Source organism: Ahaetulla prasina, chromosome 4, assembly GCF_028640845.1.
Source record: "Ahaetulla prasina isolate Xishuangbanna chromosome 4, ASM2864084v1, whole genome shotgun sequence".
NCBI classification, from domain to species: domain Eukaryota; kingdom Metazoa; phylum Chordata; class Lepidosauria; order Squamata; family Colubridae; genus Ahaetulla; species Ahaetulla prasina.
The window spans coordinates 30,169,936-30,230,883 of NC_080542.1; the positions used below are offsets into that span (position 1 = coordinate 30,169,936).

Consider the following 60,948-nt stretch of genomic DNA (forward strand, 5'->3'; position numbering starts at 1 on the left):
AAGGGCCATCAAAAAGGGGTTTCTGATATTGATCGTGGCAATAACAAGGCTGACCGCACCGCTCGCTCTGTTGCATTTGCTTTTTTGCTGGCTCAGACTCTTTGTCCTTTATGGACCCCTCCATCTAATGTCTCCCCATCATATACGCCGGAGGAATTGTGTCAGGCTGAATCTTTGGAGGCCTCCTCCATAGATGGTTGGTGGATCCTTCCAGATGATCGTGTCTTTGTTCCCCAACACCTGGCCTGGGACGTTGCTTCTTCGTTGCATCAACAATTACATTTGGGGAAGTCTGCCTTGGCAAAGGCCTTGCTGCGTGAGGTGTATATTGATAAGATTCATAGTCTGGCAGCTAATGTTGTTCTTCGTTGTTCTATTTGTGCCACCAACAATCCTCGTCAGGAACCATCTTTGCCCCAGGGCCACCAACCTAAGGGCTGTTATCCCTTTGATTCTCTCATGATCGACTTTATGGACATGCCAAGATCAGGGTCCTATATTGCTATGTTAGTTATTGTTTGTACTTATACTGGCTGGCCTGAGGCTATTCCCACGAGAACTAAAAAGGCAGCTGAAGTTACGAAGGCCTTACTTCAAGTTATAATTCACACACACATAATTGAACACACTCAAAACCGTAGAAATGGTGGTAGACTTTAGGAAAAACCCTTCCATACTTCCACCTCTCACAATACTTGACAACACAGTATCAACAGTAGAAACCTTCAAATTTCTGGGTTCTATCATATCGCAAGATCTCAAATGGACAGCTAACATCAAAAACATCATTAAAAAAGGACAACAAAGAATGTTCTTTCTGCGCCAACTCAGTAAGCTCAAACTGCCCAAGGAGCTGCTGATCCAATTCTACAGAGGAATTATTGAGTCTGTCATTTGCACCTCTATAACTGTCTGGTTCGGTTCTGCAACCCAACAAGAAAAACACAGACTTCAGAGGATAATTAGAACTGCAGAAAAAATAATTGCTACCAACCTGCCTTCCATTGAGGACTTGTATACTGCATGAATCAAGAAGAGAGCAATGAAAATATTTACAGATCCCAAGACACTTCCAATTTTACGCGGGAGAAAACCCGAATAACCAAAGACCTACATACAAACACCCGCGAAAACCTCAGAAAACAAATATTGCACCTCTACGGGAAGGAAATCCACCATCTGACCAGGACCTATGCGTATCCCAGGCAGTCCAGATTTTGGTGTTTAAACACACTGGGCTCTGATGCATCATTAAAGTCTGTTTCTCTCACCTTCCTGGTCTCGAGTCTTTCTCTTGGCAACATGTGGCAGTAACTGGACACTTGGACTTTGCTGCTACAGTCTTGATGTTGTGTTTGTGGAGGATCTTGCTGATTCTGTCTGTGGTGCCTTTTATATATGGGAGGAGGGCTGTGCCGTTTTCTTGTTCTCTGTCTTGGATTTTAGTGGGGGGTTCTTTTTGGATTAGTTTGGTAATCCTATTTCTCTGGAATCCATTGGATGTTAGTACGTTTGTGAGAGTGTGTAGTTCGGTTTTTAGGTGTTGTTCATCAGCTAAGCGTTTTGTTCTAGAGATGAGTGTCTTGGCTACGGAGTTGATCTGTGCTGGGTGGTGGTGTGAGAGTGCGTGCAGATAGCGGTTTGTGTGTGTTTTCTTCTGGTAGATTGTGTGTCCTAGGGAGCCATTGGGTTTCCTGTAGACTAAGACATCTAGGAAGGGAAGTTGGCTGTTAACTTCTGTTTCCATGGTGAACTGTATTTTGGGGTGTAGGCTATTGAGGTGTGTGAGGAAGTTGTCAAGTTTTTCTTTCCCGTGTGGCCAGATTATGAAGGTGTCGTCTACGTATCTGAGCCAGAGTTTGGGTTTGTGATCAGATTTTTCTAGTGCTTGGGTTTCAAAGTGTTCCATGTAGAGGTTGGCAATGACAGGTGAGGGGGTGATCCCATGGGTGCTCCTTCTATTTGTTTGTATTTTTGTCCATTATAGATGAAGTATGTGTTGGATAGGCAGTGGTTGGTCAGATCTAGGATGTGCTTGGGGGGGGGGGTTATATTTGTTTTGGATAACTGTCAAGGCTTCTTTGATTGGCACTTGGGTGAAGAGGGATATGACATCAAAGCTCACGAGTAGGTCGCTGGGCTGTAAGTTTTGTTTCTTTATGATCTCTATGAACTGGAATGAATTTTTTACGTGTGAGGCGATGGATTCTGCATAGGGCTGTAGTTCTTTGGCGAGAAATTTGGCTAGGTTTTGTAGAGGTGAGCCTATGGAGCTGACTATGGGTCTGAGTAGGGTTCCTTCTTTGTGTATCTTGGGGAGGCCATAGAGCTTAGGGCATCTGAATGATTTCTCTCTGGGAATGATTCTTTGTTGGATTTCTTCGCTGATGGGGGAGGCTTTTATTTTGGATCTAGTGGTTTTTTCTAGGTAGGTGGTGGGGTCTGTTTTTAGGGGCTTGTATGCAAGGTCTTGGAGTAGGTTGGTTAATTTGGTTTGGTAGTCAGATGTGTTCATAACCACCGTGGCATTGCCCTTGTCTGCTGGTAGGATTATTATGCTGGTGTCTTTTTTCAAGTTAAGTAGTGCTGTCTGTTCCTCTTCCGGTAAGTTGCTTTTGGGTGGCTTGCTGCTGCAGAGGATGTTGGTGATTTCGAGTCTGATTTTGTTAGCGTTATCGGGGTTGATTTTGGTCAGGCTGGTTTCAACTCCGCATATAATGGTTTCAGTGGGGATGTATTTGGGAGTGACTGCAAAGTTGAATCCTTTGGAAAGGACATCGGTTTCAGCTTTGGTGAGGATCCTATCTGAGATGTTATGCACTGTTTGTTTCATGTGTGGCTGTGAGGAGGGAGGGGTTTGTTTCTGGCATTCTTGTAGTCTTTGGAGTTTGTTGGTGTGTGTGTCTGTCTTGAGGGTGGTCTGTGTTTCGGCTCTCCAGACGGCGAGTTTTTTGGATTTGTCCCAAAGTGCAGGGTGGATCTTGTTGCTGAGTTTGAGGTGAAGTGTGAGGAGATCTTTGTTGATTTGATCTAGGAGGAATCTTTTTGTGTGAAGTTCATTTCTGATTAGGGCCAATTCTGTTCTTTTTAGGATGCGTTTGGCGGCTGCAGAGTTGGAGTGGAATTTCAATTGGAAGCATGTGGGGATTAAATTTTGATCTCGGCAGTTTTGTAGGAATGCAAGGTCACATAAAATGGAAGCTCTTTGGACTTCTAGTTTTTCATAGGTCCTGGTCAGATGGTGGATTTCCTTCCCGTAGAGGTGCAATATTTGTTTTCTGAGGTTTTCGCGGGTGTTTGTATGTAGGTCTTTGGTTATTCGGGTTTTCTCCCGCGTAAAATTAGAAGTGTCTTGGGATCTGTAAATATTTTCATTGCTCTCTTCTTGATTCATGCAGTATACAAGTCCTCAATGGAAGGCAGGTTGGTAGCAATTATTTTTTCTGCAGTTCTAATTATACTCTGAAATCTGTGTCTTTCTTGTTGAGTTGCAGAACTGAACCAGACAGTTATAGAGGTGCAGATGACAGACTCATTAATTCCTCTGTAGAACTGAATCAGCAGCTCCTTGGGCAGTTTGAGCTTACTGAGTTGGCGCAGAAAGAACATTCTTTGCTGTCCTTTTTTGATTATGTTTTTGATTTTAGCTGTCCATTTTAGATCTTGCGATATGATAGAACCTAGAAATTTTGAATTTGAATGAACCTCTAAATGCTTCAAATGATATCTCTCCATACCCTTTTCAATAAATTATATTTTGAAGGTAAGTAAAAGTACTCTCATTAGTCTGACTTTCTAAAAATTAAGCTTAATAAGGAACCTATAGTTTGGATCATTGGGGAAATAAAAAAGTCCTCTCCAAATCTGAATATTTTGCACATCTCTCCTGAGATGCTCTCAGTGTACATAAAAATACATTCAAGAATCATAAGATAAGACTTACTGATAGTTATAGGATACTAAATAAGTAATCAAATCATACTAGGAAACTAAATAAAACAATATAATTTGTAATGATACAAGCAACAAGGTTATAGTTATAAGTAGGAGGACATAGGTAATAGGAAGGAATGAGAAGAATATAGTAATACAGTCTTAGTAAATAGTTTGACACTGTTGTGGAAATTAGTTGTTTAGCAGAGTGATGGCATTCAGGAAAAAACTGTCCTTGTGTCTAGTTGTTCTGGTGTGCAGTGCCCTATATCGTTGTTTTGAGGGTAGAAATTGAAACAATTTATGTCCAGGATGTGACAGCTCTGTAGATATTTTCACAGCCCTCTTTTTGACTCATGCAGTGTACAGATTCATAATGGAAGGCAGGCTGGTAGCAATTGTTTTTTCTGCAGTTCTAATTATTTTTATTTATTTATTTATTTATTTATTGTCACACAGTATATATAAGCATAATCATGAAATAACTATACAATATATAAGCATATATATAAGTATGAGTATGTAATAACTACATTAATTGGATATAACGAAAGGAAACAGTAGGACAGGAACGGTAGGAACGCTTGAGCTCTTATGCAAAATTATCAGTTGAAGTCTGTTCTTGTTCAGTTGCAGAGCCAAACCAGACAGTTATAGAGGTGCAGATGATTCAATAATTTCTCTGTAGAACTGAATCAGCAGCTTCTTGGGCAATTTGAGTTTTCTATGTTGGCGCAGAAAGAACATTCTTTGTTGTGCTTTTTTGATGATGTTTTTGATATTAAGTGTCCATTTAAAGTCTTGAGATATGGTAGAACCTAGAAATTTGAAGGTCTCTACTGTTGGTACTGTATTGTCTAGTAGTGTAAGAGGTAGTAGTATAGGAGGGTTTCTCATAAAATCTACCAGCATTTCTATGGTTTTAAGTGTTTAGTTAAAGATTGTTCCGGTTGCACCACAAGGCTAGTTATTCAACCTACCATCTGAATACAGATTCGTCATTGTCTCGAATGAGACCAATCACTGTTGTATCATCTTCAAATTTCAGTACTTTAAAAGAGGGATCTTTTGAGATGCAGTCATTGGTATATAGAGAGAAGAGAACTGGAATTGTACAGGTATTTTATGTGATTTTACCTAGCTTCACCTACTGCTTCCTGTTAGGAAGCTTATGATCCATTTACAGGTTTAGTCAGGTACAGCTAGCTGAACTAATTTAGTTAGAAGATTATCTAGAAATATAATATTGACTGCTGAGCTGAAGTCTACAAAGGGGACCCTTGCATAGGACTTTCAAGATGTTGTAGGATGTAGTGCAGAGCCATATTAACAGCATCATCTGTCAGTCTATTTGCTCGGTAGGCAAATTGCTAACAGCAGATCCATGATGGTTTTCAGGTGAACTAGTATTAGCCTTTCAAGGTTTTTCATAACTACAGATGTTAGAGCAATGGGTCTGAAGTCATTCAATTTTAAACATCAAGGCATAATCCCACAACTTTATTATTCATTCTTCCCCGGTAAGCATCATAAATCTTTTCGGCAAAAAGCATACAACACATACCATACACTGAAGTAGTCAATATTATTTTGAAGGAGTATATGATTTAGTTAAAATTAATATCGGTGCTTGGACTGAGAACTTTTTACTTTTCTTTCCTTATTAAATGTTCCTTCTTGTTCATCTCAGGCCTCATTAAAATGATGTAGCATTTGGGGAAAAATATACACCCCAGTAAACCAGCACCGGAAGATAAGATAGAGAAGATCTCCACAGCTACCATGTATTTTCCTTTGGTGCTCAGGTAGGTTGGAACAAACGTCAGCCAAACACTGCAAAAGACCAACATGCTGAATGTGATGAACTTGGCCTCATTGAAACTGCTGGGAAGCTTCCTGGCTTGGAAAGCAATGTTAAAGCTGACAATAGCCAGGAAGCCCATGTATCCCAGGACACAGTAAAACATGATCAATGAGCCTTCATTGCATTCCATTATGATTTCTCCCTTCAGGGAATGCAGGTCTGTATCTGGGAAAGGAGGAGAGGTACTCAGCCAAACAGTGCAAATTCCCACCTGGATGAAGGAACCCAAAAGGACAATAGAATTGGACAGTCCTTTCCCTACCCATTTTCTCAGTCCAGAGCCTGGTTTGGTTGCCATAAATGCCAGAATCACAGTCATGGTTTTTGCCAATACAGATGAAAGGGCCACTGAGAAGATAATGCCAAAAGTTGTTTGTCGGAGAAGGCAAGTCAATCTTTCAGGTCTTCCCATGAAGAAGAAGGAGCAGAGGAAGCAGAGGAGAAGGGAAAGGAGGAGAATACAAGTGAGGTTCCAGTTGTTGGCTTTGACAACTGGAGTCTCTCGATGCATCCAAAAGATTCCAAACACAAGGACTGTAATCAAAGAGAAAACAATAGCCAACGTAACAAATAGGATTCCCAAAGTTTCATTATAAGAGAGATAGCTAAACACTTTGGGAATACATTGATTTTTGATATTGTTGGGATACTGATTTTCTGGACATTTCATGCAGACATCCATATCTGGAAAAAGAAAAAAGGAGATATTTTTTTCCAATATAACAAACTTTCTATTAGTATAAAATATGTACAGAACAATTGATGTTGATATAAATTATCTATTTTGTGAAGAGATGATAGCAATTTTTAATGCCAAAACATACATCAGTCTCATAACATAAGTTTAAACCTGAGATCCTTTGTTAAGTACAGACAATGTTGTTTGAAAAACAAAAGCAGATAAAAGTGGTTTCTGTCTACTATCTGCATTTGTACAATAAGGGGGGTTACAAATAGATCCTTAAATGCCATTCCTGTTTGGATGAGCAATATTTGCAATTTCAGAGACAAATAGGTTTGTAGAAATAAATATTATAAATACTTGATAATAAGATATCAATTTGATGTGATATTTTAAGGAACAGATAAAACAAGAAATTGGAGAACCTATTTTACCTAAACTATGGAAATTAATCAGAACAACCAAATTAAATGATCATTAATGGATCATAAACTATTTTATTAGATTAAATTGTATTTTTACTGGAAAAGACTGTTACTATTATTGCAGATGTGAAGAGAGTAATGCTTCACAAAGTTATATTTTTCTGACATCGTATTTATTAATTTGTCATTTGTATTTATTTGACCATGGGGTGGAATTTAATATTTGCAAATAGTTACATATTTACAACTTTTTGAACTACATCTCCAGTAAATAGAAAGTAATAGCTGAATTGGATATCCCAACTAACATCAACATTTTCCCAAAGTGTTCTCCTGTCTTATAATGAACGTTACAATGAACCTTTGGGAATTCTTTTTATTACATTGGTTATTGTTTTCTCTTTGCTTACAGCCCTTGTGTATGGACTATTTTGGAAGCATCAAGAGACACTAGTTGTAAAAGCCAATGGAAATCAATTATACAATGGATGGAGATATATATAGATATAGTTATATATGTAGGTCTTTGGTTATTCAGGTTTTCTCCCACGTAAAATTGGAAGTGTGTTGGTGACGTTTTGACAAAATCCCATTTGTCATCTTCAGGCTAGGTGTTTACAGCTTCTTGCTTTTAGGAGAAATGTGTGATCACAGCTGTTTCTTCCTTATAACTGCTAGTGGGGGTTTGAACTGATTGGTTGGGAGCTTGGCTATGTTCTGATTGGATGGAGGTGTGTTCTGATTGGTTGGGGATTTGGCTGTGCTCTGATTGGATGGTGGGGTTGGGTGTGCTCTGATTGGCTGGGGGTGTGTTCTGCTGGGGGGGGCTTGGTTGTGCTCAGGTTGGTCTGAGATGCAGGGGGATTTGAGTTAGTGAGCTGCATTGCTGTTGTTTGGCTTCGTGTTTGTGGTCGTGCTACATCTTCATGGTGGGTATCAGTCTGCTGCATGTATGGATTGGAGAGGTTTGAAATGGCTAATGATGCAGCTGCGGTCTGGCTTCTGGTCCATGGTCGTGCTTCATCATCATTATGGGTTTGAGTTTGCTTTCTGCGTGGATGTGTGGTGGTGACATGCTTTGTGGCACTCGTGAGTGTGGGTCTTGCGTCATTCTTCATGTTAGGGACTCATTTGTCGATAAGGGCGGGTTTCCAAATGGCTGGTAGGTGGGAGGTATCATCTCGTTTATTCATGCTGTGTGAGCGTTTTTCTATCTCGATGGCTTCTCTGATTATTCTGTTGTTAAAGTGTTCAGTTTTGGTGATAGTTCTGGTATTTTTAAAGTCAATTTTATGTCCTGTGACTTTAAGGTGTTGGACTAGGGAAGAAGTTGGTTCCTCTTTTTTGACTGAGTTCTTATGTTCTTCAATGCGTGCACTTACTCTTCTGTTGGTTTGTCCGATGTATGTGGTGCTGCAGGAGGTGCATGGGATTTCATATACTCCTTAATTTTCTAACTCAATTTTGTCTTTCCAATCAGAACACACCTCCACCCAATCAGAACACAGCCAAGCTCCCAACCAATCAGTTCAAACCCCCACTAGCAGTTATAAGGAAGAAACAGCTACAATCACACATTTCTCCTAGAAGCACGAAGCTGTAAACACCTAGCCTGAAGATGATGAATAGGATTTCATCGAAATGTTGCCAAGGCACTTCCAATTTTATGCGGGAGAAAACCCGAATAACAAAAGACATACACACACACACACACACACACACACGTGTGTGTGCGTGTGTGTGTGTGTGTGTGTGTGTGTATACACAAGAATATATATATTCTTTTTTGCTTAGAGACTTATTTAACCTTCAACAGTGGAGGGATAAGTATAATATGACCCAGATTACTCAGTTCATTTAAAACTGAAATTGCCTCTGGCTTAAACGACAATATGTCTTCATAAAAATAACTTTAGTTTAAAATTTTAATTACATATACATCCATGAGAAGGAGATAAATGAGAGAGCAAAACAGAGGAAGACAGAGTGAGGCAAGAAAGTATATTATTTGGGGAGGGTCTTTTTCTTGTTTTTTTCCACATACATACATGCACCAGATTAGATTTTTTGCTGTTCAGCTAGCCAAAGTCCTCATATCTTTTTGTCCCACCTATTTCATCAGAGATCTGTCCTTCTGAACAGGGCACACAATCATAGCAACAAAATTTCTCTCCTTCCTTCTTCTTTCTGTAGGAGCCTGGATAGCAGTGCACATTGCACACAGAAAGAGGAAACACCTGAACAATAATAGGTATGAGAGAATCAGAGAATAAAGTACTCGCAATAGTAAAACTTTCCAAAACAGGAACCCAGAACCAGGATGAAGAAGCAGAAAAGCAGAGGCTAAAACATATGAAGAACGGTTGCAGGAAGTGGGTCTAGTTTAATAAAAAGAAGGACTAGGGGAGACATGATAGCAGTGTTCCAATATCTCAGAGGTTGCCACAAAGAAGAGGGAGTTGGGCTGTTCTCCAAAGCACCTGAGGGTAGAACAAGAAGCAATGGGTGGAAACTGATCAAAGAAAGAAGCAACTTAGAACTAAGGAGAAATTTCCTGACAGTTAGAACAATTAATAAGTGGAATGACTTGACTTCCGGTTTGGCACCGTAGGTGATGGCGGTGATCTTTACGATCACCAACCTCTGGATTATGTGGAATCGCTAGGACAGCTTAAATCTGCTGTCCAGCGGTTCGGAAAACCCCTTCTTCGGGAGAAGGAGAAGGTGGTGAGCTGAGGGCAGAGGTTGAATTTCCCTAAAGCCCCTGAGAAAAAAGGGGTTTGAAGGGTTAAGTTCCCTCCAGTAACCCGAAGTGCTCCAGATCCGAGGATTCTTCTGCTTTGGCGGAACCAATCACCACGACCAAACGCCGAGATTTATTTTGGACAATAAAGGATTATACCGGACAGAACGAAAGTGGGAGAACTTTATGCAAGTAGCCAAGCCGATTCCCCGATACTTTGTAACAAGCTTGAAAACAGTAAAAAAATGGAGGCGAATTGTTAACAAGTTAACGAGTGGAAAGCGAAAGTGATACTTTCAGCGTTCCGTCTGCAGTTGGTAATTTGCATGTTACTTGCTGCTTTTACTCTTTAACTCTTTGCTGCCTGCTGATAGAATCTAGGGGAGATTTTTAAATACTGCTTTAAAAGACTGTGTTTTTTAGAGGTTAAGAAGATTTAAAGTGAATATTAAGTTGGAAATAAATAAATATATAATTTTATAGAAGATGGCAGCCAAACAATTAAAGTCTACTGTAACAAAGAGCTCTGGAACTTTATCAGCTGGTGCCTCTCCAGCTCATACAGCAGAGACTAGAACATTGAATTTAGAGGCGTTACAAGAGAACTTAAAAGGCTTTATAGAAGAAAAATTTAAAGTAATAACTGATGAGATGTCTGAAATGAAAGAGCAGATATCAGAAATTCAAGTGGGAAATAAAGAAGTTAAAGAAGGATTTGTAATGGCAGTACGAAGTTTGGCAACGAATGTGATTTTATTGGAGGAGGAGGTTGAAGAAATTAAGCAACATAATTTAAAATTAGAAAATAAAATGGATGAATTTCAAAGTAAAATGGAAAAAACAGAGGATGAAATAGTTTTGATACAATATAGAAATATGGAATTTGCTCTTAGAATTCGAGGTTTGAAAGAAAATAAGGAAGAGAATTTAAGGGAAATTTTTTCTGAAGTATTTGTTGAGATATTAGCAGCTCGTCCAGCAGATGTGGCTTATCAAATTGATAAAATATATCGTGTGAATTCTTGGATAGCAAGGCAAAAAAAGTTGCCAAGGGATGTTGTTATTTATTTTACAAACAGAACAGTGAGAAATCAGATTTTGCAAGCTTCATATAAGGGGGAGAAGATTCAGATTGCTGGTCAAGATATTTTGATATTAAAGGAAATTCCACCAAAAATGTTAAGGGCTAGGAAGGAATTTGCCTTCCTGGTGAATGAACTTAAAAAACATCAGATTGAATATAGATGGGATATTCCAACTGGTATAATAGTATATTATGCAGGGAAAGTATATCGTTTCAATACGGTTGGAAAAGCAAGAGAATTTTATGTTGAGGTATTAAGTTGGAAGTCTTCCCCATTGGAAGCTAGAGGAAGGGAGGCTGAAGTGAAGGAAAGAGAAGTGAAGCAGGTACAAGAACAGATTGTGATGGAAGAAGATTTATTACAAGTGTTGGAAATACCTACGACGGGTTTAGATTCAAAAGAACAAAGGTTGACAAGAGCTGCTGCTAAACGCAAGGAACAAGAGATGAAGGCACAACAACAACTGGCAACTACTACAACGGAAACAGTGGGAGGAGCAAGGCCTAAAGTAAAATGTGATCTGCGGCTGGTGTTCCAAAAGTTTCCTATCTTGGAATGTTAATAGCCTGAACTCACCGTAGAAGAGAAGGAAAGTATTTCATTATTTGAAACAATTTAAAAATGACATTACCTGTTTACAAGAAACACATATTAGATCTTGCTAAATGTTGGAGATGCGATTGTGAAGATGCTACTTATTACCATATATGGTGGACTTGTAAAAAAGTTAAAGCATTTTGGATTAAAGTATGGTGGATCATGCAGAATATTTTGAAAAAGAAGATTAAGTTTACTCCGCAGTTCTTTCTACTAGGAATAATTATGGACTACACAGCTATAGAGACTAAATTGATTTTGAACTTAATAACAGTCGCAAGACTTTTGATTGCTCAGTATTGGAAGAAAGAAGAATTACCTACAATCGAAGAATGGACACTCAAAGTATCAAATCTGGCAGAGATGACAAAATCTCCGCTTACTTGAAAGACTATACACTAGAAAAATATATTCTAGAATGGAAAATGTGGATTGATTATATTTAAAATAAGTATCAGATAAAAAAATATTGAATAGCATATGAGTAAATTTAGGAAATATTTTGTATTAGATATATTTTTGAAGGAGAGGGGAATTGAGAGTGTGACTAAGTGTGGTGTGACTAGAGATTATAATTTAGGAATTATTTTGGATTATGATTGTTAGTTTTGATACCCTGCATTTTGTTCTGGGAAGTCGGGATGGGGGGTGGGGGGTAAGGGGGAGGGGAATTGGGGGGGTTTGGTAGAGATGGAGTGATGGTTAATGTACAGGGATTATTGAAGAAATATAATTAATGTAGGATCGGGTCTGCATAGTTACCATTTTAGAACGGTGAGGAGGGAGAAAAGAGAGAGTAGGAGGTAGGAAAGAGGAGAAGAGGAAGGAAGAGGGATAGTAGAGGGAGAAGGAAGGTGTAGGGTGGAGGGAGGAGTGGATGTAGATAAGAGAAGGAGAGGAAGGTTTGGAAAGTAAAAGAAGGTAGAAGAGGGAAGAGTGTTAAAAAGGGGGGTGGTGACTGGGCAAGCCCGACTAATTGTATATAACTGTACATTGGATGAATTATTTGATATGATTGTAAAAATAAAACTTTTTATGAAAAAAAAAAAATAAGTGGAATGACTTGCCTGCAGAAGTTGTGAATGCTCCAACACTGGAAATTTTTAAGAAAATGTTGGATAACCATCTGACTGAGATGGTGTAGGGTTTCCTGCCTGGGCAGGGGGTTGGACTAGAAGGCCTCCAAGGTCCCTTCCAACTCTGTTGTTATATTATATTATATAAAAAAATGAAAATGAGGAAACTTGATTTAATGGGAAGGAATTGGCCTTGACTTCTTTGGATGTTCTAGCAGGAATGGCAGAAAATTATGTTTTCATAGGATCTGACATGTGTTTGGATTACTCTTAATGGGTTCATTAGTTAATACTTTTTTTCTGAATATGAGCAAATGCAATACAGGGTCTTTGAAGCCAGAATGTTTAAAACCAGAAAATGGCAGTAATGATAGTCCCAGACATACAATCACAACGGAGTGCTGGATTTCCGTCATAAGATGTTGCACTTGGAAGTCAGGATACTATGTGAAAAATTCAATTTTGCAGCCATATTTACAATGGTGGCAAAATGAATCTTCTTATTGTGCCATATCCATCATCAGACGTCAGCGATCATATTGGCAATCCTATTTTTATCAACAGCCACAAGAAAAAGTGCTGCTGAGTTTTGTCCAAATCAGTTCTTTAGATTTTGAAGCCATGATGTTCTTCTGCCTGGATCTCATTTGCTTTCAATTTTTTCCTGGAGGATTAAGTGAAGTATGTTGTATTTTTCTGGGTGTTGCATCATGTCCAAAATATTATTTTGCCTTTTTATGATTTCGATGATTTCTTTTGACTTTCCCACCTCCACATGATTTCCCTTGACTTTCTCACCTCCACATTCACTTATGACTGTATGACTGTAACTTTTTGCTGCTATCATTAAGTTGCTATCATAAATTGCAACCTATGACCATCATTTGTGTTGTAAATATTGTACCTTTGATGAAGGTATTTTTTTTCTTTTTCTTTTATGTACACTGAGAGCATATGCACCAAAACAAATTCCTTGTGTGTCCAATCACACTTGGCCAATAAATTCTATTCTATTCTATTCTATTCTTATACATAACAACCGCCTGTAAATCCACATTTCAAATGCTCCTAGTCTCTTCAAGTGGCTTTCTGTCAGAAACCAACTTTCTACTCCATAGAACAGGATAGAAAAGATATAACATCTGACAAGCGTGATTTTCAATCTTAGGCTTATGTCGGACTGCAGAAGACCTTTTTCATTTTGAAGAATGCTGTTTGAGCTTTCTCTATCCTTGTCCTTACTTCAGAGGTCATTTCCCAAATTTCATGCAAATTAGAACTGAGGTATATGATCCTTTCAACTTTTTCTAGTGAAGCACATGGTTGTTAATTCAGTTGTGTATTCATTAAAGAAATAAATTCTGTTAAATGGGCTTTTTTTTTTGCTGGATTTAAAATTTTGCTAATCATAGAATATAGAATTTTTTTATTGGCCAAGTGTGATTGGACACACAAGGAATTTGTCTTTGGTGCATATGCTCTCAGTGTACATAAAAATGTACATAAATCATTTTTTAAAAATTATAAGGTATAACTAGTGGTGAAATCCAAAAATTTTTTACTATCGGTTCTGTGGGCATTGTTCTGTCCCCCACCACCTCACCTAAGAAAACACAAGCTCCAAAGGATGTCTGCCAGCAATTTATTTACAAGTTGGGCTGGTTTCCTTTGGCAGAGGAAAGTTCTGGCAGCTGCTCTCCAAGTGCCAGTCAAGTTTCTTATCAAGAGTCAGCATGTTTACAGTCCATTACTGGAGCAACCAGGAATCTAAAAAATGGTCAAGAGTTACTCACGAAAATCCAAGCCTTAAATCCAAAAACTGTCTGAAGTTCACACGATGCAGTTCACACTTCGTAGCTTCTGTCAGTCACAAGGGCCTGATGGCTTTTATCCCCTGTGAAGTGTGGCTCAGTGACTCAGCACTCCCTGGGCCTGCCACACCTTTTCCTCTGCTGCGTACGCCTCTCTTTCCGACACTGTCTAGGATCAATCCAGGATTGATCCTCCTCATCCTCTATCTGTGGGGGCTCTGACACTCCTTCTTCCTGGCCTTCCGCTGGCACTTGAGGCATTGCCAGGAAGGAGGGACCTGGAGAGGGGCCTTGTCGGCTTCTCTCCCTCACTCTCCAAGTCATCCTCCTCCATGAGGACAGGCTCAGGAGTTGGAGTCACAACAGGCATGGCTTGGTGAGCATGATGTGGCTTGGTGGGTGTAGCTTGGTGGGCATGGCAGGGGAAGGAAACAGCAAAATCCCCATTCCCTTCCCATTCCTGGGGGAAGGATGTTGCAAAATCTCCAATCCCACACCACCCTGAGGCCAGCCAGAAGTGATATTCGCCGATTCTCCAAACTACTCAAAATTTCCGCTACTGGTTCTCTGAACTGCTCAAAATTTCTGCTACAGGTTCTCCAGAACCTGTCAGAACTTGTTGGATTTCACCTCTGGGTACAACACCTAATGACAGTCATAGGATATAAATAAGCAATCAACTCATATTAGGAAACAATCAATATAACAAGGTTACAGTCATAAGTGGGAAGAGATGTGTGATAGCAATAATGAGAAAACTAATAGTAATAGTAATGCAGTAATAGTGAATAGTTTGATGGTGTTGAGGGAATTATTTGTTAACAGAGTGATGGTGTTTGGGGAAAAACTGTTATTGTGTCTAGTTGTTCTGGTGTGCAGTGCTCTATAGCATCATTTTGTGGGTAAAGTTGTCCAGGATGCAAGGGGTCCGTAAATATTTTCACAGCCCTCTTTTTGACTCATGCAGTTATGCAACCATGGAACACAGCAACTGTTCATAAATCCAAGCAAGTTGCCATGTGCCTGAAATATAATCACATGACAACAAGCAAGGCAGCAATCTCTGCTTCAACGACAGGACATTAAAGGCTTTTTTCTCCCAGAGGTTGTTAAATGAACAGTTGTATTTCTAGGACTATCTGCAATTACATTGGCAATTTTTGTCCCAAGCAAAATCAGAACCATTTTCCATAAACCGCCGATGAACATATTAATACTCAAATTTGTATATAGAAAATGCTATACCTCATCATCTTGAAAGATTCCAAAAGACAGAAACATCATTTTCTTTCATTACTGCAATGTATTTGACAATTGATTTATTTTTTTAATTAGTTGAGAATTCTCACCTTATTAAAGCTTCTGTGCCATAGAATTTGATTGTCATTAAGAGCTAATTCTTTGCCTGGTGGAGCCCGAGGTTCCAATGTTCCAACTTTGACTCGAGAAAAGGAATTATTGGGGAAAGTAATCCAGTTTGCAATATCAAAACCCGTAATCAGTTCTCTGTTTTCATCAAATGTTATTGTGTCTCCCATATTGTTATTGAATACGATGCTTTGCAAGTAAGAATGAAACTGCATTTTTTAAAAAAATGAAAGAAATTAACAGCAAGACTTTGAAATCATAACAACTACATAAAATTATTTCAAGCTGAACTCTCCTGCTTTGAAAAACACAAATGAGGATTGAGAGTGTCTTCAAGTCAATATTGACTGCTGTCTGGGCAAGACTTGGCAAGATGTACAGAATTGGTTTGCTATTGCATTCTTTCTAGGACTGACAGAGAATGGCTGACCTAAGATCACTAGCTGGCTTTGTGCCTAAACATGAGTGGAATGAAATTTGCATGTCCCAGGATAATGTTGCAGGATCCAATCTGGGTCAGCCATCATGACCGAAGGTTTTGTCTTCTGATCTTTCAGACTCATGCTAAAGTTCATGTTCAGAGAACTTCTCTCTAGCGGATTCTGGCTCCAACACAAGTCTGATAGCTCAGAAGACAAAACCTTTGGTCATGATGGCTGACCCAGATTGGATCCTGCAGAAGTTACATCTCCCAGTTTCTAGTCTGGTGATTTAACCACTTGACCAAAATGGTTGTCATCATACATCTTCCATATTTTACAAAATGGAACATGTATGAAGACAAGCAGTGTCTCTCTTTCAAATTAACAACTGTTAATTCCTTTTAACCAGTTACATTAGCCTCAATTTTTTCAAAGTACTAAACATAGTTGTTATCTTCAAGGCAGAGATTTATGCTATACAAATTATAACAAATGTTACGGTAAATAGAATTTCCAGGAACATGAAGGAAATTAATTCACAATGATTGGCCTAATTAAACAACATGCAGTTTTTTGGCTGCATAGAATATAAATCCATTCCAGAAAGGATACTTAAATAGTAAATCTCAAATTCCATGACAAAGTGCCTAGTCTTCATTGACACAAATGTATCATCTATATCAGGGGTCCCCAACCCTCAGACCATGGCCCAGAATTCATTGCTATAAGAGTGCTATGTAACGTCATTACCAGAGGCATCACTACATGATGCAATTAAACAAACTTTTTAGCTGTTTAGCTAAATAAACTTTTAAATTAGTAGTTATATTTTTCCCATTTAGGAAAGAAATATCCCTACAAAACAACAAATAAAAGCTTTTATTTTCAAAAGGAGAAGTGTTTTTTATTCAACAAAATTCATTGGTATAACGGTGCTGTATAATATTATTCCCAGTAGTTTTATGTGTAACATCATTTTCAATATACGATGGTGCAATTAAACAAACACTTTTTTGTGTTAGAAACAAAATAAAATACCTGCCATGGTTTTAAATTCTGAAATATTAATTGTTCTGTTCCTATTGCATTTCTACACCTGGATCTGGACTTGAGTAATGCATGCAAAGAATGTACCATAACAAACACTGCATTATAAATGTTGTAACTCTGACCACCCATTCTCATTTCAAATAATATACTTGGCAGATTCTCTAAATTCTCATCCCCGGTGCATAATAGGTTGTTATTTTCATTTATACTGGATTTGTGTAATGGGCAGTCAAATGCCTGCTCCCAAAAATTCTGAATGAAATTGTCTTCTTTTACCCAAGATGGCCTTACAGTGTGAAGAAATTCTTGGAATCCAGGGGGCTCTTTTGAGCGAACTGCAAATGACAGAGCACCATGGAAACTCTGTATATCCCAAAGTTTCTGAATGGACAGTGATTCAAAATTCCAATGGGCTGTAATAATCCACACTTTACCCAAAGATGGCAGTGAAGTCCAAGATGCTACAAAGATCATAATTCTCAGATTTTCCATGGATGGAGGCAGGGCATAGATTAAACACACTTTGACTTTATCATCCATAAAGAGTTGATCATATCTTAACTCCATTGCAATCAAGTGTATATATTCATCTACATATGCCTTCTGTGGTGTTTTAAGTATGAAAGCATAACAGATACCATTTTGGGAAAGCAACGGTTCAATTTTCTGCAAAAACATGTCCCCATAGTCATCATCCACAGCCAAGATTCCAATCCAATTCCATCCAAAATGCTTAAGTAATTGAATAATCCCAGTGTATTGATGCATTTCATTTGGGACCATCTGGTACAAGAATGGAAATACATTTTTGTCTCCATGTACTGAAGAAAATGTTCCATAGGCAAGCTGAAAGTCAAGATATAGCAAATAATCAGGGCCATTACATAAGAATATGAAATGTGATTCATTTTCATCATAGCTAAGGCAGAAAGTAAACATTCAATGTTGGTCAAAATTATGCAGTCAATTCATATAGATGCAGCATTATATCAATTAAAATGATTGTCTTATCTGTTTCTGAGCACATATTAACTGAATGTGAAAACACTTATAACAGCATAATATCAAAAGCCAGGCATTTATGATCTACAAAGCCTTCTAGTTTGACTGCCTGAATTTGTATGTTCTGTAGTGGCCCAACCACTTTGAAATTCAATGCCAACAGGAGTTTGCTAATCTTCAATGTTAGGGTGAAACTACAAAGAGTTTCTAAATATTTAATCATCCCTATAGTTTATTCATACTTATATTAACTCTATGTACAATACAGTGTTCTCCTAGATTTGCCCCTGTGAAAGTCAACTCTGGAATGCGGCATAAATGTGCTATAAGAATTTCAGGAATTAAGGAAATTGGGATTTCTAGGGAGCCATCTCAAGGATATACCTGTGGAATCTTGTAATTGGCAAGAACTGTGGCCATGATGAATGAGTTCTCTGTCAAACGTCCTCCAATAGCAGCAATAAATGTTTTCTTTAAATCACAGGTAAAGTTGGGGACAAACTTCTGCTGTGTAGAAAGTAAGCTCAAGGTTGCCTTATAGGTTATCTTCGCAGGGAAGTAATTGTTCACAATGTGAAAACCCAGTGTGATGTTTGGTAAGAGCTCAGGGTTCCTATTGATCTCCTTGACAGTAAACACCAAAGCAAGGATGTGCTGATACACCTTTGGCACAGAACTGCAACAAAAACTATCAATTTAAAGTATCTCCGATCCTTCCATTGCACTTGTATACTCAAAGCTATAAAACTGAATGCAATGAAGTTCAAAGTCATCCATAGAAGCAGCCCTACGATTAACTGAAAGGTAGTCACTTCAAGCTAAAGTTCTGAAACTTAGCAATAATAGGTGGAAGAGAGGCTGAAACCCTTAAATAACGGAACTCTTCAAAAGAGTTCCTATGCTTTGTCTCATTCCAAATGTTCAAGGAAAGATGTCATCTCAGATGTGTGTCTGAAGGAGAAAGCAATGCTTGTTCTTTGTTGAGGTGCCTTTGGGTGACAAAGACTTTTTTTATTTAATCTTCTGAGATAATTTGTCTTCGGAAAGAAACAGTTTTGCATCTGTTTCTAAATGTTCTTGTCTAATATGTAGCCTTCTTAATGCATCTCCTTTACCATGAGGTAAAGTACAATCAATGCCATGTGTTTTGCATGTAATACAGTGCAGGAACACTTAGAGCATCACTGTTATCATCCCATCCTATTGTTGGCAATATCAGCCAAGCATAGAAAAATGCAAAAAAGTACTTCAAGATCAGTAGTTGTGGGAGACTGGCCCATAGGATCACCAAGATTCTATGAATTGAATAGAATAGAATAGAATAGAATAGAATAGAATAGAATAGAATAGAATAGAATAGAATGAACCTTGGAGGTCTTCTAGTCAAACCCCCTGCTCATGAAGGAAAACTTTTTGTCATGTCTGGAATCCATATTTTACGTTTGTGCCTTCTATCAATTCTATCAAATTCTATCAATTGTGGCTAGGATTCTAAAAATCGTAGCCACAATCCTACCATGAAAAGTTGGGAGGGGGAATAACACAGAATGCAGTAGATATTAGCCATAATAAAATTCTTTGTAGAATTTTTGTGCCAGGAAAGGAGGATGTCTTCTGTTCTGGACTGGATATGATTGGAAATGTGGGTGATGGGGGCAAGGTCTTGAACTTTATTTTGGGTAAGGAAAACCCGGAAGCTCTCAGATTTAGATTTTCTCAGATGTGTCAATACGAAATTTCTAATAAAAGTTAGCTTTGAGGAACTTCAAGCCTCAAAGCTTGATTTCATTGGGGATGTTACTTGGAACCCTGACACCATTTCAGACAAATGATGTCCAATCTCTTCTTAAAAACTTCCAGTGTTGGAGAATTCACAACTCCTAGAGGCAAGTTGTTCTACTGGTTAGTTGTTCTAACTGTCAGGAAATTTCTTTTTGGTTCTAGGCTGCTTCTATCTTTGATTAATTTCCATCCATTGCTTCTTGTCCTGCCTCAGGGGCTTTGGAGAATAACTTGACTCCCTCTTCTTTATAGCAACCCTGAACACTGCTATCATGTCTCCCCTAGTCCTTCTTTTCATTAAACTAGACATACCCAATTCCAGCAACCATTCTTTATATGTTTTAACCCTCAGTCCCCTAATCATCATTGTTACTCTTCTCTGCACCCTTTTAATGCCTGGAATGCGCTACCAGACTCTATGGTCTCTTCCCAAAATCCCCAAAGCTTTAACCAAAAACTATCTACTATTGACCTCACCCCATTCCTAAGAGGTCTGTAAGTGGCGTGCATAAGAGCACCAACGTGCCTACCATTCCTGTTCTAATGTTCCCTTTGATTCTTTACAATTTCATATAGTTATTACATACTTATGGTTATATATATGCTTATATATCATATAAAATAAATAAATAAAAATAAATAAAGATTTTGATTCTATCCCTCTGTTATTGCATGCAAGCATTGGCTTTTTTTGGCAGCTGCAGCACACTGCTGGCTCATACTTAAGTGATTGTCCACTAAGACTCCAAGATCTCTCTCACAGTTACTACTATTGAACAAGGTACCACCTATATTGTACCTGTGCATTTGATTTTTCTTGCCTAAATGTAGAACCTTACTTTTTTCACGTTGAATTTTATTTTGTTAGATAGTACCCAATGTTCAAGTCTTTCAAGATCCTTCTGAATCTTAAGCCTATCTTCTGGAGTGTTGGCTATTCCTGACAGCTTGGTGTTGTCTGCAAATTTAATGAATTCCCCCATCTATCCCCTCATCCAAATCATTTATTAAGATGTTGAACAGTACTGAGTTTAAAACAGAGCCTTGGGATACCCCACTGCATGCTTTCCTCCATATGGATGCAGTTCCATTGAGGACTACACATTGTGTGTGGTTGGTCAGCTACTTACGAATCCATCTGGTGGTGATGTTGTCTAACCCACATTTTTCTACTTTATCTAGTAGTAGGTTATGGTCTACTTTGTCAAATGCCTTTCTGAAATCCAAGTAAATTATATCCACAGTATTCCTCTTGTCCACTGATGTTGTCACATTGTCAAAGAATGCAATAAGATTTGACTGGCATGATCTGTTTTTGACAAACCCATGTTGGCTTTTGGTTGTGACTTTGTTTGCCTCTACGTGTTCACTGATTAGTTGCTTGATAATCTTTTCCAGAATTTTCCCAGGTATTGAGGTCAGGCTGATAGGTCTGTAGTGTCCTGGATCTTTTTTTTTTTTAAGATGGGAACCACATCAGCTCTTTTCTAGTCCTCTGGTAGTTCCCCAGTGCTCCAGGATATATGGAAGATGTATTTTATAAAATACATATATTATTATAAGATGTATTTATAAAATGAATGTACAACCGAACCAATCCATACTACTCTATACAACGCAGTTACAAACCTTGGCCTTGAACAACTAGTAACTAACAATACTAGACTCATGAACTGCCTCAACCTCATCTTTTGCAATAACGCAAACTCTGTTTATGGACTACAAGTAAAAGAACCCTTTTCCAACAGTGACCATTGCATGATAGACTTTTATCTAAACATTCGCCCTTGCACAAATCGTCTCAACAATAGTACTCCAAACTACAATTTTAAAAAAGCCAACTATGACCTTATAAACAATGATCTCTCATTTCTTGACTGGCAAAATCTATTCTCAACCTGTATCACTATAGAAGACCACTATAAAGTATTCCTACTTCAAATCAATAAAATCATCAAACTATATGTACCACAAATCATCACCAAAATCAAAAGGAAAAGCAAATTTCCCATATCAATAAAAAAGCTGCAATCCAAAAAAAAATCCCTCTGGAAAAAAAACAAAAAGGGTTATGTAGCAAACTTCAAAAACTGCTACAAGAATATTTGCAACCAAATAAAAACAGAATGTAACACTTACCACACCAAACAAGAAGAAGACCTTCTACGGACTAATTCCAATCGTGCTTTCTATAATTTTGTGAACAATAAACTTAAAGAAACAAGATCCATCCCACCACTAAAAGAACCTAACGGCAAAGAATGTACTGATGAAACGGTTAAAGCAAACCTCTTTAACACATTCTTCAGCTCAGTCTTTGTAAACAGTGATGGCTCATATCCAACATTCCTTAATCGTACCAAAAATGTTAACAACGACTTAACACATATAGATTCCACAGAAGATAACAACGACCTAACACAAATAGACTTCACAGAAGATAATGTTGAAAAAGCCCTTCGCAACCTGAAACCATCATTGTCTATCGGACCAGATGGACTATGTGCATACTTTTTTAAAAAAACTTTCAATTAATATAGCTGAACCCCTAAGCATAATTTTTAATAAAGCCTTCAAAACTTGTTCCCTTCCAAAACTCTGATCTCTAGCCACAGTCATCCCTATCTTCAAAAAAAGAGATCCAAACCTTGTTGAAAATTACAGACCTATCTCTCTATGTTGTGTCTCATGCAAAGTAATGGACCAATCCATTACACTCCATCTCAAAACAAACAACCTTCTCTCTAATAAACAATTTGGTTTCAGAAAAAAATTGTCTTGTAACCTACAACTTTTCGACTGCAAAAATATATGGACTACCAACCTTGATCAAGGAAAAACGATAGATGCAATCTACATATACTTCTGCAAAGCTTTTGATTCAGTAGTACATGATAAACTACTCCTTAAACTAAAATCCCACAGCATTTCGGGACCTCTTCACAATTGGATAAATGCCTTCCTGTCAAACAGACAACAAGTGGTCAAAATTGGCAATGCTATATCAAATCCTGTTCCTGTCAAAAGTGGCATTCCCCAAGGTAGTGTTCTTGGACCAACACTCTTCATACTATACATAAATGATCTCTGTGACCTCATCTCAAGTTATTGTATTCTCTTTGCTGACGATGTCAAACTATTTAATACCACTAATAATACTTCTACCCTTCAAGAAGACCTCGACTTAATTTCTGATTGGTCTAAAACTTGACAACTCCAAATCTCAACCAGCAAATGCTCAGTCTTACATATTGAAAAAAAGGACCCTAACATCAAGTACAAACTTGATGGACATTACCTAACTGATGACCCCCACCCTGTCAAAGATCTTGGAGTTCTCATACCAAAGCCCACTGCAACTACATAGCAAAAAAGGCCCTAAGAGTTGTAAACCTAATTTTACGCAGCTTCTTTTCAAAAAACTCTACACTACTAACTAGAGCATAAAAACATTTGCCAGACCTATTCTTGAATACAACTCATCCGTCTGGAACCCATACCACATCTCTGACATAAACACAATAGAACCAGTCCAGAAATATTTTACTAGAAGAGTTCTTCACTCCTCCGAAAACAACAAAATACCTTATACCAATAGACTTGAAATCCTGGGATTAAAAAACTTACAACTCCGTCGACTTCGACATGACCTGTGTTTAACACACAAAATCATCTATTGCAATATCCTTCCTATAAAAAACTACTTCAGCTTCAATCGCAATATTACAAGAGCAAAAAATAGATTCAAGCTAAATGTCAACCGCTTCAAACTTGATTGCAGAAAATATGACTTCTGTAACAGAGTTGTTAATGCTTGGAACTCATTACCTGACTCCATAGTCTCTACCCAAAATCCCAAAATCTTCAGCCAAAAGCTGTCTACTATTGACCTCACCCCAATCCTAAAAGGACTATAAGGGGCATGCATAAGAGCACAAAAGTGCCTACCATTCCTGTCCTATTGTTACCTTCATTATATCCAATTAATATAGTTGATGCATATTTTAATTATATATATATATATATATTTTCTGCAAGATATGCTGTTTTATCTATGACATTTGTTTGTGTATACTTTTGTGACAAAAAGAAATAAAAAAAAGATGTAGTTAGTGGATCTGAGATCACATCTGCCGGTTCCTTCAGAATCTTGGGGTGTCCATCTGGTCCACATGATTTAAACTTGTCTAGGGTGGACAGATACTCACTCACCATTTTCTTATCTATTTTAACTTTTGTTTTTAATCTGCTTTTTATGGTACTGATTTTGATAGTTTGGACTTCTTTTTCCCTTTGTGTAAAAATGAATGCAAAAAATGAGTTAAATAGTTCTGCTTTCTCTCTGTTGTTTGTCACCTTCTTGCCACCCTGACTGAAAGGATAACATCATCTTGTTATCTATTCAAAGGGCTGACAAAAAGAATAGAGGGGTCAACCTATTCTCCAAGGTAGGACATGAACCAATCGATGGAAACTAATCAAGGAAAGAACAAACCTAGAGCAAAGAAGAAATTTCTTGATAGATAGAACAATTAATCAGTGGAACAACTTACTCCAGACATTGTGGAACTCCAACGCTGATGGTTTTTAAAAAGAGATTTGACAACTATTTGTCTGAAATGATACAGGTCCATTTGGGTATGCCTATAGTTTAATAAAAAGAAGGACTAGGGGAGACATGACAGCAGTGTTCCAATATCTCAGGGGTTGCCACAAAGAAGAGGGAATCATACTATTCTCCAAAGCACCTGAGGGTAGAACAAGAAGCAATGGGTGGAAACTGATCAAGGAAAGAAGCAACTTAGAACTAAGAGAAATTTCCTGACAGTTAGAACAATTAATAAGTGGAACGACTTGCCTGCAGAAGTTGTGAATGCTCCAACACTGGAAATTTTTAAGAAAATGTTGGATAACCATCTGACTGAAATGGTGTAGGGTTTCCTGCCTGGGCAGGGGTTTGGACTAGAAGGCCTCCAAGGTCCCTTCCAACTCTGTTGTTATATTATATTATAATATTATATTTCAAATATGTTCTTCTGTTATCTCATCATAACTGTTGATGATTGCCATCCAAGCAAACATAGAACTTCCTATATATAGAATTTCCTATCTCTACAAAATTAAACTCATTATTATTATTATTATTATTATTATTATTATTATTATTATTATTATTATTATTATTATTATTATTATTATTATTATGTATATGGCCTCTAAGAAAGTTACCACAGTACCGGAATGTTTTATCCAAACAGATTTCTTCTTTTTTTTTTTTCACTGTCTGAATGCAGTCTGTTTGCAGGTATGAGTGATTTGTGTGTACTTCCATCTTCTTTCAATACTTTAATGCTCTTTGAACTAATGCCATTGGGGGGAAATGGTTTTGTATTTCAGAAGCTACTTTGTGATTTACTTGGTAAAGATAAATTGCCTTATCTAAAAGTGATTTAATCAATAAATGTACCGAGTATGACTTTTTGGATCATACCCTGTTAAAGTAATACCAGAATATTATATGAGGGTTAGAAAAGAAATACACTATTCACTCTATACACTTTACTTTCCCTTCCGTGATCTCTCCACATGGTTCCTTATCTAAAATGATCAGCAAAAACAGAGAGTATGACTGTTTGTAACTTACTCCTATAAGAATAATACTAGAATATTATCTGAGGGTTAGAATAGAAAGGATTCAAATGACACTCCTCTATATACTATTCAAGAAATTATATTTTGAAGATATATAGAAGAACTGCTATTATTAGCCTGACCTTATGACAAATTATCATAAACTATTACAAATGTGTTATTAATCATAAACAGAACATCAATAGAATCGTATATAGATTTGGTGCAGTGAATGAAGGCACATGGAATTTTCTCCTCAGTAGCCAATTATGTACACTTCAATAATAGAGAAAACCAATTAACAGAAAATTCCCAATGATAATTGAATGTGTCCAGAAATATTTTACAAGAAGAGTTCTCCACTCCTCTGAAAACAACAAATACCTTATGCCACCAGACTTGAAATCCTGGGATTAGAAAATTTAGAACTACACCGCCTTTGACATGACCTGAGTTTAACTCATAGAATCATCTATTACAATGTCCTTCCTGTAAAAGACTACTTCAGCTTCAATTGCAACAATACATGAGCACACAATAGATTTAAGCTTAATGTTAACCACTCCAATCTTGATTGCAGAAAATATGACTTCAGTAACAGAGTTGTTAATGCTTGGAATACACTACCTGACTCTGTGGTCTCTTTCCAAAATCCCCAAAGCTTCAACCAAAAACTATATACCATTGACCTCACCCCATTGCTAAGAGGTCTGTAAGGGGTGGGCATAAGAGCATAAATGTGCCTACCGTTCTGTCCTATTGTTTCCTTTCATTATATCCAATTAATATAGTTATTACATACTCATACTCATATATATGCTTATATATTGTATAATTATTTCATGCTTATGCTTATATATACTGTGTGACAAAATAAATAAATAAAATAAATAAAAAATAAAATAATATAGGTGTGAAAATTCTTCAAAGACTTATCACTATTATCCTGCTGCTTACTCTTCTCCCCCCCTTATTTTGCACTTTCTAGTTTGAAGAGGGAAAAAATCAGAATTTCTTACAGCACTTCGTTGATCAATGTCCGAGAGGGATCTTCTGTGAAGGAAGGGCTGTTATGAAAGAAGAAGGCTTGAGAGACAATTGCCCCCAAAATAACATTTCCTGGCTGAGCAAATTGATGGGCTATAGGAAGAGGGTCATCGGGTATGCTACAATTGATAGCATAAGTTTTGCATGTAATACAGAACAGGAACACAAAAAGCGTCATTGTTATCAACTCCATCTGACTGTTAACATTTTCCATCCTGAAAAAGATAGAAAGATCTCTTCCCCATTAAACTACATGGCATTGTTTTTTTTTTCATTATACTTTCATATATGGTTTCTAAGATGGTTGCCACAATACTAAAAAGAAATAGGAGAGGGGAGAAGGAAAAAAACAGAAAAAAATACAGAAACTATTAAGAATATAATATAGCTTAGAATATTAAATAAAGATTTGAATAGAGATTCTTCAAGTTATAGCTTCTATACCCTTTTCAACAAAATATATTTTGAAGAAAAGTAAAAGCAGTCTCAATAAGCTGACTTTCTGAAAATTCAGCTTCATAAGGAACCTATCATTTGGACCATTGGGGAAATAATCAAGTCCTCTCCAATTCTTTATATTTTGTAATCTCTCTTGGGAAAAGGGTTCAATGTGTGTATTTAATTACTGTAATTTGCTTTGGGTTTTTTACACCATGAAAGTGCTATGAGCTTTTTTTAATCAAATTTCCAAACAGATACACAAGGCAAACTTCATATACAATAAATTGATAACAGTGATTAAAACTGAGAAGTAAATCTAGTAAACTGAATTCATTTTCATGCATACATTAATCACCCTAAATTGCCCACAAAATCAAAGAATTCTTCCCAGCAATGATACTTGTAGATTCTTCCATTTTAACATATCTGTAATTTCATTCCATGTTTTAATATTGTTATTTTGAAATAACATACAATTCATATTTGTCATAATATCATAGCATAGATACCTCAAGGTTCTGTTTTAGGCCCAGTATACTTCAACAACTTTATAAATGATCTAGATGGGGCAATAGAAGGGAAAGTTATCAAATCTACAAAAAACACCAAGATGGAATAGCTAATATTTTAGATGATAGACTCAAGATTCAGAAAGACCTTGTTAGATTTGATCACTGTGCCATATCTAACAAAATGCAACTCAGTAGTAACAAAAGTAAGGTCATACACTTAAACAAGAGAAACCAAATGCACAAATATGGACTAGGTAGAAGCAGATAAATACAGACTTTAATAGGAGTAACAATGGGAGAGATGTCTTAGTACATCACAAATTAAATATGAGCCAGCAATGTGATGCAGCTGCCAAACAAGCTAAAGCAGTACTAGGTTGCATCAATACAGGGATAGTTCATAGTACTGTTTTGCACTAGTGAGTAACTTGCATTACCGATTACTGTGTCCAGTTCTGGATACCATGGTTTAAAATAGATGTTGTGAACTAAGAAAGAGTGCAGTGAAGATTAATAAAGATGATAATGGGTCTGGAAGTAAACGATATAATGAACAAAGAGATTGACTAGTACTTGAGAGGCTGTCACAGAGGGAGACAACTTATTCTCTAAAGTACCTGAGGACAGGAAAGAAGTTATGGGTAGAAGATCATTAAAGAGAGGAACAACCTAGAATGAAGGAGAAATTTGCTAACTATAAGAACAATTAATCAATGCAAAGTTGTGCCTCTGGAAGTCTTTTAAAATATCAAAAATTGAAAGCAATTTATATCTTTCTCATAAAATATATATTCTCTGGCACAGCCTTTTCTTCCCCTCCCAAAAAAAATATATATAAAATTCTCTATCCAGTAAAAAAAAAAAAGATTTTGAAAGTTTGCCCTGATTAGGTTTGATTTATTTGTCTGAAGATCTATCTGAGGGGTCATTATATCATACAAATACCCCAACATAGACAAATTTTAATCAAAAAATGAACAAAGTTGGTCCATTTAATGGATGAAAAAATCCTACCATTTTCATCATGTAGCACATCAAGCCCAACAATACTAGATTCAGAATTTCACAATCACCTATCAACCTGCTCATCGGACAAAACCAAACTTTGTTGCAAGTGTAATTTTATTTATTTACAGCCTCCTATCTCCACAACCCCCATCTCAGACACACCAACAGCCAAGCCTCCTACAACTGACCCCATCCCATTGGGTTCACAACCCCTAGTGATCACAGAAAAGGAAGTGCAAGACCTATTTCACAGACAAAAACTAGGAAAAGCTCCAGGCCCAGACTTGCTTAAAGTCTTTTAAGCAACTTCTTCTTGCTTAAAAGGCTGTGGTGACCAATTGGCCCCCATCTTCACCCGAATCTTCAATAAATTGCTAGAGATGTGCTATGTTCCCTCTTGCTTCAAATGCTCTATTATGATCCCAGTGCCGAAGAAGCCCACCGTCAAGGAACTGAATGACTACAGACAAGTTGCTCTAACATCTGTAAACATAAAAACCTTTGAAAGGCTATTGCTGTCCCACTTGAAAATCATCATGGATCCACTGTTAGACACCTTGCAATTTGCAGATTGAGAAAATAGATCAACAGATGATGCTGTTAATATGGCTCTGCACTACCTCCTACAATGTCTTGAATCTCCAAAGACCTATTCAAGGGTCCTTTTTGTAGACTTTAGTTCAGCATTCAATATCATCATTCCAGCCACTCTTCTAACTAAGCTAAACCAGCTAGAGGTACCTGAACACACTTGGATCATAAGCTACCTAACAAACATGAAGCAGCAGGTGAAGCTAAGCAGAATCACATTCTACTATTGACCTCACCCCATAAGGGGCGTGCATAAGCACACAAATGTGCCTACCGTTCCTGTCCTATTGTTTTTCTTTTCTTCTTCCTATATATATATAGATGCTTATAACTCCCAATATTTACTCATATATATGTTTATATACTATAAAATCTTTTTATATGATGTTGTGACAAAATAAATAAATAAAAAATAAATAAACATCAGATACCTGTACAATTAGCACAGGATCCCCCCAAGCCTGTGTGCTCTCTCCACTTCTCTTCTGCCAACTCAGAGAGCTCAAACTGCCCAAGGAGCTGCTGACACAGTTCTACAGAGGAATTATTGAGTCTGTCATTTCCCCCTATATAACTGTCTGGTTTAGTTCTGCAACCCAACAAGACAGACACAGACTTCAAAGAATAATTAGCATTGCAGAAAAAAATAATTGCTACCAATCTGCCTTCTATTGAGGACCTGTATATTGCATGAGTCAAAAAGAGGCTGTGAAAATATTTACAGACCCCTCATATCCTGGACATAAATTGTTTCAACTCCTACCCTCAAAACAACACTATAGAGTATTGCACATCAGAACAACTAGATACAAGAACAGTTTTTTTTCCCCAAACACCATCACTCTGCTAAACAAATAATTCCCTCAATACTGTCAAACTACTTACTAAGTCTGCACTACTATTAATCTTCTCATCGTTCCGATCACCCATCTCCTTCCTCTAATGACTGTATGACTGTAACTTTGTTGCTTGTATCCTTACGATTTATATTGACTGTTTCCTAATATGATTTTATTGTTATTTGTACCCTCTGAGTGTCATTAAGTGTTCTAAGTGTTGTAGCTTGATGAAGGTATCTTTTCTTTTATGTACACTGAGAGCAGATGCACCAAGACAAATTCCTTGTATCCAATCACACTTGGCCAATAAAATTCTATTCTATTCTATTCTATTCTATTTTTCAAATAATGAAAAGTCTGTTTTTGTTTTAATGGTGTATCTAAGCCTATTCCAATGAAGGTCTGTCATTTCTCAAATTTAATTCCCATTGAAATATATATGAAATAAATACATGTTTATTTAGAATAGCAAAGTAGGTTTTTAAACTCATAATTATTTTAAACCTCAAAGCCTATACAGAAGTAGTTGAGACTACTTTGAAACAGCATATGATTTAACCAAGAATTTATTTGAAAATTTGAATATTATACAGTAATCAGGGATATTCCCACTAATATGGAGTCTAAGAAGGAACCAGGCCCATAAACTATCCCATTAATTAATCACTATGAAAATCATATAAAACTCCAGTGTACTCCAAATTAAACTTTTTCTTCAATATCCAATAGGGCTATCCACCACACAGAAAAATTCCGCATTTGTATATGACAACTCTTTCAGATTTGGGCAATGTATGCACAAAATTTAATCATCATTCATATCAGATTGGATAGGATATGTCCATTCTTCAATGTTAAAACAAATCTCTTTTTAAAGATACCTTTACTCCAAGTTTTGTATATGAATGAAAGTAAAACAAGGTTGGGGAATTCTATGCCAGAGGTTTTTAAGAAGAACTTTAAGAAGGTTTTTAAGAAGAAGAACCATTTGTCTGAAATGGAATAGGGTTCTCTGCTTAAGCAGGGAGTTGGACCAGAAGACCTCCAATGTCCTTTCCAACTCTGTTATTCTGTTATTCAATCAATTCTAAATTTTGCCTGTTCCTATCCTTAAACATCCTTTGACTGAGACAACATTGAGTGAGAGTGATTCATCCTTCAGAGAAGATCACAGTATTCAGGGACAAGATAATATACTCACAAAAAAGGCAAAGGCGGTGGACAATTTAGTGAATTATTATTTTACACTTTCCTGCAGCTCAACTCCAGGGAAGTTTATTTATGTTATTTTTATTTATTTATTTTGTCATAACATTATATACAAGCACTTATAATGAAAGAAAACAATAGGACAGGAACGGTAGGCACTTTTGTGCACTTATGCACGCCCCTTATAGTCCTCTTAGGAATGGGGTGAGGTCAATGGTAGACAGTTTTTGGTTAAAGCTTTTGGGAGTTTGAGAAGAGACCACAGAGTCAGGTAGTGTATTCCGAGCATTAACAACTCTGTTACAAAAGTCATATTTTCTGCAATTAAGATTGAAGCAGTTAATATTAAGTTTGAATCTATTGTTTGCTCTTGTATTACTGCGATTGAAGCTGAAGTAGTCTTTAATAGGAAGGACATTGCAATAAATGATTCTGTGTGTTAAACACAGGTCATGTCGGAGTCGGCGGAGTTCTAAGTTTTCTAATCCCAGGATTTCAAGTCTGGAGGTATAAGGTATTTGTTGTTTACAGAGGAACGGAGAACTCTTCTTGTAAAATATTTCTGGACTCATTCAATTGTATTAATGTCAGAGATGTGGTATGGGTTCCAGACAGGTGAGCTGTATTCAAGAATGGGTCTTGCAAATGTTTTGCATGCTCTGGTTAGTAGTGTAATGTTTTTGGAAAAGAAGTTACGCAAAATTAGGTTTACAACTCTTAGAGACTTTTTTGCTATGTAATTGCAATGGGCTTTGGCACTTAGTTCATTTGACATGAAAACTCCAAGGTCTTTTACAGGGTGGGGGTCATCAGTAAGGTAATGTCCATCAAGCTTGTACTTAGTGTTTGGGTTCTTTTTTCCAATATGTAAGACTGAGCATTTGCTGGTTGAGATTTGGAGTTGTCAAGTTTTAGACCAATCGGATACAAAGTCAAGGTCTTTTTGAAGGGTAGTAGTATTGTTGGTGGTGTTAAATAGTTTAACATCGTCAGCAAAGAGAACACAATAACTTGAGATATGGTCATAGAGATCATTTATGTATAGTATGAAGCGTGTTGGTCCGAGAACGCTGCCTTGAGGAACGCCACTTTTGACAGGAACAGGATTTGATAGAGCTTTGCCAATTTTGACCACTTGTTGTCTGTTTGATGGGAAAGCAGTTATCCAATTGTGAAGAGGTCCTGAAATGCCTTAGGTTTTAGTTTTAGGAGAAGTTTATCGTGTACTACTGAATCAAAAGCTTTGCAGAAGTCTATGTAGATTGCATCTATTGCTTTGCCTTGACCAAGATTAGTAGTCTATATGTTTTTGCAGTGGAGAAGTTGTAAGTTACATAATAATTTTTTCCTGAAACCAAATGCTGGTGAGGTCATGGCAACTTATTTGGACAAGCAAAGGCATTCACAACGGCGGAACAGCTGCACTTTTCAACACACTTCTCTCTTCCCACCCTTACCTCGGCCCCCCGGCCAGGAGTCTTATCTGCTCAGGGTGTCGGCTTCTCTGCTTTCCAGAGTAACACTTCCAGCGGCCTAATGGAACTGACACAGGACACAAAAACAGAAGATGGACATAAAGGACATTTGAGGCTGGATGAAAAAGAGACACAGACAAAGAGCCCCATTAAAATTCTGCTCCTTATAAAAGAACAGAGTTCGGGGGGAAACTAGTAATCTAAAGGATTTCATTTTTTAAAAAATTCCCTCCTTTGTCCATCGTTAAGAAAAGTTCTGCACTGGGAGTAAGATATTGCTAATAACAAATTGCAGTCTTTAAAAAATTGCAAATAGTAATATATGTAGTCAATTTGTAAACCATGGTTCAAAAATTCTTGTGGCGGAGTTCACACCACAAGTGAATCAGAAACAAACTCATTATATTATGATTCAGAGGCTAGATGAATGCAAATTGTGTGTTTCCAGAACTATATTGCCTTTTGAAGAAGGAAAAAATGTATAACTTTTCTCCCACTACAGTAGTATTATACCATTTCAGTAAACTATATAGAACCAACAGAATATCAGAGTTGGAAGGGACCTTGGAGGTCTTCTAGTCCGATCCCCTGCTCATGTCTATCTTACATGGATTTCCAACAAAACAAAAAATTCAAGGCTATGTTCTTTTCTTGATCAAACTTATTTCCAAATGATATACATAGGTAAAGAAAGGAATGAATAAAGTGTTTTTTTAAAATTTGTTGAAGAAGACATGTGTTTCTAAAAAATACCTTGTACAATCAAAAAGAGAGTAGAACAGTCTTTGTGGACAGTTTCAAAGTAGAAAAGCCAAACCTCTAATTCTGCAATTACAGGTAGAGCAATGAAGCAGTAGCGTAACAGAAGAATAAAACAAATTTTTTTACAAAGATGGTGACATAGCTGAATTTATAAGTATTTTTATATTTAATAAATGAAATTATTTTATTTATTTTATTTATTTTTTATTTATTTGATTTTTATACTGCCCTTCTCCCGAAGGACTCAGGGCGGTGTACAGCCAAAAATAAAAACAGACAATACAATATACAATTAAAATACAAATTAAAAAACTTATTTTATAATTGGCCTAAAAAACTTTAAAATATATAAAACTAAAACCCCTTAAAATTAATAATAGAAAATTTAAAATCAATAAAATTTAAGCCAGCCCCGCGCGAATGAAAAGATGTGTCTTCAGTTCGCGGCGGAAGGTCCGAAGGTCAGGTATTTGGCGTAAACCCGGGGGAAGCTCGTTCCAGAGTGTGGGAGCCCCCACAGAGAAGGACCTTCCCCGGGGGGCCGCCAGCCGACATTGCTTGGCGGACGGCACCCTGAGAAGTCCCTCTCTGTGAGAACGTACGGGTCGGTGGGAGGCATGCGGTAACAGCAGGCGGTCCCGTAAGTACCCAGGCCCTAAGCCATGGAGCGCTTTAAAGGTAGTGACCAAAACCTTAAAGGGCACTCGAAAGGCCACAGGTAGCCAGTGCAGTCTGCGCAGGAGCGGTGTTACGTGGGAGCTCGCGGCTCCTCTATCACCCGCGCAGCTGCATTCTGGACTAACTGAAGCCTCCGAGTGCACCTCAAGGGGAGCCCCATGTAGAGAGCATTACAATAATCCAAGCGAGAGGTAACGAGTGCATGAGTGACTGTGCACAAGGCATCCCGATCAAGGAAGGGGCGCAACTGCCGAACCAAGCGAACCTGGTGGAAGGCCCTCCTGGAGACGGCCGTCAAATGATCTTCAAACGACAGCCGTTCATCCAGGAGGACACCTAAGTTGCGCACCCTATCCTTTGGGGCCAGTAACTCGCCAGTAACTCGCCTCCAACAGTCAGCTGCAGTTGAATCGGGGTGCCGGCATCCACAGCCACTCCGTCTTGGAGGGATTAAGCTTGAGCCTGTTTCTCCCCATCCAGACCCGTACGGCTTCCAAACACCGGGACAGCACTTCAACAGCTTCATTGGGGTGGCCCGGGGTGGAAAAGTACAGCTGGGTGTCATCAGCGTACAGCTGGTATCTCACCCCAAAGCCACTGATGATCTCACCCAGCGGCTTCATATAGATGTTGAACAGAAGGGGCGAGAGGATCGACCCCTGCGGCACCCCACAAGTGAGGCACCTCGTGGTCGACCTCTGCCCCCCTGTCAACACCGTCTGCGACCGGTCAGAGAGATAGGAGGAGAACCACCGATAAACGGTGCCTCCCACTCCCAATTCCCCCAACCGGCGCAGCAAGATACCATGGTGTCTAATAGGACCAGGGCAGAAGAGTAACCCCTGTCCCTGGCCCTCCAGAGATCATCCACCAATGCGACCAAAGCTGTCTCCGTGCTGTATCCGGGTTGGAAGCCAGACTGGAACGGGTCTAGATAGACAGCTTCATCCAGGTATTGGGGTAGCTGTCGCGCAACAGCACTCTCTACAACCTTCGCAACGAAGCGAAGGTTGGAGACTGGACGATAATTACCCAAAATAGCTGGGTCCAGGGAGGGCTTCTTGAGGAGGGGTCTCACCACCGCCTCTTTCAAGGCGGCAGGGAAAACCCCTTCCAACAAAGAAGCGTTGATAATCCCCTGGAGCCAGCCTCGTGTCACCTCCTGAGTGGCCAGTACCAGCCAGGAAGGACACGGGTCCAGTAAACATGTAGTGGCGTGAAGCCTCCCCAACAACCTGTCCACGTCCTCGGGAGCCACAGGGTCAAACTCATCCCAAACAGACTCGACAAGACGTGCCTCCTCTCCCTCGCTTGGATCATCCCAATTTCGGTCCAGACCATTCCGGAGCTGAGCGATTTTATCGTATAGATAACCATTAAACTTCTTGGCACGTCCCTGCAAAGGGTCATCCCGCACCTCCTGATGAAGGAGAGAGCAGGTCACCCAAAACAGGGCGGCCGGGCAGTTATCTGCCGACGCAATGAGGGTGGAGGCGTAGAAGTGCCTCGCCTCCCCCATTGCCACTAGGTAGGTCCTAGAATAGGACCTAACTAGTGTCCGATCAGCTTCGGAACGACTGGACCTCCAGGTGCTCTCTAGGCATCTTCTCCGGCATTTCATCTCCCTCAGCCCCTCGGAGAACCAAGGGGCCAGGCGAGACCTGCGCCGGGTCAGAGGCCACAAAGGTTTATTTAGGTTGATTTAGTTGATCCTCTGGTGTTTGGGTTTTTTTTCCAGTTTTGTTCCTGGATGAATATTTTTCATCAGTCTAGCAACAATAGCCATCTGAAAATGACAGTGTATTTTTTCTATAGCAAATGTGCAATCATAAAAGTGGAGTTTAATCCAGGGGTGAAATCCAGCAGGTTCTGACAGGTTCTGAAGAACCGGTAGTGGAAATTTTGAGCAGTTCGGAGAACCAGTAGCGGAAATTTTGAGTAGTTCCGAGAACCGGCAAATACCACCTTTGGCTGGCCCCAGTGGGGTGGGAACAGGGATTTTGCAATATTCTTCCCCTGCCACGCCCACCAAGTCAAGCCCACTAAGCCACAGAACCAGTAGTAAAAAAAATTGGATTTTTTAAATTTGGTTTCATCTGTATCATGAATTTATTCATTTCCTATCTACAGTTGTTCATGAGAAGTCACAACTGTTTCTGAATCCCTTTGAATTGGCAGGAAAATATCAGTCATTTTACTGCTCAGTTGAATATAGAACAAAGTAATCACATATGAAAGCTTCAGATTTCCACCTAGAGAACCAGTTTTAGCAGGTTATCATCACTGAGGAAATAAGACTACACAAATATAAATTTCTAAAAAGGAAATTAAAAGTACAGGTGGTTCTTGACTTAGAATCATTCATTTAGTGACCCTTTGGAATTATAATGGCATTGAAAATAATAACTGGTCCATACACTTAATACCATCATAATAGCCCAAGGTCACATGACCATAGCTGGGCGCTTGACAACTGGCATGTAATTACAACAATTTCAATGTCTCTAGATCATGGGATAATGATTTGGGACCTTCCCAGCCAGCTTCCATCAAGCAAAGTTAATGGGAGAAGCTGGATTCACGTAATGACAATTTGATTCACTCAGTGACTACAGAAATTCACTTAACAACCATCTTGCTTAGCAATGGAAATTCTAATCCAGGTTGTGGTTGTAAGCCAAGTAATACCTGTATCACCACAGGGTGTACTTTTCTATCATTCTGCAAAGCTTCAAAACCAGCTTGCTTCATTCTATTCCAATGGCAATTTCTGGACCAAATACAACGTCCATACAATGATTTGATGAAAGCTACCAGTGCATGGACAGTTATAGCTAGGCTGACCTTGTCAGGAAATGGCATAATTGAGGCCACTAACTGCAACTTAATAAATGCTTCTGGCCACAGAGATTATTGGATCTTCAATCTAATTATGAGTGTAGAAGTATCTGCTGTTTTTCAGGAAGTGAAACTCCTGAAACTATATGAAGCTCCAGTAACTATGGGCAAATTTCACAGTTCCATTATCTTGGAACCACCACCCGTAATACATCTGTCTTTTCAGGATTTAATTGAAATTAATTTGCCATCATCTGCCCCATCATTGTTTTTAGAGAACACGTACAGCTTCTGATTTAGATATTATGGGCTGCGGAGTATGAGCAGATTAGACGCATATACTGTACAGTAAGGATTACAAAGATCATCTAGTGCAAGAAAACTGTACTAAGTTATCCCTGACAGATGGTCCTCTATTTAACACCTAGCCTCTATTTAAATAGATGTCCACTATTTCCAGTGGAAATCTGTTCCATCATTCTTCCGAGCAGGACTGGCTTAAATAGGGTTTTTAAATATGGATTTTATTGGGGTTTATTTTATATTTTGTATTGTATTTTAAATTTTAGGCCATATTGAATAAGTTTTTTAAAGAGTGTTTTTATTGTAATATATTGTATTATTTTATTTGCCTGTTCACCGCCCTGAGTCCTTCGGGAGAAGGGCGGTATAAAAATTAAATTATTATTATTATTATTATTATTATTATTATTATTATTATTATTATTATTATTATTATTATTATTATTATTATTATTATTATTATTATTATTATTATTATGGAGCTCTCATAATTAGGATTTTTCTCCTGATGTCCAACCACAAACTGTTTCCTTGTAATTTAAGTCCATTCTTCTTTTTTTCTGATTTGTGGAAATCTGTTTGAAAAACTCTGTTCCATCAACCATCTACCTGATAGCCCATTAGATCCTTGAACAGTTGTAATGTTTCTCTGCATTCATCTGCAAGCCTTTAAACATTCCTGCCACTTGACAACCCACCGATTTCCAGAACTAGAGACACATTGACCCAGTATCTACAAGTAGGAGCAGAACCAGTCTAATATAGTGCTTCAGTTTCTGGAGTTGGTGTTATTCCCAAAATGGGTCCTAGCATGGCACCGATACCAGACACAAGTAAAGGCAATATTAGCTTCTTTTATTGGAGTACTCCAGCAAAAAGGTTTTATCAGCTAAAGGAACCAAGACCCCGAACAATGCACAAATACAAATTTTATACGGCTATGATTAAGAAAGTTAACACCAAAGAATCAATCATTGGTTCCTTAACACATGTTTCTTTTGATTGATTTTTTTCTATTTAACCTTCCTTCCTCATAAATTGCATGTTTATGCTAATAAGCTTTTTTAATCAAAAGAGATGTGTGATTTATTATTATAATAAGCTAGAAGTTTATATATCTATGTTCCTTAGCCAGTATCCTTCTAACATGTCCTTCTAACTTGTAACTTCCCTGTTGCTTTCTTCTTGCTAAGCAATAGTGTCCCACCATTATTACTGGTCTTCACAACTGCAACTTTCTGCCTCAGCAATTCCTTTAACAAACTTTCCTAATTCCAACTTGAGTCTAAGACAATGATGGCTAACATTTTTGCTATCACATGCCAGAAGGAGGGCGGGGGGGGTCACGTGTGTGCGTGCCCACACTCATAATTCTATGTGCCCCACCCCCATATATGCACACGCGACAACCCTTCCCCCACTCCTGGCATGCGATGGCCCGGTAGGCCTATTTTTCTCTCTTACTTGGCTCCAGAGCCTCTCTATGAGTTTGGGGAGGGCAAAACCGGCCTTCTCCATCCCCCAAAGGCCCTCCGGAGGCAGAAACAACCCATTTACCAACTTCCAATTGGACAGGAAGTGATGTTTTTTGCTGTCTCCACCTCCAGAGAACCCTAGAGAGGCTCTGGAGGCTGGGTATAGCAAAAAAGTCACTTCCTGTCCAAATGGAAGTTGGTAAACGGGCCATTTCTGGACTCCAGAGGGCCCTCAGGGGGCGGGAAAGGCAGTTTTCCCGCTCCAGACTCATAGAGAAGCTCTGGAGCCAGGTGAGAGAGAAAAATGGGCCTTCCCCATTATGACCCAGGCAGGCATTATGACCCTCTAGGAAACCGTCTGTTTCTCTACTTCTGGTGGGCCCAGAAGGCCTGAAAATCAGCTGGCCGGTGCGCGCATGCACGCAGGAACTGAGCTCACGTGCCCCCTGATATGGCTATCATATCAGTAGGCATGTGCCATAGGTTCACCATCACAGGTCTAGGACAATACCATGGTCGAGAGATATCAAAAACTCTTGAGAAATCAAGCAGCCTAAAGAGAATCACACTCCCTCCATTTCCCTCTCATATAAGTAGTTTATCAGTTCAGTCATAATTAATTCTCTCCCACATCCAGGGCAAAGCTCAGAATGAACAAAATGGAGATTATCTGTCTCTGCCAAAGACATTCATAATTGCTCCAGGGATACAGGCCTTCTCAAGTTCTGTTGAGTCCTCAGGCTATGACAGAGTCCTCGGGGTTACGATGCATCTAAAGCCTTGCCAACAACCAGGCAGTTCCTGATTGGATAAGAGAAATAGCGGGAGTTCTGGGGTCCTGTCATTGGTGCAGAGCTTCTGACAGCCGGTATATAAATAGCTGTCAAGGGAACGTTGTGTTTGTTGCTGCTGGATATGTTAGTCCACTGTGGTTAGACACCTGTTGTGTTGTTAATAAAGGTTGTTGTGAACGCAACCCAGCCTGGACTCCTTTTGTACCCACCACTCCTCAATACATATTACTGGCGACGAGGATGGGATTCTAAGGCAAGGCATAGCCAGGTCACCAGCAACTAATGTCAGTTCTTGTCAGAATGGCAGCACAACCATCGTTCAGCCCTTTTGAGCTGGCAACCGAAACATGGGACACTTTCCTCGAACTTTTCAAGTGTTTCCTGCAAGCGCATGGTTTTGCTGACCTGTCCATCACGAGGAAGCGTGGCTACTTCCTGAGCCTCTGTGGCTGAGAAATCTTTGGAACTGCTAGGGCATTGGCCGCCCCCCTCCCCGTGTTTGAGTTGCCGTGGGGAAGCTTAAAAACCACTACTCCCCCACACCATTGCGCATAGCCAGGAGGCATGCGTTCCGGCAGCAGGTGCAATGACAAGGGGGATCAATTAGGATCTGTGCTGATTACAAGTGTACGATCAATAAAGCGCTGCAAGCAAATCCCTACCCAGTCCCTGTGGTGCAGCATCTGCTCCACTCTCTGGGACGGGGCTCCCTTTTCACAAAGCTGGACTTGGCACAGGCCTACTAGCAGTTGCTGGTGGACGAGGCCATGGCAATGGTTCAAACCATTGTCACTCACCGGGGGGCCTTTAAGTGCAATCGCCTCCAGCTCAGAGTCAGTGTTGCCCTGTGAATCTTTCAATGTCTTATGGAGCGGCTGCTCCAGGGACTGGAGGGCGTCATCCCCTACTTTGACAACATCCTCAGTTCTGCTACCAATGCAGGGGACCTAGTTGTAAAATTGTGGGCTATATTGTCCCAGTTCAGGGGTGCTGGGCTCAAATTGAAGAGGAAAAAGTGCCACCTTAGGTTCCTAGGGTGGAATTCCTGGGGTTCCTTATTGACTCCCAGGGGATCTACCCTACCCCGTCCAAAATGGAGGCTATCCAGAGGGTGCCTACCCCTTCTAATTGGTTGGAGCTCCAAGCTTTCTTGGGGCTCTTGAATTTTTATGCCATATTTCTGCCTCATAAGGCTTCCCTTGCGGAACCCCTGCATAGGTTGTTGGATTCTAAAACGCCTTGGCGCTGGGAAAAGGAGGCCGCTGCTTCCTTCGAAGTTGTCAAGAGCGTCCTCACCTCCCAGGCGGTGCTTGTTCAATACGACCCTTATCTGCCCCTTACCCTGACCTGAAATGTCTCACCTTTTGGCATCGGGGCTGTCCTGGGCCATGTATTGCCTAATGGGGCTGAAGCTCCAATTGCCTATTATTCCAGGATGCTCTCGGCACCTGAACAGAATTATAGTAAATTGGATAGAGAGGCACTTGCCGCGGTAACGGGAATCAAGAGATTCCACCATTACGTTCATGGCCATTTTTTCTCTTTGATTATGGACCATAAGCTACTTCTAGGCCTCTTGGCTGGGGACCGGCAATCTCCCCAAGTTTTTTCCCTGTGGATGTCATGCTGGACAGAATTTTTGGCCACTTATAATTATAAATTGCTGTATAGGCTGGCTAAGGAGATTGGGCACGCAGATGCCCTGAGTCGCTGCCCCCTTCCAGACCCAGTGATCGACCTGGCCCCAGCTGCCTCTGTTTTGCTAATTGAGGAGTGGCAGTCCCCTATATCCACTTTGGATATTGCGGACTACTCTGCTTCTGACCGGTCCCTGTCCCAGGTTCTGGACTGAGTGCGCAGGGGCTGGCCGAGGGACCCGGTGCTGGATGGCTTCCTGCCTTTCTGGCACCATCAGCATGAGCTATCGGCACTTAAAGGGTGCCTGCTATGTGGAAACCAAGTAATGGTCCTGAAGGATTTAAGGAAGGGCATTTTAACCAACCTCCATGAGGCCCACCGAGCATTGTCCATATGAAGGCATTGGCCCATAGTTATGTGTGGTGGCCTAAGACAAACCACAACATTGAACAATGCGTCTCCAAGTACCAAAGTTGCCATCAGTCCAGACCTGCATCCCCGGCAGTGCCCATCAGGGAATAGGAGGCTCCACAGGCACCATGGTCCCAAATCCATTTGGATTATGCAGGACCGTTTTTGGGTCAATCCTTCTTAGTGGTAGTCGACACCTACTCCAAGTAGGTGGAATTGGCTCGCATGTCATCTACCACTACAGAAGCCACCATTAAGGAATTAGAGTGACTGTTCACGACCCACAGGTTGCCGGACCTTGTGGTCTCGGACAATGCGCCTCAATTAGCATAGGCATCTTTCCAGATGTTCTTGGCTAAGCATGGCATTCGCCATGCACCTGCATCCCCATTCCACCCGGCTGCCAATGGCTGGGCTGAACGGGCCGTCAGATCAGCCAAAGAAGTTTTGGGGCATTTGGAGCCCTCTAGTTTGCATCACCGTATATGTCAGTATTTGCTAGGACAACACTCAACCCCATGCCCGGTAACCAACATTAGTCCAGCTGAGTTACTGATGGGACGATGGCTCTGGACAACCCTGGACAGGTTGCATCTGCACTACAATACGGAGCAACCCCCAGACAATTCAAACACTACCCAGGCCTTTGCCAGCGGGGACTCAGTTTTTGCCCAGAATTTTGGCTCTTCTCCAAAATGGGTGCCGGGTCGCATTATACAAATAACCAGGCCCTACTCTTACAGGGTCTGTCTGGCTGACGGATAGGAGTGGCGCCGACACATAAACCAGCTTCAGTGGAGGGTTCCGGATGTAGATGATCAGCACCAAGAAAAGGACCATCGGATTCCGACCGCAGAACAAGCTGTTCCAATTCCACATGCAAGGCTCCAGGATCAGGGAAGAATCCAGGACTACGCCAGCCCACCTTCCAGACCTGGCCTTCCAGACCAACCAGCCGGGGAGGGACACCAACCCTTGAGTCGCGGATCGATCTCATCAGTGGAGTTACTTGGAGTTTCTGAAATTCCCATGTTGGCAGGGTCTTCCTTGGAGGCAGAGTCGCTGTCTCCTTCGGGTCCACCGACAGCCTTGGCCACTCCTCTCCCTTCGGCTACCACCCCTGTATTAAGGAGACCTGGGCGGAGCCAACATCAACCAGTGTATTTATATGATTTCGCATGCACGATCCAGGAGGAGAGGAGTGTTGAGTCCACAGGATTACGACGGAGTCTTCAGGGTTACGACGTGTCTAAAGCCTTGCCAACAACCAGGCAGTTCCTGATTGGATAAGACGCGTCTAGAGAAATAGCGGGAGTTCTGGGGTCCTGTCATTGGTGCAGAGCTTCTGACAGCCGGTGTATAAATAGCTGTCAAGGGAACGTTGTGTTCATTGCTGCTGGACATGTTAGTCCACTGTGGTTAGACACCTGTTGTGTTGTTAATAACGGTTGTTGTGAATGCAACCCAGCCTGGACTCCTTTTGTACCCCTCCTCAATACATATTAAGTTCCTTACCCAAAATATAGGAATTTGCAATTGGACAATTGTTGCCCAAATTCTCTGGATCTAAAAGGGAACTACTACTTCCTTTAAAGCAGGTGACACCATATCACCATGAAAAGACATGGTCTACTCTTGGTCTACTTACTCAACCACTACTATAAATAAGCCAAACCAGACTATTATCAAAAAAGCTTATGGTAAGCCATGAGAATCTTATTTACTTTCTTAGGCTTCAGAAAATCAAAGTGTGGCATATATAAAAACAATTTTATTATATGATATGTACAGATTATTGTGATAGGATATGCTTTCTTTGTTTTATATGGAATAAAAAGCATACATTTTATTTGAAACAGTCAGAGATCAGTTTATTATAGGCCTCAATTTTGATACATTTCTGTCACAACAAATTATTTCTCTATGTATTTCTTGCTCCAAAATTAGGAGAGAGAAAAGATCTTCCAAACACAATCAACCAGATGTTCAGAGGCTATTAGTACTGTCTTTTGCATTACATAAAGGACCTTTAACTGCCTTTTGAATTGGCCAGCATGGCACAGAAAAGCCACTATCATGTCCTAGCTGACAATTTCTTTCAATATTTAGTCAGTTAATATGACTTTTAAAAGTAAGGAAAATAATAGTCTGTCTATAAGTATGTAGTGAGTAAGCAGAGAAAACAGATAAAGTGACTTTTCATTCATGGCTACATAATATGTATTTTCCATAATGGAGCAATCTTTGCAAGAACAGGGAGAGAAGGTGGGATGGGAACAGTGGACAAAAATTAGGATGGGGAAAAATCATTCAATTATTGTGGAAAGGAAAACAGTTACATTTAAGTGGGTTTTATGAATCTTGTTTATTAATATAAAATAATGCCTGTTGCTTTAGGGCATGATTTGCATTTAAAGAGCCCAAAATACCCAGTGCCCTCATCATATCAGAGGCCTAATAGAATCAAAAGAGAAAAAGCTAAGTCAAAAATGTTAAATATATATATCTTGTATTGAAACAGCAATTCAGAACTCTCTAACTTAGTGAATGGCCTTTGCTACAACCTTGTTTACCTGAATGTTACTCTCACTATTTAGTGCCAATTCCCAAAGTGGCTTCTCCCAATAGCACATTCCAAGCCAAGATCCTGTAATTAGATATAATTGAGAGGCCGATGCAGACAGGTACTCAATTATGTCTTGAGTCAGACTTACAAACTAAGTTTGGATTGAACTTTGACAAGGAGTTGATTAGTAGCCCAGAGACCAATTCTCAAATCCCTTGGCCACAGCTGTTCCCTATCTTGCTTTGCTGTTTAATGAAAGCAATAAGTAAATATGACAGCTGCTGTCAGAAAAAACACAGAAGTGTTGTTATGCACAGAATTATGTACAAGGGTAAAGCGTAGTTCAGATTAATTTATGTACACACACACACTTACCAACATAATGCAGGCCAGTGTAATCAGTTCTGCATTGCACACTTAGATGTTCTGATCAATCTAGGCATGAGGCAAATATCAGATTTTAATGCAACTTAATTTTATGAAAGAGTGTATTTTTTAATCAGTAATGTTCCTTGACAATACCCATACAGCAGAGGAATTTTCCTCTCAGGGTACTATGGATTTCTTTAAATGTCAAAGATCTCAAAAGCTTTTTTCTGATGTTAGACAGCTTCTGTTTTTTTTGCATTATATCTACGTATAAACACACAGTAAATGCATACACTGTACTATAATGAATACTAAACATCCCATTTTCTTATGGATGTTTCTCAAAGTTATATTAACATTTATTCTTCCAGTTCCTGCACTGCCCCAGTGAACAGGCCCTGTTCTGCCTCAATGATGACACCATCCTTACAGTTTTTATATGGGAAAATTCAAGGGCAGCAATTAATGAATTCTCCCACTGCATTTCCCCTTCAGTCCAGTAATATCTGCTAGCAGGAAAAAAAAACTAGTTTTAAAAATATAGTGGACCATATTTAGTGACTATGTGTGGGATAGGTGCCTAGGAGAGAGATTTAGCTACTCTTCAAGTTGTCTGAATAATAATGGGTCATCAATACATATGTACATAATGCACATATATGAACAGGTGCAGACGTTCTCCATGTTGCTGATCTCTCCTTGGGCAATTTCTGCACATTAATCTACTATTATTCTGAGCTAGATCTGTTTAAGCACATGACCTGCACTCTTCTGGAAATACATTAAATCCATGTCATAAAATATTAGCCCAGCTGACAGATTGCATACCCAGCAGTGGGAATGCGGACTGAAGAATGAGGAATTCTCTCTTTCAAGCACTTTCCCATTTTATTTATTTATTTATTTGTCAAGAACATATTAAATAATATTTGTAAGGATAAGCATGAATTGAATACATAAAATGAATACAAATAAAGGGAACATTAGGACAGGGATGGCGTGGTGTCCTTATGCACACCCCTTACAGACCTCTTAGGAATGGGGTGAGGTCAACAGTAGACAGTCTTAGGTTAAAAGTTTAGGGGTTTGGGGATGAAACCACAGAGTCAGATAGTGCATTCCAGGCATTGACCACTCTGTTGCTGAAGTCGTATTTTCTGCAATCGAATTGGAGCAGTTCATTTTACGTTTGTATCTATTGTGTATTTGTGTATTGTTGTGGTTGAAGCTGAAATAGTTATTGACAAGTAGGACATTGTAGCAGACAATTTTATGAGCCCTGCTTAGGTCATACCAAAGGTGGCATAGTTCTAAGTTTTCTAAGCCTAGAATTTCAAGTCTGGTGGTATAAGGTATTTTGTTGTGAGCAGAGGACTCTTCTTGTGTAATATTTCTGGACACGCTCAATTGTATTAATGTCTGATATGCAGTGTGGCTTCCAGACAGATAAGCTGTATTCGAGAATTGGTTTAGCAAATGTTTTGTATGCTCTGGTTGACAGTGTAATATTACCGAAGAAGAAGCTATGCAAGATTAGGTTTAGCTTTTTCATTTCATGGAGTATCACTTCATTATGTGCCCGACCTAGTTGTTTGGGAGTGGGGGGTAACACAATTTTAGCACTTCCTTTAAGAAGAAAAAACCTCCTCCCTTTTCCAGCACCTTAAAACCATAGGACATGAAATTGATTTGAAGGAACCAAATTAATCTCCCAAACTGAACACTACAAGAAGAGAATAATTATGGAAGCCATTGAAATAGAGAAACACCCCCACAACATGAACAAACGTGACGACACCTCCCGCCTACCAGACATCTGGAAACTAGCCTTAATCAACAAACGAGTCCCAGCCATGAAAATGGACACCAGGATAACACACGATGCCACCACCAATTATCCTCACCAGATTCAAACCCATCCCACAGACAAAACACAACCACCATCCAGAAGCCAGACCATGCTGCGCCCCAATACGATCCCCACACAAAGCAAGCTGACACACACCAGGAACACATGACAAGACCTCGGACTCAGAGTCAAACCAAAACCCGGGATGCTGCATCACAGCCATCTGCTCAGGACATCACATCACAGAACTCCAGAGGCCACAACACCAAAGCTCAGGACATTACAACACAACCTACCACCCAGGATGTTACAGCATAAGACTCAGGAGGTCACATTCCCAGAACTCAGGACATTTCCAGGAAGCCCATTAACCAGCTCGTTACAACACAAAAGACTAGGACCCACAGGATGCTACGAAATAGCCAAATAATCTGCAGACACCCACTCCATCTACCAATCAAGATGCAACCACACAGCCAACCAACCCACTTACAGCAACACTCCCTACCTCCCCATCAGTATTTATAGAGAGACAGCAGCTCCGACCATGCTTAGTTCGCATAAGCACGAAGCTGTCTTGGTATCAGAAGAAAAGGGGAAATTGGAATAGTTAGTAAGTTTAACTAGAAGAAACAAATACAGTTTGGGGTTTCCTCTGTGATAGGCTTGGGATGAACTGAAGCAGTAGTGGGATTCAAATAATTTAACAACAGGTTCTCTGTCCTAACGACCAGCTGGGTAAGTGTGGCTCGGTGGTCATGTGACATCGATGGGCACTTCACCTTAGCTGTTACAATATAATAAGGCTTAACCAGAGCGGCAGTTTCTGTAAGCAGGGCAATAAAGATTAGGCTAGAAACAACACCAGAATGTTTCCTTCCTGCCTTTCTTTACAGGATTAGCCCTGTAAAGTGGAAAAAGAATAAAATAAGATTTCTTTCAACAACCGATTCTCCGAACTGCTTAGAAAGATAACAACCGGTTCTCTTGAAAACGTGCAAACTGGCTGAATCCCACCACTGAACTGAAGGTAAGATGAGTAGAACCTCTAAAATGAGCACACCATCTACTTGCCCTGGTTAGCAAGACACAAGGATGAATCCATAGAGACTTCAGTGTTCCCATCAACTTTTTCTTTTAGCCTAGAGTCTTCCTATCCTACCAATTTTAAATTTTAGATTTCTGGCAGACCCTATTTTGCTACATAATTCCTATGTTTTCAATTTTTAACCACATGCTTCCTTTTTTTCTGCCTCTGGCAAAGTTTTCTTATTCCTCCCCTTTCATGTGATAAGATTCTGACATTGCATTTTAAGTTGAAACCAATCAACAGTCTTAATGATTTGTGAATATCTGTTATTATGGCACTTTTTAGCATTTGTCTCACATAATTTCAGGATCTCCTTTTTACACTAGTCATAGTCACTCATGCCCTTAATGTGTTCTACATGGGGCTGTCCTTGTAGAGTATCCAGAAACTTCATCTGGTTCAGGATGCAGTAATGTGGACAGTTATCGAGGGCACATGTATGTGGACACTATCGAGGGCACATCTCGAGGACGGGTTTTGGAACCCCGAGAGTTGGCATGCGAAATCTAGGAGGCTTAGGGGATTTTTAATGAACTGTTTTAATCGCTTTTTACCGGGGAGTTTTAAGGGGAATTTTAAGGGGGGGAGGGAAACTGACGGGTTGGGTTTTGGGAGGTGGATGGGCCCGTCAGGGAGGGGGCTTGGTCCACCATGTGTTCGCGGTGGTAACTTAATAGGTCCTGGGGTTATGGCGAGGGGTGTCGTTCCAGTTTGTCAGGGTCAAGCTATTACAACGGTAAGTGGGAAAGGCAGATATGACGGAAGGGGGGGGGCCACATCAGGTTTTGGGGGCTCGCCCTCGCTGTTTACGAGCGATTGCGTGCTCCGGCCCCCCAGAAATTTCCCGTGACCCGAGTGGCCAGGATAATCGGGACCTGGGCCTCCGGCTGATGTTATGTAATGCCAGGTCCACGGTTAATAAAGCCCCCCTGATTTCAGATCTTATTCAGGAAGGGACCGCGGACGTTATGGGCATTACGGAGACCTGGCTGGGCACCGAAGGGGGGGTCCCCCTAGTGGAGATGTGCCCACCAGGCTTCCGAGCATTCCATCAGCCGAGGGCCCAGGGTAGGGGTGGAGGGGTGGCGGTTATCATTAAGGAGAGTCTTGAGCCGAGGGAAACCACTGTGCCTCAGATAGCTGGGTGTGAATCCCTCTTCGTGAAGTGGGGTCGTAGAACTCAGGTGGGCTTGTTGATCACGTACCTGGCTCCTTGCTGCGTGACTACAGCCCTGCCTGAGCTGTTGGAGTTGCTGGCCGGGTTGGCAGTTGAAACCCCCAGACTGTTGGTCATGGGGGATTTCAATTTGCCATCAGCCGGCGTAGCATCCTCGACAGCTCAGGAGTTCATGGCTTCCATGACGGCCATGGACCTGATTCAGTTAATTGACGGCCCTACCCACGTCGGGGGAGGTACCCTAGACCTGATTTTTATCTCTGGCCAGTGGTCTAATGATCTGGTTTTAAATGATTTAGTTGTGGAACCTTTGTCATGGTCAGATCATTTTCTCCTTCGTCTAGACTTTCTGACCGCTACCCACCATCGCAGGGAGACGGAACCAATGCGTTGGTTCCGTCCCAGGCACCTGATGGACCCGGAGAGGTTCCTGATGGAGCTTGGGCCGTTTCCCGAACACCTGGCCCACGACTCGACTGAAGAGCTAGTTGCGGCCTGGGAACGGGCCGCGGCTGGAGCTTTGGACCGTGTCGTGCCTTTGCGGCCTCTGACCCGGCGTCGATCTCAACCAGCTCCTTGGTTCTCCGAGGAGCTGAGGGAGATGAAGCGCCGGAGAAGATGCCTAGAGAGTGCCTGGAGATCCAGCCGCTTTGAGGCTGACCGGACACTAGTTAGGTCCTATAGTAGGACCTACCTAGTGGCAAAGAGGGTTGCGAAGCGTTCCTACGTTTCCTCCCGGAAACCGCCCGGCCGCCCTGTTTCGGGTGACCCGCTCATTCCTTCAACAGGAGGGGCGGGAGGACCCCCTACAAGGGCGTGCCGAGGAGTTTAACGGTTATCTATACGACAAAATCGTTCAGCTTCGGGACGGATTGGATCAAAATTGGGTAGATCCAGGCGAGGGTTCCGAGGCCCGTCTTGTTGAGGTGGTTTGGGATGACTTTGATCCTGTGACTCCCGAGGACATGGACAGGTTGCTGGGTAGGCTGAACGCCACCACATGTTTACTGGATCCGTGCCCCTCCTGGTTAGTACTGGCTACTCAGGAGGTGACACGAGGCTGGCTCCAGGGGATTACAAATGCTTCTTTGCGGGAGGGGGTCTTTCCCGCGGCCTTGAAAGAGGCTGTGGTGAGACCCCTCCTCAAGAAGCCTTCCCTGGACCCAGCTGTTTTAGGGAACTACCGGCCAGTCTCCAATCTTCGCTTTACGGCGAAGGTTGTAGAGAGTGTGGTGGCATGTCAGCTACCCCAGTACCTGGATGAAGCTGTCTATCTAGACCCGTTCCAGTCCGGCTTCTGGCCCGGATACAGTACGGAGACAGCTTTGGTCGCACTGGTGGATGATCTCTGGAGGGCCAGGGATAGGGGTTACTCCTCTGCCCTGGTCCTATTAGACCTCTCAGCGGCTTTTGATACCATCGACCATGGTATCCTGCTGCGCCGGTTGGAGGGGTTGGGAGTGGGAGGCACCGTTTATCGGTGGTTCTCCTCCTACCTCTCTGATCGGACGCAGACGGTGTTGACAGGGGGGCAGAGATCGACTCCAAGGTGCCTCATGTGTGGGGTGCCGCAGGGGTCGATTCTCTCACCCCTCCTGTTCAACATCTATATGAAGCCGCTGGGTGAGATCATCAGTGGCTTTGGGGTGAGATACCAACTGTACGCTGATGACACCCAGCTGTACTTTTCCACCCCGGGCCACCCCAGTGAAGCTGTCGAAGTGCTGTCCCGGTGTCTGGAAACCGTACGGGTCTGGATGGGGAGGAACAGGCTCAAACTTAATCCTCCAAGACGGAGTGGCTGTGGAGGTGGCGACCTCCGTACACTCAGGTCCAGATGCGGCTGTCTGTCGGGAGTGAATCATTGGCCCGATGGAGAAGGTACGCAACTTGGGCGCACTCCTGGATGGTCGGTTGTCCTTTGAAGATCATTTGGCGACCGTCTCCAAGAGAGCTTTTTATCAGGTTCGCCTGATCCGCCAGTTGCGTCCCTTCCTGGACCGGGATGCCTTATGCACAGTCACTCATGCTCTCGTTACCTCTCGCCTGGACTACTGCAATGCTCTCTACATGGGGCTCCCCTTGAAGAGCACCCGGAGACTTCAGCTAGTTCAGAATGCGGCTGCGCGGGTTATTGAGGGAGCTGCTCGGAGCTCCCACATAACACCTATCCTGCGCAGACTGCACTGGCTACTTGTTGTTTTCCGGGTGCACTTCAAGGTATTGGTTACCACCTTTAAAGCGCTCCATGGCTTAGGACCGGGCTATCTACGGGACCGTCTACTGCCGGATTCTATCTCCCATCGTCCGCACGCTCCCACAGAGAGGGACTCCTCAGGGTGCCGTCAGCCAAACAGTGTCGACTGGCGGCCCCAGGAGGGCCTTCTCTGTGGGAGCTCCGACCCTGTGGAACGAACTTCCCCTTGGACTTCGACAATTACCTGACCTTAGGACCTTTCGCCGCGAACTTAAAACTTATTTATTTCGTATGGCTGGACTAGCCTGATTTTTATTTTTATTGAATGGGTTTTTAAAACTGTGTTATTTTAAGGGGGAGTACGTTTTTTAACATTTTGGGCATTTAAATTAGTTTTTTAAGGGATGTTTTTAATTATTGTGTGTATTTATATTTTATCTGCCTGTTCACCGCCCTGAGTCCTTCGGGAGAAGGGCGGTATACAAATTAAAATATTATTATTATTATTATTATTATTATTATTATGTATGCTGTCAGAAGAGCAGATATTACACCTCTGCTCTGTGGGCTGCATTGACTGTCAACTTGCTTCTGGATCCAATTCAACCTGTTGATTTTAATCTTTAAGGACTTTCATGGCATGTGTTAGGTAAGGAACCACCGCTCCCCATTTACATTTGTCCATCCAGGAATGGGATTCTACCAGTTTGGACCGGTTCAGATGAACTGGTATCCCGGACAATCAGCTGGGAGCGAATTGGCTTGCCCCGACGTTCAGATGCCTGCCCACCCATTCTATTTTCCAACCTTTATCAGCTGATTCACGTGGTAGAGCAGATTGCCATGTGAATCAGCTATGTTACTCTTCCGAAGAAACCAGGATGTAAAGATTTCTTGAAACTGCGCACATGCATGCAGCTCAAATCGTGCGGTCACCAAACCGGTTGTTAAACCAGGAGGATCCCGCCACTGTGTCCATCCCATTAGATCAGGAAAGCTATTAAGTTTGTCGTTAATGGGTACAGAATGAGTCCACACAGAGGTTGTAATGAACACAACCTTTATTCAACTCTGCCGAGGCTAACATAAGTATCGTGAGGAACAGTAACAACCGAAGATTCCTTTGACAGCCCTTAAATACTCGCTGCCTCAGAAGCTTCTCCAATGACAGGGCTCTAAAACTCCCGCTTTTTATCCAGGCACGTCTAAACAATCAGAGACCGCCTGGCTGTTGTTAAGGCTTAATCAGGTCGTAACTGCAAGGACTTTGTCAGAGCCTACAGACATAACAAAAGCCATGATGCCAGTACTCTCTTCCAGGGACCTACATTTGGTGGGTCCCATGAGACAGGAATTCTCTGCCATGGCATCTGCCCTATCGATTATTTCTCCTCCCCAAAATCAGGTTATCCCAGCCCTGCAATCTTGCTGGAAAATCCTTAAGACCTTGCTATAGCACAAGGCCTGGGAGTCCCAAAGAATCAGAGGTATTCTTAGCTGGCTCCATTGTGGTGGATCTTTTGTTCTTTCAGTGAGGTTTTATATTTTAAATTTGTTAATGTTTTTTTTCATTAACGACTTTTATAAATGTATATCAATTGGTTTTAAATATTTATTGTTTATCAATTTATTGTTTTTATTTATTGTTATACAGAGTCAATCCTTGCGAAATGGATGGCCATATAAATTTGATATATAAATATATTATTATATGGTGTTTATATTTTACATGATGCATTAGTAATAATATTAGTATTATTTGATGCACTATTTCTGTATATTCTGAGCAATTTGCAGTGTTAATCTAATAAGAGTAACAAGTATCAGTAAACGGAACCATAATCAATCAATTTGGTGTGCCATTATTTGAGGATAGCATGTTCCCCCCATTCATCTTCAAACAGGGACCTAGTGACAGGAAGGAAAGAAGGAAAGAAGGAAGGAAGGAAGGAAGGAAGGAAGGAAGGAAGGAAGGAAGGAAGGAAGGAAGGAAGGAAGGAAGGGTTGTTGCTGATTTCTTTGCAAGAACCATACATTACTGAGAATCAGAAATAGACAGTTATTGTAATTATTACTTCAAGACCACAACAACATACCCTGAAAGCATTTTCATAAAAATATACTTTTTTTAAAAAGGCTTTTACATTATGCTTGTAAAACCAAAATAAGTATTACTGTCTGGAAGTCCGAGGTTATGGTTAAAAGGCTTCATTTCACCTACAAGCAATCTAATTTCTTTTCTTCTGGGCTTCTTTTTATTGTTTATACTAAAAACAGATTGCGTGTATCAAGTTCTGCACCATTAAGCAAATTCCAGACAGGTGTACTTCTCAATTTACTAGATTCCAGTTATTACAACTTTCTTTTATTCTTGTCCTATTTCCTCTAGTGCTGGCAAAATACTCTGCAGTTTTTCCCAGCCACTGCCATAAAAGATGTTTCAGTCAAATGCTTCCAGGCATTTGAATACAGTTTTCAGAATCTTGAAATACAGCTTTAATCTTTATTCCCTAATATTAGTCTCTTGTGAGTTTCCAATGATCTTATAGGAATGAAAAGATATATGTATCATAAACAAGGGTGAAATTCTTTCACAAGATGGCAGTGTTGGATGTTGGAGGCAGTAGAGAAGGAGTTTGTGGGGGGGATGGAGGTAATTTCAAAAGTTTGTGGAGGGATGGAGGTAATTTCAAAAGACTCACCCTGGTAATCTGCTCTGTTCTGTTGAAGCTCACTTTGGCAGGAAGATTAAAAATTCAGAAGAGGAGTTTTCTTTTCTTTTCCACAAAATTTTCTTTTCCACAAGATGGCAATGTTGGGAAGATGTGGGATGTTGGGAAGATATAGGATGTAAGATGGAGGTTGAAGGATGAGGATGAGTCTCTTTATCCTTCTCTCTCAACAGCAGGGAAGACCAGCAGAGTGATTGAAGGGTGGATGGAGGTGGATGAGAGGTCAGGGCTGAGGATGGGGTGTTAAATCACCGATTCAGCAATTGGTGTGAAGGATCCAAGTACAGTCAGTGTTCCCTCGGGGTGGTCTCAGTGGCGGGAAATTCAAAAATTCAAAAAGTGGGTCCGAGTTGGGAGATTGGAGAGCAGGGCTACAGTCTCAGGAAAACAATCCTGAGTTGCATCCAGGTCTCTATCCAGGCGGTGGTGGCGGTGGATTTGGCAGTGGGTGGCAGCGGTGGCTGCCCCAACTCTAGCGGCTTCCGCTAGCAGTGGAGGCGGCCTTAAGACAGGCAGTGGGGGTTGCTTTAATTCCCAGCGGCAGCGGCTTGGATTGGACCGGATTGCACGAACAGGTAGCGATCATGGCTGGTAGTTTGGCAATCCGTATCGATGATAGAGTGAAGCTCCACCCACCTGCCCAGGTGTCGTTACTTCCTGCTTTGAAAAGGCAAAAAAAAAGGCTTTGACGATCGTGTGCCACAGCTGTGATTGTCAGAGCCTTTTTTTTTACCTTATAAAAGCATTTTTTGCCCGAATAGGTTGTAAAAAAATGCTTTTAAAAGGTAAAAAAGGCTCCAAGGATCACAGCTGTGGCGTGCAATCGCCTGAGCCTTTTTTTATTGGGGGGGAGTCCGTTTTTGCTGCTAACAGGCTTCCCTGCTGGAAAGCCTGCTAGGCAAAAACTGGGGGGGTCATTTTGGGAGAGAGAGAGAAAGGAGGGAATGGGGCAGGGAAGGAAAGTAGGAAGGTGGAGAGGAAGGAAGGAGTACAAACCTGGCACTAGGCACAGCTTCAGGAATAATCCAGGGCTTGAAGGGACCTGGAGGTCATCTAGTCCAATCCTGCACCAGCAGGACATTGTTAGTGAGTTTTTGTCTTTTGATTCTTCAGCTTCAATCACAACAATACAAGAGCAAACAATAGATTTAAACTTAATGTTAACTGCTTCAATCTTGATTGCAGAAAATATGACTTCTGTAACAGAGTTATTAATGCTTGGAACACATTACCTGACTCTGTGGTCTCTTCTCAACATCTTTAACCAAACATCTTTAACCAAAAACTGTCTACTATTGACCTCACCCCATTCCTAAGAGGTCTATAACGGGTGTGCATAAGAGCACAAACATGCCTACCGTTCCCTGTCCTATTGTTCCTCTCCATTATATCCAACTACATACTTATGCTCATATATATGCTTATATATTATATAGTTATTTCATGTTAATGCTTATATATACTGTTATGACAAAATAAATAAATAAAAATAAAAATAAAACATAGCCACACCCACCCAGTCACATGTCACCCCTCCACCAAGCCACACTCACAGAACCAGTAGCAAAAAAAATTAGATTTCACCCCTGATCCTAAACTAAGTGGTGTATTTTTTCTCTCTCTCAATTAGTATAGCATCAATAATAAGACAATGTCATCTCTATTATAAAAAATATGGATGATTACTAAATGATAAAGGAAACTGTTTGCTACAATTCAGTGGTTATCAGTTTTTTTGTAGCATAGTTCTAATATCTGTAATAAATAGGTGGTTTAAACAAAGTTCCGTTGTTTTTAAAAGAGCCCTTATGTTTACTAAGTAACTATATCAAATGTGAGTACACTAATTGAAAATTTAGTGTGTTAATACCTCTTTTCATCCAGAGTTGCCATTCCAATTTCTTCCTGGAAACACATTCCCAGAAATCCAAAAGGAATCTACCTGTTATATCATTCAATCTGCCTTTCAACGCTTGCACAATGAAAAGTAGATAATTTAAATAGAGAGTCAATTCGGTCTTATGCCATGCTAGAAAGGAGATTGTGAGTTCTAGGCCCACCTTAGGCATGAAAACCTGGCTGAGGAAAATGGGAGGAGGAAAAAGTATTTTATTTATTTGTCACAACAGTATATATAAGTATAAGCATGAAATAACTATACGAATTGGATACAATCAAAGGGAACATTAGGACAGGAACCGTAGGCACACTGGTACTCTTATGCACGCCCCTTACAGACCTCTTAGGAATGGGGTGAGGTCAATAGTAGATAGTCTACATAACGAATGTATATTTTTTGCCTTGACTTATTTCTAAGAATAATAAAGATGGGATAAAAACTGTGAAATCCAAATTTTTTTACTACTGATTCTTTGGGTGTGGCTTGGTGGGTGTGGTGTGGCTTGGTGGGCGTGACTTAGTGGGTGTGGCAGGGGAAGGATACTGCAAAATCCCCATTCCCTCCCACTCCTAGGGGAAGGATATTGCAAAATGTCCATTCCCACCCCACTCTGGGGCCAGCCAGAAGTGGTATTTACCGGTTCTCTGAACTGCTCAAAACTTCCACTACCAATTCTCCAAACTGCTCAAAATTTCCACTACTGGTTCTCCAGAACCTGTCAGAACCTGCTGGATTTCACCCCTGGATAAAAATCTAATAAATGTACACACAGGTGTTCACATTCAAAAGTATTTCCTTTTCGCAGTGTAGGAGATGAAGGGTAGATAGAATGGAGTAACAGGCAGAATCTAATCTAAATTAGGCTAGATAAATTTGGATTGCAGATTTAGATTATCTATAACCTAAATAATATTAGCTAAATAGATTTAGGTTAGCTAAATTAGGCTAGATAAAAACAGATGAATATTCTTCTACATATTGGCAACCCTTGTGTCCATTTAGATGTATCTCCAGACTTCTTGATCAGAACTCCACGTGATACTGGAATTTTCCTCATTGTATGGTATTAAGCTTCCATAAGTTTTTATCTGAGAAAATTCTGACATTCCTGTAATAACTTGCTGTAGCCCAGTTAAACTTGTCTTGTAAAAGATCTAGTATTAAAGCAGAAATGCACAAATGAAAGCCCTTTTCCTAATCTTTGGGTGTGATTCCAGAGGACTTTTCAAAATTCTCACTGAACTGCAATTTCTATTTAATAGAAAGGGGAAAGGCAAAACATTAAATGCACTGGAATAATATTATGGCTATATTTAATTTAATTTAATATTTCATAGTTCTAGTAATTACAGTTAATTTTGTTCTGATTACTTGTTGAACAGCCCAGGGGTACAGTGAAATAGAGCACCTCTACATTAAGGGAATGAGGTATGCAAGAAAACATTGGGACACCAAGATCTACTCTGGGCTATTCATATTTTTGATTGCATCTGAGAAGATAACTATTCATTCGGCTACGTTCAAAAAGGATGATAAATCAGAATTCACCAGAAATCTGGATTATTGTGATCAAACTACAACCTCTTGTTAGCAATTTGTTTATTTAAGTTAGGTTAAGTAAATTTAAATCAATTTTATTTATATAGCAGTAAATGCTATAAGCCTGCACTATTTACACCCTCCTCCCAGAACATGGGCTGGTAGCCAAAAAGAGCTAGTACATTTGCCTCTCCTGCTGCTCATATGTACAACCCTGTCTCTTACACATATCACCTTCCTTCCCCACCTGCTTAGTATCTTAACCCAGTTATTTTTGAAGATTTTTCTCTCTGTACCATGAACATGGCTGGTATTTGGCTACCATGGGAACAAGTTATACCCTTATGTTACACACACAGGTTCCCAAATGTAAAAAGCTTATAACTTTTTTTAAAAAAATTCAACCCTTATCTCCGTCTTTTGTTCCCAAAGGCTATCAATTCCTATGGAGTTTCCATGTATTCGTCATAGAAAAGCCAGTTTTTCTATGATGAATACAGACCCTATGAAGGAGTGACAGGACAAACTTGCTAATGGGGACCATCAGGACAAAATGCATCTAGAGCAGAAAACAGGGATGCGTCCGCTATAAAAATGGTAAATATTCCTCATTCTCTATGGAACTTTATAAGAATTTTTAAGAGAAATGAACCCAAGTCTATTTTTCCCATACAATTTATTCATCCATTAATTCAATTTCTTTTGTCTATATGATTACCAATCAAAGCAACCAATTTCTGATTTCTTCCTTTTAAAGGTAGCATAATTCAAAGTACAGAAAAACAGATATACGAAAAAAATATACAGTCAATTTTGTTTAGCCCTTAAGAATAACAAAATAAAAGGTAAGTGATTTCATTCTACTTTCTTGGTTGGTATGTAGATATCCAATAAAAAGAACTGGACTTCTTTTTTTTTTAAGGGCATGCAGTTGTAGAATGATATCACCTCATATGAATAGATAGAAGATAGTGAGATATTTTGTGAGATATTTGTGACAATTTGTTGCATATTCCTCTGTGGCATATGATTTTTCTCAATCTTACATAAGTCTAGAAACTGGAGGCTCCAAATTCTGAGAACAAAAGTAATTCCAGTTCTTAGCACTGTACATAAAAGAAAAGTTTTTTCTGTTTTTTTAAAAGCAGGAAAGAAAAGAGAAGGAAAACACAAAACAATTGCAATTGGAAAGTAAAGATTATTCTAAAACCTCATGAAAGTTCCTGAACAAGGAAGGGAAATTAAATAATTAAAGATTAGTTTGAGAAGTGAACCCCACTGCCCCCTCCTGAAAATCAGGGTAGGTAGTACACTTTCATAGCTCATCAATAGGAAATCAACTGAATTTTGTTCACTTCCAGACACTAATATTATACTATCAAGATTTACAGCATAGTATAATTTTAAAAGTAACAGTGATGATACTAGAGGGGTAGAAATGAAATATATGTGGACTTTAGATGTAGTGCACTCTAGATATGCTAGAAATACTGCTACATAAACTTGATAAAATGTATAGCTAAGATACATAGAGTATATTATTATTATTATTAAGTAGGGGCCGGGATAGCTCAGGCAGTAGAGAAGCCTGTTATTAGAACACAAAGCCTGCAATTACTGCAGGTTCGAGCCCGGCCCAAGGTTGACTCAGCCTTCCACCCTTTATAAGGTAGGTAAAATGAGGACCCAGATTGTTGGGGGGGCAATAAGTTGACTTTGTAAAAAAATATACAAATAGAATGAGACTATTGCCTTATACACTGTAAGCCACCCTGAGTCTTCGGAGAAGGGCGGGGTATAAATGTAAACAAAAAAAAAAAGTAATTAATGTACCCAGCTAGAAAGCGGGAGACCATGAGTTCAAGTTCTGCCTTAGCCATGAAGGACAGCTGGGCCAGTCACTGTCTCTCAGCCCAACCGGGTTGTTGTGGGGGAAATAGGAGGACCAAGATGTATTAGATATGTTCACTGCCTTGGGTTGTTTATAAAAATAATAAAGGTAGGATAAAATAAATGCAGTGCAATGCAATGTAATATTAAATAAATGCTGCATTTTCCTACATTATAAGATAAATATAGATATATTTTTTTCAATTTATAAAGGATATTCTAAAGTTAAAGGTTCAGAAAAGGTTTCCCTGATCAAACTAATACTGTCTAGTTTTCTTAACATCCTGTGATGAAAAGTTCAGAGGATGCTAAGAGATGATTAAGGAAACATAAACATATTACCCTGATCATACTTCTATAAGCCCACTACTGAAGTTAACAAGAGTTATTACCAATATTACTGCTAATTTAAGAAACAATGATATTAAAAGGTCCAATTATCTTTACACCAAAAGATGCACAGCATTTCATTTGATACCAGATACATGATTCTAGATTATCTGTAACAAAACTGTATAATAGTACACATTTTTCAATGTCAAAGTGAGATGGGCACAAAAGCTGAAGATTAAGAACTTGAACTTATTGAAATTTAACTTCTGCTTTTTTGTTATTTTCTGACCCAAAATTTCTTCTTGCTTTCCTTCCTGAGGATATATTCAGCCTAGATTTTATTTGGTTTAGCCTATGAAAGTGATTTCAAATTAAATGTGCTGGTGAATTGATTTTGTAGGCAACCTCAGTTTCCTACGAAAGTATCTTGGATGAGTGAAGGGATCAAGAAGTGTATTTCACAATTTGCTGGGTTTAAACTCTAAGAATGTTTTAATACCACAGTGGTGAGATTAATGTTGAGAATTTTAGTCTGACAAAACTAAAAATACTAGGTTTTGGAAGGATGATTTACAGAGTTTTGATTTTGCAACCAGAGAAGTAGTCACACTCCCGGAAGTCCATCCTTTTCACTTCCCTTTATTCTAGATGAATCCTGAACTGGCCAAACACTGGGAGAACAAAAGTTTTGTGAATGAGTTTGTCTTACTGGGATTTCATGAACACCCTGTGCTCTTCTTTGCTGCCTTCCTTGCTATCTATCTGACTGTCGTTCTAGGCAATGGTCTTGTTGTGATTGTGATAACAAGGGATCCTGCCCTTCATACACCTATGTATTTTTTTCTAAGAAGTTTATCAGGACTTGAGGTATGCTACACTTCAGTCACTCTCCCCAAAATGATAGCCAGCCTGGCCACAGGAGATCACTCCATTTCTTTGGAAGGCTGTGCTTCCCAAATGTTCTTCATGCTGTTCCTGGGTGGTGCTGAGTGTTTCTTACTAACTGCCATGGCCTACGATCGCTATCTTGCTATTTGCCTACCCCTGCACTATATGACCATAATGAATCAAAGGATGCTTATAGGACTGGTGTCTGGTTCTTTTGTTCTCAGCCTCCCAATGCAATTGGTACAAATTGGACTCATCTTCTCCCTCCCGTTCTGTGGCTCTAATGAAATGGACCACTTCTTCTGTGATATGCCGGCAGTCCTCAGTCTGGCATGTGCTGACATCTCCACCAATGAGTTCTTAGTATATACGGAGAATGTTATATTTGCTCTGGTTCCTCTAGTTGTCATCTTAACCTCCTACTTCTATATCACTAGGACTATATTGCACATGCCATCAGCCATGGGGCGTCAGAAGGCATTTTCCACTTGTTCATCTCATGTGATTGTGGTGAGTCTTTTCTATGGGTCAGGAATGTTGGTATACCTACATCCCCAAACGACAGATTCTATTAAGATTGACAAACTACTTTCCCTGCTCTACACAGTCATCATTCCCCTTTGCAACCCCCTTATCTACACTTTAAGGAATAAGGAGGTAAAGGCTGCCCTGAAGAGGCTCTTTAGTAATAAATAGTATTTTGATGTAGGCATGAATAGTGTTGAAGACATCAGCTGAACACTTATCTTGCTTTTAGGATCTTGAAAAGCCAGAATGATACTTTTTGGATATCTGATACAAGATATCTTCCAATATCTTTTATCAGAAGATATCAGTATATCTTCTGATAACTAAATAAAGTAGATTGCAAAGCATGCTTATTTTGCTATAGGTCTTATTTCAATTCCAAAATTTAATCAACCCCT

The 60,948-nt window shown here is 40.0% G+C and overlaps 3 protein-coding genes across 3 annotated transcripts; 1 reads left to right on the forward strand and 2 right to left on the reverse strand.

The window, feature by feature from the left end:
* Positions 1-5,564: 5,564 nt before the first annotated feature.
* LOC131197212 (vomeronasal type-2 receptor 26-like) lies at positions 5,565-15,831 on the reverse strand. Its single transcript, XM_058180978.1, has 3 exons — positions 15,566-15,831; positions 9,015-9,141; positions 5,565-6,481 (listed from the first exon to the last, which is right to left on the reverse strand). The coding sequence occupies exons 1-3, from the start codon at positions 15,797-15,799 to the stop codon at positions 5,580-5,582; spliced, it is 1,263 nt and encodes a 420-aa protein (XP_058036961.1). The 5' UTR covers positions 15,800-15,831; the 3' UTR covers positions 5,565-5,579.
* A 33-nt stretch (positions 15,832-15,864) lies between these two features.
* LOC131198146 (vomeronasal type-2 receptor 26-like) lies at positions 15,865-40,962 on the reverse strand. Its single transcript, XM_058182651.1, has 5 exons — positions 40,805-40,962; positions 40,241-40,373; positions 18,443-18,721; positions 17,045-17,902; positions 15,865-15,879 (listed from the first exon to the last, which is right to left on the reverse strand). The coding sequence occupies exons 1-5, from the start codon at positions 40,960-40,962 to the stop codon at positions 15,865-15,867; spliced, it is 1,443 nt and encodes a 480-aa protein (XP_058038634.1).
* An 18,820-nt stretch (positions 40,963-59,782) lies between these two features.
* Positions 59,783-60,718, forward strand: LOC131198147 (olfactory receptor 10A7-like). The gene has a single exon (XM_058182652.1). The coding sequence runs from the start codon at positions 59,783-59,785 to the stop codon at positions 60,716-60,718; it is 936 nt and encodes a 311-aa protein (XP_058038635.1).
* The last annotated feature ends 230 nt before the right edge of the window (positions 60,719-60,948 follow it).

Excerpts from the sequence above, each read along its gene's own strand:
- LOC131197212 (XM_058180978.1), bottom strand. The coding sequence starts at position 15,799 with ATGCAGTTTCATTCTTACTTGCAAAGCATCGTATTCAATAACAATATG. Across the intron at positions 9,142-15,565 it reads GGCACAGAAGCTTTAATAAG|GTGTTTCCTCTTTCTGTGTG; the intron begins GTGAGAATTCTC and ends ATTATTGTTCAG. Across the intron at positions 6,482-9,014 it reads ACAGATCTCTGATGAAATAG|ATATGGATGTCTGCATGAAA; the intron begins GTGGGACAAAAA and ends TTCTTTTTCCAG.
- LOC131198147 (XM_058182652.1), top strand. The coding sequence starts at position 59,783 with ATGAATCCTGAACTGGCCAAACACTGGGAGAACAAAAGTTTTGTGAAT.
- LOC131198146 (XM_058182651.1), bottom strand. The coding sequence starts at position 40,962 with ATGGTGGAATCTCTTGATTCCCGTTACCGCGGCAAGTGCCTCTCTATC. Across the intron at positions 40,374-40,804 it reads GACAGCCCCGATGCCAAAAG|CAGAACTGAGGATGTTGTCA; the intron begins GTGAGACATTTC and ends CTGCATTGGTAG. Across the intron at positions 17,903-18,442 it reads CCAATTACAAGATTCCACAG|CTTGCCTATGGAACATTTTC; the intron begins GTATATCCTTGA and ends CTTGACTTTCAG.